At 41.0% G+C, this 72,089-nt stretch overlaps 2 protein-coding genes and 1 pseudogene across 2 annotated transcripts; 1 reads left to right on the top strand and 2 right to left on the bottom strand.

The window, feature by feature from the left end:
* Positions 1 to 27,481: 27,481 nt before the first annotated feature.
* IL26 (interleukin 26) lies at positions 27,482 to 45,782 on the bottom strand. Its single transcript, XM_055395708.2, has 5 exons — positions 45,593 to 45,782; positions 45,451 to 45,507; positions 45,144 to 45,278; positions 28,223 to 28,288; positions 27,482 to 28,137 (listed from the first exon to the last, which is right to left on the bottom strand). The coding sequence occupies exons 1-5, from the start codon at positions 45,761 to 45,763 to the stop codon at positions 28,051 to 28,053; spliced, it is 516 nt and encodes a 171-aa protein (XP_055251683.1). The 5' UTR covers positions 45,764 to 45,782; the 3' UTR covers positions 27,482 to 28,050.
* A 17,508-nt stretch (positions 45,783 to 63,290) lies between these two features.
* LOC129536368 (small ribosomal subunit protein uS5 pseudogene) lies at positions 63,291 to 64,148 on the top strand (annotated as a pseudogene).
* A 1,882-nt stretch (positions 64,149 to 66,030) lies between these two features.
* IL22 (interleukin 22) lies at positions 66,031 to 71,323 on the bottom strand. The gene is made up of 5 exons (XM_055396034.1): positions 71,095 to 71,323; positions 70,075 to 70,140; positions 69,820 to 69,966; positions 68,836 to 68,901; positions 66,031 to 66,506 (listed from the first exon to the last, which is right to left on the bottom strand). The coding sequence occupies exons 1-5, from the start codon at positions 71,278 to 71,280 to the stop codon at positions 66,399 to 66,401; spliced, it is 573 nt and encodes a 190-aa protein (XP_055252009.1). The 5' UTR covers positions 71,281 to 71,323; the 3' UTR covers positions 66,031 to 66,398.
* Positions 71,324 to 72,089: the final 766 nt, after the last annotated feature.

The raw sequence follows: 72,089 nt of genomic DNA, 5'->3' as shown, positions 1-72,089 counted from the left end.
GCTTTAGTTTCTAATACAAGTGCTACAAAGAGATAAATATCACTCCTATGACTTGAGAAACTGCCATCAAGAGCTTAGGGTAGGCAACAGAGAGATGGATTTTAGCCATAACTGAGTTTTTTGCCAGGAGAATATGAAGAAGAGAGAGAAAGGGAGATGACAGACTGTGAACTCTAAGCTGGATATTAAGAGAGGTAAAGACATAAGAAAAGATGAGGGCAAGGGAAAGGTGTGAAGATTAATGGATTTTCTATGTCATTGGGGCTGAATGATTGCTGGAATGGGTACCAGAGGGGAGAAACGGGGAAGTCATAAAGTAGGATTTATGAAACTAAGATAATTGCGGAATGTGGGATGCTGTTACAATGCAAGTTATGGGACTCTGTCCATGAGGACAACTGGCTGAGGACGATAAAAGGCAGGATCTTGGTGAAAAGAAGCTTATGGAATTAAGAGATCAACGTGTTTGAGGCACTATCTATACACATATTAAAGCTTACGTTAGGAGTGGTGCTGGAGAGAATGACAGTGAACCTGTAGGTAAAATCATTCTAGAATGAGGTGGGAGTGACTGAAAGCTCAGTGTGTGGTGACCACCAGAGGACCATTGGGTGACACAGGTCCTTAAAGCAGGAAGAAGCTAATGCATTTTAGGAAGAAGAGAGGAAGAACGGTGTGGACGCTTGTGGTGAAACACAAAAGGGCAAACTCCCTCCACCTCCATACCGAGGGGCAGAGAGGAAAGGGGAAAAAAGCAGCCTCTTCTAGAGAGAGCTACAAGGAAGCCAGATCACCAGGGAAGAGCTGGGTCAGTGGAAACAAGAAGGCAAAGATCAAGGAAAATGTTAAAGATATAAAGGGTTTTGCTGGCGACTGACAGAGTTCAGAGAACACACGGGGAGGGTTCTAAAAATTGGCAATGGGATCAGAGAAAAGGACTTGCAGAGCCATTCTGGAGATGAAAGCGCAAGGATGAGAAGGGATCTGGGAGGCTGGGCTTCTATAGCCTTTGTCTTAAACAGGGGTAAGATCACCATGGGATTACCCTTAGGGGTCTCAGAGTTCAGAGTGGTGGGGAAGCTATGAATGTCAAGGATCCTACTAAGGACACAGAGATATGGCTCCTCTCTTCACTTCTGCCATGGGTTGTATGGAGGTTGATGGAACAATAATCTTATTTCCCAGAAGGACAGGAGCCTCAGGCTCCATTTAGACTGCCTAAGGAGGGGTATGTCACGTCTGCATTTATACCTATCAGTTCAGTTCAGTCACTCAGTCGTGTCCGACTCTTTGCGACCCCATGAATCACAGCACGCCAGGCCTCCCTGTCTATCACCAACTCCCGGAGTTCTTTCAAACTCATGTCCATAGAGTCAGTGATGCCATCCAGCCATCTCATTCTCTGTCGTCCCCTTCTCCTCCTGCCCCCAATACTTCCCAGCATCAGAGTCTTTTCCAGTGAGTCAACTCTTCGCATGAGGTGGCCAAAGTATTGGAGTTTCAGCTTTAGCATCAGTCCTTCCAATGAACACCCAGGATTGATCTCCCCCAGAATGGACTGGTTGGATCTCCTTGCAGTCCAAGGGACTCTCAAGAGTCTTCTCTAGCACCACAGTTCAAAAGCAGCAATTCTTCGGCAATCAGCTTTCTTCACAGTCCAACTCTCACATCCATACATGACCACGGGAAAAACCATAGCCTTGACTAGAAGGACCTTGGTTGGCAAAGTAATGTCTCTGCTTTTGAATATGCTGTCTAGGTTGGTCATAACTTTCCTTCCAAGAAGTAAATGTCTTTTAATTTTATGGCTGCAATCAGCATCCGCAGTGATTTTGGAGCCTAAGTCTGACACTGTTTCCACTGTTTCCCCATCTATTTCCCATGAAGTGATGGGACCAAATGCCATGATCTTTGTTTTCTGAATGTTGAGCTTCAAGCCAACCTTTTCACTCTCCTCTTTCACTTTCCTCAAGAGGCTTTTGAGTTCCTCTTCACTTTCTGCCATAAGAGTGGTGTCATCTGCATATCTGGAGGTGATGGAATTCCAGTTGAGCTATTTCAAATCTTGAAAGATGATGCTGTGAAAGTGCTGCACTCAATATGCCAGCACATTTGGAAAACTCAGCAGTGGCCACAGGACTGGAAAAGGTCAGTCTTCATCCCAATCCCAAAGAAAGACAATGCCAAAGAATGCTCAAACTACCACACAATTGCACTCATCTCACATGCTAGTAAAGTCATGCTCAAAATTCTCCAAGCCAGGCTTCAGCAATATGTGAACCGTGAACTTCCAGATGTTCAAGCAGGTTTTAGAAAAGGCAGAGGCACCAGAGATCAAATTGCCAACATCCGCTGGATCATGGAGAAAGCAAGAGAGTTCCAGAAAACCATCTATTTCTGCTTCATTGACTATGCCAAAGTCTTTGACTGTGTGGATCACAATATACTGTGGAAAATTCTTCAAGAGATGGGAATACCAGACCACCTGACCTGCCTCTTGAGGAACCTGTATGCAGGTCAGGAAGCAAGTCAGAACTGGACATGGAACAACAGACTGGTTCCAAATAGGAAAAGGAGTACATCAAGGTTGTATATTGTCACCCTGCTTATTTAACTTCTATGCAGAGTATATCATGAGGAACGCTGGGCTGGAAGAAGCACAAGCTGGAATAAAATTGCTGGGAGAAATATCAATAACCTCAGATATGCATTAATACCTATAGAGGGAGCCATTGGCAGAAGCCCTCCTATGAAAGGGAAAACATATATGGACAGACTCAGGAAGTAAGGAGAAAATATGACACACACATACCCACAGGCCAGCATGCCTGGGGCCAGTAGGAGACACTGGAGCTGCGAGGGAGTTTAGTGGTCTCTGAACTGGATGTCTTCATTTCAGTAAGTAGGAATCAGAGTTCAAAGTAAAGTGAACCCATGATAAGTTGGGCTTCCCTTGTGACTCAGCTGGTAAAGAATCCACCCACAATGCGGGACACCTGGGTTCAATCCCTGGATTGGGAAGATCCCCTGGAGAAGGGAAAGGCTACCCACTCCAGTATTCTGGCCTAGAGAATTCCAGGGACTGTATAGTCCATGCAGTCACAAAGAGTTGGAAATGACTGAGCAACTTTCACTTTCACTATGTGAAAGTGGTGTGTGTATATATATATATATAGTAATATATCTTGGAAAGATATATAATATATATAAGTAATATATATAATATATATAAAGTAGTATAAAATAAAAATATACATATAAAGTAATATAAAATAAAAATATACATATAAAGTAATATATCTTGGAAAGTTCTCTTCAAAAATAATTATTCAAAAAGAAAATGATTAACCACTTAAAGAAAACTTGATTATTATTTAATCAGTTTCTTTAATAATAAATTACTTATTATCAATATTTGAGATATTCACTAGTAGGAAATAGGCAAAACTTATTTTAAAATGTTTATCATAATCCACCTAAAGTTTCTGTTGGTCACATTATTACTGAGGGCTACTTCAATGGTGACACTAATAGCTCCTCATTGCACAATACTATAACTGACTTTTTATACACTTGATAGTACAGTTACCAAATTATGGGCTCTAAAGTAAAATGTCTTGTTAAGTGGCAAATTTAAAATAATAAATTTAAAAATTTACTGTTACAACACTCTTGGAGAATAGTTTTTGAAAAACTATGGATAAATTAAAAAATCCAAGTGGATTAAATGCCAAAAAGCTGTCTTTTAAGTGATGCTTGAAGGGAAAAATATTATCCTAAGATTTTAATCTTTTATTTCATAACTTCTTGTTTTATATTGGAGTACAGCCAATTAACGACGTCGTGATAGTTTCAGGTTGAATCCTAAGATTTTTAGAAATAGTGCTGCTGCTATTGTTAAACATATTTTGTTTCAGTGGTATTTGTGAAATTTGACAGACTATTTGCTAAGTCTCTATTTTCTTAGGACTTCTCTTGGCTCCTTTGATGACCTGAACTGTCTAATATAGGCAATTAGATTTCTAAATGGATCCCTTGAGACCTCTAATTGTTCCCACCATAACGTAGAATTGCTTTCAAAATAACGTGTAGAAAGCACAAACTGATTCTTTCCCTAGGGATTTCTGTTTTAGTTGTTTTAAGTTTATATACATGTTTATTTACAGAATGTATCTGCATATGTTTATTTATATAATTTATAACCAGAGTTCTCTCACCAAGAAAATAAATCATTCTATGTTTAAAGACTGATGAGCAACTGGATCATTGGACTTTTGCCACAACTTTTATCCATTGACTTGGAAACCACATTCAAAGTAATCCTCTCTACCAAGAATTGGCCCACTGATGTAGCAGCAAGGGGCCGTTAACTATCATTTCCACCAACAGCTGAGGTTGTGGTTTTGTATTCAGCACTTTTTTCCTGTGTGGAGTATAGAGCGAAAGATATTACTAATGTTGTAATGTGAGTAATCAACCGATCCTGTGGTTACTACTACCATGAAAAGTTTTCTTTCTCAGTAGGAAAGTGTCATTGGTCATTCCCAAGATGTTACACCTGGAGAGAAAAAAAGTGAATAATATTGGCTCTTACATTTTTGTCTAAGAAATAAAACTTAGTTCTTCACTTGTGGTTAAAGGCAAGTTATTGTGGTGACACATACCATTTTTTCATTAAGAGATGAGTTAAGCAGGAAGCAGCAATGAGATACATCATCAGTAAGTTTTACATGTATATAATTCACTTTGTTTTCCTAATACCAATAGCAAACATAAAAATTATTTCTATATACTTATTTAACTTTATGCTTTGAATCACCTCCCAACAGCACATACCATACTAATGTTTTGATTTCTTACATGCTTTTCTTTTTTGTTTAAAAAAAACTCCAACAGATTTTTTCTTCCTCCTCATCAATGGTACATCAATTCTCATTTCCTACTCAGATGGTGTCTCAAAGAACAATGAGAACTAACATCTTTTTGTTTCTAGAACCAGGCTTTGTTCTAGGACTATGGTAGGAGAACCTAGTAACAGTAAGTTGGGTGGACTTCAAATCAGGGGCCCCATAATACTTGATTTCTAGACAGAAATGACAACTCCAGCTTGGAAAACCCATGCATTGGGCACCTCTAGATTTTTCCAAAACTCCTTGAACTCACTACTCTCTCCATCTCTACTGCCTCCTCCCTGATCTAAGTTGCCACTGTCTCTCACATGCACCACTGCAAGTGACCTTTAATGGCTTCCTAAGCATCCACTCTTGAGAGTCCCTTGTACCACCAGGAGATCCAACCAGTCCATTCTAAGGGAGGTCAATCCTGGGTGTTCACTGGAAGGACTGATGCTAAAGCTGAAGCTGCAATACTTTGGCCACCTCATGCGACGAGTTGACTCACTGGAATAGACTCTGATGCTGGGAAAGGTTGGGGGCGGGAGGAGACGGGGACGACAGAGAATGAGATGGCTGGATGGCATCACCGACTCTGTGGACATGAATTTGAGTAAACTCCGGGATTTGGTGATGGACAGGGAGGCCTGGCGTGCTGTGATTCATGGGGTTGCGGAGAGTCAGACACGACTGAGCGACTGAACTGAACTGAACTGAAGCATCCACTCCTACAATGAGGGCTGAGAATCCATGAGTAAGTTTGCTGTCCACTGTAGTTGGTCAAAACCTATGCCATATAATTTGTTAAATATTTTTATTACCATCCCTGTCTTCAACTTTTCTTGGCCACATACTACCCAGAGTGATCTTTACAGTATAAATCATGGCTTGCCACTCTCCAGCTTATCATGATTTTATCTGGCTGACAACATCTGAAACCATTGATCTCTCTTAGCATCAAGAAAAGAGAAACAATTGGGCATTACATGCTTTGTAAAGTGATGCAATAGGCAGATCACGGCATCACTGTGAAGTGTTCTTGCCAGAAAATTGAAACAGAATCTGATCATGCCTCTACATCTAATAACCAGTTTATAGGAAATTTTAGGGATGAGAGAGGCATGTTAAGTGTCCTGGAGGAAATCAAGAGCAAAATGCAAAGTTGGAAAATCATATAGGACAGGTTATCTGGTTTCTCCAACAAGTAAATGTTAATATTGAGAGAGAAGAGGGAGAGAAAGGGAAAGAGAAGCATGTGGATACTGTTATAGATCTAAGAAATATATCTACCGATTTGTTTTATATTTTTATTCAAACAAACCAACTATAAAAGAACATTTGTGAGATTTCAATTTTTTATTAATAAATTATTGTCAATTTTTCATGTGTCATGGCAATATTTCAGTTGCGATTTTTAGTCCTTATTTCTTAGACATTCTGAAGTATTTATGGATAAAACTATGACATTTGGAATTTCTTTAAAATAATCTGGAGTGGAGGAGTAGGAGGTACAGGTGAACCAAGATTGTCAGACACAGAGAATTTTTTAAACTAAATGCTGTGTATATTAGTGTCTGATTTTAAAATATTAGAATAATATTAAAAAGAATAGCCTTTCTACTTTTTTGGTAAATTTCAAGGTTTTATAGTAAAGAGATGAAGATATTAATAGAAAGATGCCCTTTTACTCTCAGCATAAAATGCAAACTCCTTGCCCTGTCCGCTAATCCTACCTCATCTAGTTCCCATGTATTTATCCTACCCTATCTTGTCCATTCTCACTGTTTATTGTACTCAGACTACCCTGACTCTTTTTGTTTCTTGAATCCTTAAAGTCATTGCCACTTCAGAGTCTTTACACTTGCTGTTTCCACTGCCTCAAACACTTTTTCTCCAGAAACTCCCATAACTGTCTCAACTTTGATCTTTCAAGTCTCAGCTTAAATATCAATGTCTTTTCAGCTCAGAAATCTGCCCTATGCATCCTAGCTAAAGCAAACTTCTGCATACGTACGCACACACTCTTGGTTAATCTTTTTTTTTTTTTTAATCATGTTACGGGACTTCTCTGGTCTGCCTATAATGCAGGAGACCTGGGTTTGATCCCAGGGTCAGAAAGATCCCCTGGAGAAGGAAATGGCAAGCCACTCCAGTACTCTTGCCTGGAAAATCCCATGGATGGAGGAGCCCGGTAGGCTACAGTCAATGGGGTTGCAAAGAGTCAACACTACTGAGTGACTTCACTTCACTAATCACGTTTCTTTAGTAATTTCCTTGATAGCACTTTTCATATTCTAAAATTATTGGTTTTGTTGTTGTTGTTGCTGTTGTCACTGGTTAGCTATTTGTTTTCTGCTTCCCCATTATGCACCTTAAAGGCAGGGGTACTGTCTCTTCTCATGGCTGTTCCCCACTATGAGAATAGTATCTAGCATGCAATGAGCACTCAGTAAATATATGTTGGCTCTGCTTTCTGTAATGCTCTCCTCCTTTGAGATCTAAGGGGTGGGTGTAAAACTGTAAGGTCTCCTAAGGTCTAACCTTAGAATGGCCAAATTGGCATGTCTTCCTTGTTTTATAGGCATCTTCTGACCTCCTGAAACTTAGATAATGTTAAAGTCCAAAACATAACTGAAGGAATGCAATTGCATCTCCTGGAGTCACTGGGATTGTGAGAGAGTCATTTCCTAGGCAGGTTGATAAGAAGTCTAGGGGTCCCCAAGGAGAGAGGGGGTCTGGAATTCTCAAGGAGGAAGAAAGGACAAACTTTTTTTCCTCTAAATTCCTTAGGATTATATAACAATAACGTATCCTGCTTGAGGGCAGTCTCTGGATTAAACCTTCTGGCTAATACTGTTATCTTAACATGCAAATTATGGAAGTAGGCCTGGTGAGGCTTCCCTGGTGGCTCAGAGGTTAAAGCGTCTGCCTCCAATGCGGGAGACCCGGGTTCGATCCCTGGGTCGGGAAGATCCCCTGGAGAAGGAAACGGTAACCCACTCCAGTATTCTTGCCTGGAGAATCCCATGGACGGAGAAGCCTGGTAGGCTACAGTCCACAGGGTCGCAAAGAGTCGGACGCAACTGAACAGAACAGAACATGCTTAGTCCATACCATTTTTGTCCTTTATCAAGCCCATCTAAGCATGAAATATTCCCTTGGTATCTCTAATTTTCTTGATAAGATCTCTTGGAATTACAATTGAGCTATTTCAAATCCTGAAAGATGATGCTGTGAATGTGCTGCACTCAATATGCCAGCAAATTTGGAAAACTCAGCAATGGCCACAGGACTGAAAAATGTCAGTCTTCATTCCAATCGCAAAGAAAGGCAATGCCAAAGAATGCTCAAACTACCGCACAATTGCACTCATCTCACACGCTATAAAGTCATGCTCAAAATTCTCCAAGCCGGGCTTCAGCAATATGTGAACCATGAACTTCCAGATGTTCAAGCAGGTTTTAGAAAAGGCAGGGGAACCAGAGATCAAATTGCCAACATCCGCTGGATCATGGAGAAAGCAAAAGAGTTCCAGAAAAACATCTATTTCTGTTTCATTGACCACTCCAAAGCCTTTGACTGTGTGGATCACAACAAACTGTGGAACATTCTGAAAGAGATGGGAATACCAGACCACCTGACCTTCCTCTTGAGAAACCTGTATGCAGGTCAGGAAGCAACAGTTAGAACTGGACACGGAACAACAGACTGGTTCCAAATAGGAAAAGGAGTACGTCAAGGTTGTATATTGTCACCCTGCTTATTTAACTTCTATGCAGAGTACATCATGAGGAACGCTGGGCTGGAAGAAGCACAAGCTGGAATCAAGATTGCCGGGAGAAGTATCAATAACCTCAGATATGCAGATGACACCACCCTTATGGCAGAAAGTGAAGAGGAACTCAAAAGCCTCTTGATGAAAGTGAAAGAGGAGAGTGAAAAGGTTGGCTTGAAGCTCAACATTCAGAAAACAAAGATCATGGCATCTGGTCCCATCACTTCATGGGAAATAGATGAGGTAACAGTGGAAACAGTGTCAGACTTTTTTTGGGGGGGCTCCAAAATCACTGCAGATGCTGATTGCAGCCATGAAATTAAAAGACAGTTACTCCTTGGAAGGAAAGTTATGACCAACCTAGATAGCATATTAAAAAGCAGAGACATTACTTTGCCAACCAAGGTCCGTCTAGTCAAGGCTGTGGTTTTTCCCATGGTCATGTATGGATGTGAGAGTTGGACTGTGAAGAAAGCTGAACGCCGAAGAATTGATATTTTTGACCTGTGGTGCTGGAGAAGACTCTTGAGAGTCCCTTGGACTGCAAGGAGATCCAACCAGTCCATTCTGGGGGAGATCAATCCTGGGTGTTCATTGGAAGGACTGATGCTAAAGCTGAAACTCCAATACTTTGGCCACCTCATGCGACGAGTTGACTCACTGGAAAAAACTCTGATGCTGGGAGGGATTGGGGGCGGGAGGAGAAGGGGACGACAGAGAATGAGATGGCTGGATGGCATCACCGACTCGATGGACATGAGTTTGAGTGTATTCCGGGAGTTGGTGATGGACAGGGAGGCCTGGCGTGCTGTGATTCATGGGGTTACAAAGAGTCAGACATGACTGAGCGACTGAACTGAACTGATGTTTATTTACATATTCAGTTCCTTCATTTAAATCTGGAAAGTTTTCTAGAGTTATACCTTTATGCACTGTTATTATTACAATTAGGAACACAGAAGTTTTTTTTGGGGAATATCTATATGTCAGGTTTTGTATTTGAGGACACAGTGATGGAATTCATGGGTTACATTTTACTGAACTAAGATATTAATAGAATACAAGGTTAGGTGCTGGCAAATTTTAATTAAGAGTCCTGAGGACAAATAAAAATATCTAACACTTCTGAAATTATGCAGATTTCCCTTTTCATCCTTTATGTTTCTGTTTTGGCCTTTCTAGTAACATAACTTCTTGAAGGACCAAGGCTTTATCTAGAAGGTTAGTGTTCTGGTCTGCTCTTTCCCACCATCTTGGCAGCATCCTGGCTCCTGCCACCATTAAGAAAAATTTCCCTTAAAGTCTGCTCCAGTAGAGTCTTCCAGTATCTCAGGAGAAGGAGAAATATGGGTCATCAAAGCACAAGAGAATAAAATACCTTTGTCAAGCATGTGCTCAAATCACTAAATCTAAAATAATCAAAACTAACCCCACAACCCCAGTGACTCAGGGTGAGGCAAATTGCTTTCTTTCAGCTATTTTTCGGACTTTGACATCTTTTATAGTTTCCCTGGTGGTTCAGAATGAAAGTTTCAGGAAGTCAGAAGATGCCTACTCCAGAAGGAGACCAAGTGGTAACAGAGGAGCCTCCATAAATCCCCCCATATTTTATATTCATTACTTAAGCCCCAAAATGTTGAGAACCTACAATGACCCAGGCAGTGTGCCCAGACTGAGGACAAAACCACTAGCAAAGTTTCTGCTATCAGGGAGCTTATGGTCTGAGGAGAGAGAGCTGAGATAGTAATCAAATGTACTACTGAAGATAATTCAGTCAATATTTAACTAGTGTTTCCAGAATACCTCCTAGAGCTAGGTCTGACTCAGCATGCTGGGATGTAGTATGGACAAGAAAGGCAAACACCCCTGCCCATTGGAGCTTAATTATAATTAAGGTGGGAAAATGATAGATAATTAAACAGACAGAGTGATATAATAATAAAATTCCAGGAAGGAAAGAAAACAGCTGTTGGAGAGCATATAACAACAAATCTGATTAAATTGAGAGTAGTTTCAATGACTGTCGGAGAAGGCAATGGCACCCCACTCCAGTACTCTTGCCTGGAAAATCCCATGGACGGAGGAGCCTGGAAGACTGCAGTCCATGGGGTTGCTGAGGGTCGGACATGACTGAGCGATTTCACTTTCACTTTTCACTTTCACGCATTGGAGAAAGAAATGGCAACCCACTCCAGTGTTTTTGCCTGGAGAATCCCGGGGACGGAGGAGCCTGGTGGGCTGCCATCTATGGGGTCGCACAGAGTCAGACACGACTGACATGACTTAGCAGCAGTAGCAGAAACAGCAGTTTCAATGGCTGTAGGCTGCTTAAGACCCTGGAGATGGAATGTCAAGATGCTAATACCAACTGCAGGTCAGTTGCTATGTGACTTTGTATGCTTCACTTAAACCACTTATAATAATGGAATTAATGTGTGGATTATATAAGGTTAATATCTGTAAAGTATTCAAAATAGGGGCCAGCCCATAATGTGCATCATGGAAGGATTTTTTTTTTTTTTAATGTTCAAGGTGGAGGGGGAAAATGTGTTCCATAGGAAGGGAGCAGAATGTACAGGCTCCCAGGGCCAATGCTTGCACATACCAATAAAGCCATGCCAGTTGTTTCCAAATCATCATCCATCCTGAGTGGCTGGGCATCCAGTTTGATTGGCTGAAGCCAATCTATGTTTCAACTCTGACCCTTATAAATATCCCCAACAAAAGAGGATGAAAAGACTAGCGGTCTAGATCTCAAAGCAGAAGGATAGTTAGGGAAAGGGTGTTGCAAGATGAGGTTGAATGAGGCCCTGGAAGCCAGGGCCAGAATGAAGGTGAGGAGAGAGAGGTAACTAGGGCATAAAGTGTAAGAGAACACTCTCAGGATCAGACAAGTACCATTGCACGATGCTGAGAATGAGTGGCTCCTTAAACTGTACATACCAGGTGCCCCACTGGCCTCATCCTAATGCCAGCCCTGCTGGAGGTCATTTTATGGTGCTTGCCTACCATGATAGGGGCAATGAAAAGCCACTGCCATATTTTTAAGGATGATGGAGGTGGATGTCATGAGAGAATTTGCCCTCTGAAAAGTTCTCGCTGGCTATCCAGACTGGGAAAATGTGTGCCAAGAGGGGTCAGTGTAGACAACATACAGCATTCCATACCAGCATATAAGAAGCAATGCTGGTTGGAAATTCAGATCAATCACTGCTCCAGAAGATTCTGGAGAGCTACGAAGGTAATATGATCCTCTGGCAAAAATCTGCTTCAGTGGCCTCACAATCAGGAATCACAGCCCATTCTGACCTTAAAAACTGCCTCCTTGGACTTAGGTAGACCAAGATCCGTGGGGGTACATGATGCTCTAGCACCTAGGCAAGAATGGCCCTGGGCAGTCAGAGAGCCTTTGAAACCTGATCCCAACACCTGGATGTTTATGGAAACCATAATTGTCCAAAAATAGGGCAAAAATGTGGTAATAGGGACAACAAAGGACCCTTTAGAAACAACTTAGTCCCAACAATTTATCTAGGCCCACACATTCCTTCTTTGTCTGTGTGGGGAAATCTAAATTATAGAGTTAGAAGTTTGGGTTGCAAGTAATGAAAGATTATATTCATATTGGCCTAAAATAATGATTGATTATACCACTTGACTAAGATATAGGGCAGGTTTGAGGCATAGTTTAATTTAAAGTCCAGCTCTATTTTGAAATTCTATAAACTCTGACTTCTTGTATTGGTTTCATTCTTAGGGTTAATTCCTTCCTGGTAATGAGAAGCCCCCAAGATTAACTGGTGCTACAGTCTTTCTCATTCACATCTGGAAGAGCCAGTACTCCTTCTTTAATTACTGATCAAAATTTATAAGCCTCAAAATGATTGGACTCCCTGAATTAAACCTTCATGTGTGTATGTGTGTGTGAAGTCGATTCAGTTGTGTCCGACTCTTTGCAACCTTTTGGACTGTAGCCTGCCAGGCTCCTCTGTCCAAGGGATTCTCCAGGCAAGAATACTGGAGTTGGTTGCCATTTCCTTCTCCATGGTCAGGTTAATTCCACTGGTCCTGTGCTGACTGAATCCTTCACTGTGGCCAGGCCATCGACCAGCCTCTATCCTCATCTTTCCCCACTCCCTATCCTCTTTACCTTCCTTTATTTTTACACTATAGGTCTGATCATTCAGCTTATTATATAATTGTGTTTGTTTATATGTTGCCTATTTACCATTAGAAGAATGAAGTCCCATGGGGGTAGAGACTTTGTTTTGTTCCCTGTGCCTAGAACTGTGCCTGACATAAGCATTTGTTGGATGGATAGATGGATGGTTGGATGGATGGGGGATTTACAGCAGTATTAGTGGTGAATGGCTATTGAGGAAGCAGAGGAGAGGCAGAGACTGCTCTTGCAGGAAAGAAGCCATAAATGAAAGAAGAAGAAGAAGGTGGGGCTAGAGATCAAAGGTGAGCTTGAGGCAAGGTTTCTTTTGTAAGAAGAGTTCTCTACGTATTTAAATGGTGAGGAAAGAGATCCAGAGAGAGGAGAGTTTGAAGTGTGAGCTGCACACTCCTAATGTAATGTAACCAGAAGAACAAATTGGCTTCCATCTCTCACTTCAAGAAACAAGGCAAGGGCACTTGTACTTCTTATCTTGTTTCCCTTGAGTGACATCTAGAGTTAGATCAGAAGTACTAAATCTCTTCTAGCTCTACTTTACCTAAAGATTATCATTTGTGTGAATCAGTGTTTACAAAACTATTTTCTGTGAAAAAAAGACACAAGATGTTACTAAATGATAAAGCTAACTTATTCTTGTATCAAACAACTTCTGGAAACAGGTTAAACAAAGTTAAAGAGTTATTTTAATGTAGAACTTCTCCATGCCTTTAATATTCCAATGTGTAGTATAATTTCCCAGGTAGAAAATATAGTTTGCATCACTTTCCTGAACTTGTTACATAAGAAAACACTTTCAAAAGTTAAAAAAAAATTTACTACTATGTCCAGGAAATGCTAATACTCCATGGAACAGAGTGAGAAATTCTGGCTTTGGTCTCATATTTGCTTTTTCTTTAGGAGCAAGTTACACCCCAGTTTATGTTTAATACTTTCTGTCAGGTCCAAAGGATCTGTATCATTATGCTGTCCATATATTGTTGATTTGATGTCAACTTCAATTGCTTGGTTCATTGTTCCTCTAGGCACTTCAGAAATTTTTCAGAATTTGTTGCCCAATTTTTGATTCAGAAAATATGTTCACTACACGTATTAAAAATTGTTTGGCCACTCAAGACAACATGGTTTTCCACAATTAAGAAATTGTTTATGCCATTTATTAAAAGTCATCTGATAACTGGATGAGAGAAAGTAAGGCAGAAGAGATAGCTCTGAGTAGTGTAAAGTTTTGTACATTATGGTTTTAGTCTGTTTCATAACTATGTGATATTACTGAAAATACTTAACTTCCCCAAACCCCAGTTTTTGTAGCCACAAAATAAGTAATACCTTTGCTCACCTGAAACTTAACACATTGTAAATCAATTATATTTCAATTAAAAAATTAAATTAAAAATTGTTAAATAATAAAAAAAAAGAAATTAATGACAAAAATAATAACACTTTTGCCACTTCTCAGTCATTGTGAAGATTCTTCAGGTCTTAGCAATAACACTACCTCATAAGGGACCTTTTTCTTACCGTACCCTTTAAAGATTGAACCATTTCCTGCTCACCCCCAACTCTGTCCCTGATCCCCCTCCCAGCTTTATTGCTCTTTTTTAACACTTTTCATAATCTGACATGCTTTACAGTTTTTTCTGGTAAGAATATTTAACATGAGATCTACCCTCAACAAATTTTTAGTGCACAGTATAGTGCTGTTAACCCTAGGCATACTGTTGTATGTAGATCTCTAGAGTTAATTCACCTTATGTAACTAAAACTTTATACCCATGGAACAGCAATTCCCTATCCCCACCTCAGCCACTGGAAACCACCACTCTGCTTGTAAGAGTTTGACTATTTTAGATAGCTCAGATAAGTGAAATCATGCAGAACGTGTCCTTCTGTGACTGGCTTATTCCATTTAGCATAATGTCCTCCAGATCATCCATGTGGTTGCATATGGTGGGATTTCCTTCTATCTCATGGATAAATAATGTTCCATTGTGTGAATACACCACATTTCCTTTACACATTCATCTATCGATGGACACATTTACATTGTTCCCGTATCTTGGCTATGGTGAATAATGCTTCAAAGAACATTGGAGTGCCCCCTCTTTGAGATCCTGTTTTAAGTTCTTTTGGATATATTCCCAGAAATGGAATTACTGCATCATATGGTAGTTCTATTTTTAACTATTTGAGGAATTTTCATGCTGTTTTTCAAAGTGGCTGTACCATTTTGCACTCCTATCAAACGGGACAAACCTTCCAATTTCCCCACATCCTAACCAGCACTTGTTATCTCTTCTTTGTTTTGTTTTGTTGACTGTAGCCATCCTAGCAGGTATGAGATGATATTGATTGGTATTTTGATTTGTATTTCCTGATGATTGGTAATGTTGAGCACCTTTTCAGGTACCTATTGCCCATTTGTATGTCTTCTTCAGAGAAATATCTAATCAAGTACTTTGCATATTTTATAATCAAATCATTTGCTTTTTGTTTTTGCTATTGGGTTATGTGAGTTCTTTATATATTTTGGAAATTAACCTCTTATCAGATATGTGCCTTGCAAATGTTTTCTCCTACTCCATAGATTGCCTTTATATTTACTTCTTTATTTGTTTATTTTTCATACACCCCCAACTAGAATGATATTTTCATCTATTTAACCTTCAAAACAGACTCTGACACATGAGTAAAACAAATCAATTTTTGTTGGCTTAATACAATTTTGAAGTGATCAAATTTATGGAAACATTTGAAAAGTGATATTGGACTAAATCAACAGAATTGGAAATAAAGTTGGCCCTTGAACAGCACAGGTTTGAACTGCCTGGGTCTGCTTAGATGTGGATTTTTTCAATAGCACATACTGCTGTGCTTACTGCAGTACAACAGAATCTCACAGCTGGTTGAATCTGCAGATATGAAACTTCATATACTGAGGAACTGTGGTTAAGGATGTACTGCAAGGTTGGCGGGCCAACTATAAAATAATAGGGGGATTTTCCAATTCACAGGAGGGTCAGTGCCCCTATATCCCCCTACAACCCCTACCTCTGTATTGTTCAAGGGTCAACTGCAATATCAATGAAATCAGGTGCATATGAAAGCTGAATATATTCTTATAACTGATTGTTGATAAAACTGGGAAATTAACTGATAGGGAATAGTCATTTTGGGCAATTGTAACCACAGAAAAATCTGTAGACCCAAAGGGATTATGAGGAAAATATAGAATTGGGTGGGAAATGGAAGAATGAAGAGGGCATTGCAGATGGACAAAACAACATATACAAGATCACTAAAGAAGAATAAGTTTGTCTTATAAAAGGGGTTTCTTTTAAAAATGGACCAATCTTCAAGGGAAGAATACATGTCAAGGACTAGTGAGAAATGCAACTGTGAAGTGACTGAGTCACTCATTCAACAGAGGCTTGCTGTGCACCTATGACAAGCTAGACTTTGGCTGAAGACTAGTGATAGTTAAGGGCCTGATGATGAATTCTTTGGATGTCAGGCAAAGAATCTAGAAGATGTTTGTGCTATCCCATGGGGTTATTTTCAAGATTAACAAAATAGGGCACTCAGAGTGCTCTGTAATCCATTGTGTTCTATGATGAGGTATATCTATATCACTACCCAGCTCGAGATTGATCTGGTGAAAACGTTGTGTTAAACCATGCATTTAACCAGGTGGTAACAGACAATATATTTCTGAAGATCACACAGTGTGTTAGAATTTAGGAAGCAAGGTTGTGCGGAAAGTAAAAAAGCCATAAAATAGATTAAGCACCGTGAAGAAACAGACCTGTTTCACACTTTAAAAACAGAAGCTGCTAGATTAAATGATAAACTCAATCTTTCCCAAACTGGAGCCAGACCTTTAAAAAACTAATCAGAAACTAATAAAACATTCTTCTGTTACCTCACTTAGAAGTTGTGAGGAGGAAAATTACAAGTGACTAGAGGAAACTGATTGCTGTCTATAAGATCCAACATCTACTAGAAAATATAGAAAAAACAAATCTATGTCACATGCCTCAATGCACTCTTCTGCCACAAATTAACCAGTTTAACAGCATGAATAATTTTCTCAAAACATCCTTATTGTTTTTATCCTCAAAGAACTGATCATGTCTTTTTTCATTCTGACAAACTTGTCAAAACCTTCACTACCTGTAATGGAAAATTCCTCATTGATTCATCCCTATGATTTTCAAGCCTCTACTATGTTCCAGGCTTTCATCAAAGGTTAGCAATACAAAGATCAATGAAGCATAACTCCTCCTTTTAATGAGACTTAATTTGGTGAGAGAATAAACATGGGAGTCAAAGGTTATAGTATGTAGTGATAAATGGCATATTGTAAGTATTTTGCTGGTATTCTGGCAGCAAGAAGAATCCAGGGGAAGTATCTGACAAGACCAGAGATGGAAGTAAGAATATAAAATAGATAAGGTCAAAAACTATTTGGACAAGACCTCTGTTCTCATGAAGATGGTCAGTCATGTCTTCTGGGAGAAAGGGACACTTGAGCTAAGACTTGACTGAGAGGAGTCGGTTTTGCAAAGAACTGGAGGAGAACCAGGTAGCAGAAGTAGTAAGTGCAAAATCCCCAGACAGTGAGCTTGAATGTGTCAGAAACAGAAAGATCAGCAAAGAGATGGAGTCAGGGTGTTCACATAGAACCTTCTAGATAAGACAATAAGGTTTATTCTAGGTGCAAGGGAAGCCACTAAATAGTATCAAAGGGATACTTTGATACTAGGAAGGGATATACTTTGGCTTGCACTGTTTAAGTTCTCTCTATAATATATGTTGAGGCAGGTTTCGGAGACAGGAGGTGAGTGGGCACAGTGGGACCCATAAAATGTGAGGCTTTTATAGAGATATCAGTGTATACCAGTGGGGGAAGGAGAAGCAGAAGGGTTTGGGATGTATTGGGGAGACAGAACTGAAAGAACCTGATGGTGAATTTGGTCTGGATATGGGAGAGAAGAAGAAGCCAAAGATAACCCTAGACTGTTGGCTTTAGCAGTTGAATATGTTCTAATTTATCATATCATGATAATAACTCATGCTTTGTTATTTTTATTATGCACCACTCAGAGCTCTAACCACTATATTACCTCATGTTATCCTCACAAACAAAGCCACAAAACAGGTACTATTACCATCAACCTTATTGTACAGATAAGGGAAGGGAGGAATGGAGAGATTAAACTTACTTGACTTTTAAATTTCAGACAATGTTTGAATCCAGGCTCTACTCACTCCAGAGTTTGTGTGCTTAACCAAGATTCTGTCTTATATTCCACAGTTGCTCAAGGCTAGAGGATGGGCTGATTTTAGGAGGTGACATATTATGTTTGAGATGCCTTACATGGAAATGTCAGATACACGGTTGGATGGGTGAGTATGGAAGTCAGGGGACAGGTCAGCCTGGAGACATCAGTGGAGTCATGGCACATTGATAGAATTTAAAGCTGTGAGGTTCAACTTGATATATCTAACAGAAATCTCTAATACAGCTTAGAAGATGCTCCAAACCAAGCCCATTTGTATTTCTCAGACAGAAAGTCACTTGAGAAACTGAGAAGCAGCATTCAAGTGAGGTAGAAAGAACCTCAGAGGAACAAAGATTCCCAGAAACCAAGCAATTAAAGTATTGACTTGTTTTCAGCCAGGATCTGTCCTCATGGTGGCAACAGGGATGCAGTGGCTCAGCTTATATCCTTTCAAACTTAAGGTTTATTGAAAAGACAGACTGTGCCCAGGGAGCAAATTTTGGGATTCTATCTAACTGGATCTTCTTAAATCATGGGCCCATTTCTGAATTCTGCACCAATCACTGCCACTAGGGAGCTCTAAGGCAGGGTCCCAACCATGATATGCAGATGAAAAGTGGGGATGCCATCACCCACTGTAGCTTGCATTTTGTATGAAACTATCTCCAGAATTTTGAAAATTATTATGGATGAAAAGTATGAGAACGATCTGATTTCTATGAAGACAGTTCTTTCTCATCAGTTCCAAAGAATCTCAAAAGGTTGTCTTACCATCCAAAGGCTGCCGACACATGGTTGCCCATATCGTAACCCCCAAATATGACTTCTCATTCTAAGCCACTCTAAGCCTGATCTCAAGTGGGCAGAACTCAACCATGAATGATATGGGTAAATGGAAAATAGAAAATCACCAGAGCCTCACTTCATATCAACTGCTTTGCAAATAGTTCTATTTAGAGGAAATGTAACCACACGGTTGGGAAGCCATTTCACCCACTCTCTTGCAAGAGTTTCTATCATAGAAGAGTTTCTGTCGTAGAAGGTAAGGTTAAGAACCAGCCATGGTTAGAATTTTCAACATCCTTGGCAACAGGGGTTTTCTGGTTCCTTCTCTTTCTCTCTGAACACATCATCCACCCACTCATTTATTTACTCAACAACAGTTTTATTGAGTACTTATTTGGAGAAGGCACCATTTAAGTACAGGAGATACAACAGTAAGTAAATCATGCAAAAATCCCTGTCATGAAATTTAAATTCTAGTAGCGGGAGACAGGTAACACTAAGTAACAATAATATGTAAGTAATTTATATAGTAGTTTACTATAGAGAGGGGGACAAGTGATGTGCAGGGCCACAGTAGGAGTTGCACAATTTTAAAGAGGCTGTCTACCTCTCTTAGACACTTTTTTCTATGTCAACTACCTTTATTTATGATGAAATTTTTCCTAATCAGTTAAAAACATAAAATCAGTTATGCAGGAAGACACTTCACAGAGGGGAGAGGTGGGGCCTTAGAGGACTCCAGTTTATCAGCCCTGGTTTTCAAAGCCTTCTGGGAGTGCAAGGATCAGAGTTCATTCTTGGGAAAGTGGAACAATAATGATTTATTCCAAGTCAGCTGGGATGATCAACATTTCAGATGGTAATGAATCTGACCTCAATGAAGAATACCCATGTTGGATCCCTGGGTCAGAAAGATCCTCTGAAGTAGGAGTGGCTTCCCACTCTAATATGCTTTCCTGGAGAATTACATGGACAGAGGAGCCTGGCGGGCTACAGTCCATGGTATCGCAAAGAATCTGATATGACTGAGAGACTAACACTTTCATTTTCACTTTCATTCCAAATCAGCTGGGATGATGGGCTGGCTTGTTTTAGGGGGTGGGGAGCAGAAGGAGTTGGTGAAACTTTGGACTGGAGCTAAAAAGGCAAGTTGGCGGGGTGGTTCTTTACTCCCTTGAGGATTCTGAGGCCCCCATCTGTGCCTCCTGCAGCAGATGTAAACACCTCCATTTACAGCTGAGCTTTTCTGTTTCCCTTGCACACCCAGAGCAACAGAGGGATGGGGTGATACACTCCCCACCTTCGGGACACAGGCAGAAACCATCCACGTTGCTGTCGCTTGCTGACACTGTGAACTTGGTCGGGGTACATAGGAAGCACAATATACTATCCAAGGCATGTGGCTCTCTACTAAATTATTAAATGTTAAAACCAATTAAAATGTATCATTTTTAGTTAGGTTTGGAGAAGTTTTCAAACATATTTATTAAATAAATGGCCTGATATTTGGGGATATGTATCTCAGAAAAAGAAAATGTAAACAGAATATACACAGGAAAAGATGATCAATTTAACAAGTTGTCAGGGGCATGGAAACTAAAACAATGCCCTTTACTACCATCAGGATGGCAAAAATGGAAAAATGTCAATGATATCTGGTGCTAGCAAGAACTTGAAGAAATCAACAAAGGAAGAGTTGTGGGGGGAAATTGCCAGTATTTAGCATATCTTCTGACCCCCTAATATTACTTCTAGAAAGTATTCCTATAAAATAAAAGCACAGATCAGGATATACATACAAAGATGCTCATTATAGCCTGTTTTGAGTGGACAGAAAAATGAAACAAGCAAATTGGAATGGTTAAACCAATTTTGCTGCACTCATTCCGTGGAATATTTTGCAGCTAATTAAAATGAACATATATATATATAGGAAAGATATCCCTGATGTGTTTTTATCTCTAAAAAAGGGAAAGATATGTGTACACATATATTATTGTTGTCGATGAAACTAGAAACATGGGAAGAGCTCTAGCCAACCATCACCACTGGATCACTTGGAAAGTTGAAGATAGAGAAGTAGAGAGATTTTTTTTTTTCTCTCTTTATGCCTTGATAGCATTTCAGAATTAAAACAAGCATATATTAGGCTTGGCCAATGAACCAAGATACCAGCCACCAGCAGCAACAGTGTTCACAGGACTGAATGTTCCCCAGTATGTCTGCCACCAGTATCTGTGCCCCCAGAGTACGCAGCAGCCACCCTCAAACCCAAACCCACACCTCCTTTCCACCCCTCCCCCCACCTCTCCCGGAGACTCTCCAAGACTCATAGGAAGGTCTGGCCCAGGCACCTATCAAATGACTGCTTTTGCCCTGGGTCCTAGTGCGTGTGAGATTTTGTGTGCACCCTTTAAGAGCGAAGTCTCTATTTCCCCCAGTCCTGTGGGTAAGCTCCACTGGTATTCAAAGCTAAATGCCCTTGGGGCTTGCCTTCCTAGGCACTGGGCCCCCAGGCTGGGGAACCTGATTTGTGTCTCAGAACTCTCAATCCTGTGGGAGAACCTCTGTGATATAATAACTCTCCAGTCGCCCACCCCAGGAGGTATGGGATTTGATTATACAGTCAGTCCACTCCTCCTACCCATCTCATGGTTCTTTCCTTATGTCTTTAGTTGCAGAAGAGCTTTCCTGGTAGGTTCCAGTCTTTTTCATCAATGGCTCTTCTGCAGATAGATGTGATTTTAGTGTGCTCATGACAGGTAAGCTCAGGGTTTTTCTACTCTGCCATCTTGGCCTCTCTCTACTCTTCATCTTGAGTTTAATTTTTCCTGCGAATTGATTTTATATACTGTTTCCAGGAAGTGAGATACTCCCATGTCTTGGTTGTGTGACTTTTTTAAATGAATGATCCAAGGCTTTCCTCTTCAATAAAAATGAGGTTATTACCACTGTTTTTAAAAAATTCTCCAGGAATTTCTTGTGTGAAATTCATCTTAACATGAACTCAGACTAAGGTTTTTGTTTTATAGGATAAAATTTCCAATATGTACTTAAAGCTAGTGTTTCTAAATCCAGGTCTCCTGCAACAGCAATTTCTTTCAGCCCCTATTTTTATAATTTTTAAAAACACTAATAAAGTATAAAAGAGAAAAGCAAGGGGATGACCATAATAAAACATGGCCCCAAGAACCCAACAAGGATTCACTATGAACAGTAGGGAATTTAATTGGAAGAAAACAAGCTTTAGCTATTGAAAGCATACCAAACCATGCCATTTGAGAACAGGTGGGAAATTTGAATCTGTTTATTAGAGAAGAGCTTAGTGGGGAGGGGATGATGAAGCTGAGATGGAGAAAAAAGGACGTGGTGATTGCCTGCAAATAGTTAATGTATGGCTGCATCACCCAACATCCATTCTCCCACCTCTCATGGGACGGGACCCTCAATTTTTAGCTGGATGCATTCTACCCCAAATAAAGGCTGTATTTTCCACATTCCTTGCAGCTGGGTATGACTCTGAAATTTCTGGCCCTGGTTTGTGCACATAAAAGGTGTGCTTCCAACTTGAAACTTTGAGTTTCTTCTCCCCAACATACCTCTTAACTAACCCACCTGTCCTGTGGAAGATGGGTCACAATTACTCTAAACCCCAAAATTTGAAACTGGGAAAAATAGATAAATAGATAAAATTCAAGAGGACAGATTTTAGATCAATATAAATGATTGTCTAATACTAATAGGTGAGATTATTTAGAGAAAGAGAGGGATGTTCCAGGAGGCAGTCTTTCTTAATTGTAAGGAAATGCTAGATGGGAACAGTGTTATAAAGAAGGTTCTAGTATAACATGCAAAGTTGGACACTGTGCCCTTATTGTTCCTTTCAAACTATGAGAATCTGTGCTCCTATGAAGGCTTCCCAGGTGGCTCAAGTGCTTAAGAATCCACCTGCCAATGCAGAAGACACAGGAGATGTGGATTCGATCCCTGGGCTGGGAAGATCCCCTGGAGGAGGAAATGGTAACCTGCTCCAGTGTTCTTGCCTGGAAAATCACATGGAGAGAGGAGCCTGGTGGCCTACAGTCCATGGGGTTGCAAAGAGTCAGATACAAATTAGCAACTAAGTACACATACTCACACACTCACACACACACAAACATGCTCCTAGGAAGTCAGATTTCAACACATTTCTGTCTTGGAGCAAAGGAGATGCTAGAATCTCAGTAGAGTTTATTTTTCTGAATCCTTGTTTACATTGCATGCCTGCTTGCAGTGCAATGCACCACTTCAGTGGTGTTTGACTCTTTGTGACCCCATGGACTGCAGCCCACCCGGCTCCTCTGTCCATGGGATTCTCCAGGCAAGAAAACTGGAGTGGGCTGCCATTTCCTCCTTCAGGGCTCGTTTACCTTATCAGTAGAAAATGTAAAACCTTAGAATCATCCTAGGCTATTTCCTCAGCCCTGATTCCCTGTAAACCAGTTGGTCACCGAGTTATATCAATTTTACCTCCTAAATATTTCCAAAATCCATTTCCCTTCTCCAGACTCACTGGCATTGGTTTTTGTTTTTGTTTTTTTTTTACACTGTTCCATTCCACAAATACTTCCTGAATGTCTGCTCTAGGACAATGCCATACTCAGCACTGAGGACACAATGTTGAATAAGACTCAGTCTGTCTTCAAGAAAGATATGTGAGCAAATAGAAAATTACAATATGATGTGGTAAAAGCTATGCTTTGCAAGAGACCTATAACCCAACCTGAGAGTCAGGGCTGGGAGGAGGGATCATAGAAGGCTTCCTGGAAGAGGCAATACCTGAGGTGAGTCTTAAAGGCTAAATTATCTAAAACTTCATCCGTTAGTGCCATGGGTCCTGACCTCCACTCCACTGCACCTTCTCCATGGCTCCATTATTGCTTATATTTAACAATATGATTATTTATCTATCTCCATTCCTAAGTCCTAAATTGCTAAAAAGCAATTATGAGTTTTATTGATGATTATGACCCCACTCATGACCATGAGGCTAGCAGACAGTAAGCATTTGATGAATATTTACAGAATTGATTGGTTTTCATTTTAGTGAACAACTCTCAGCCCTAGTGAAGGATAGGATTCTCCTGACTTCTTAGGATGGGTAGTAACTCATAGCACAGTTCTGCAAGTACTTTTTAGAGTTTCTGCCGCTCTTTCTACTCGGCCTGACAGAGCTTTCACTTTTTGTTCCTGGCACTGTGTGCACATCTGACCTCTCCAGAAGCCTCCCTAACAGTGATTCCCATGGCTTCCCTCTCTGGGAAGCCGTGTGGACCACAGCTACCTGGGCAGAGACTGTGCTCCCTGAGGGTCTACAGGGGCAGGACCAGGGCTGTACCACCTTCTAGCATCCCTTGTGGGGAGCCACAGTCATCAGCCCAGTGGAATGACTGACTGGGCGAGTGTGCTTTCATACCTCCGTCTCTGGAAACAATGACAGGAGCTCTGAAACCAGCTTGAAACCTAAACATCGTGGCTTGACTTTTTCTAAACTGGTCTCTGTGGGTAGGTTAAAATGATCATGTTCGAATTTCCAACTATTTTTCTAAATTGGACCAGAATGAGGCAGTGGAAATTCATTAAAATGCAGTGTTTCCCATTGTCTGAGGCACACTCCGCCTGGGGTTAGGAAGATGATTCTACAAGGTACACAGTGAACATGTTTTAGTTGAGACTATCTTTGTTTAAGTTTAATGGCCTGTGTTAAAAGTCACATACTGATTTACAGCCACCTCTGAGTTGGGGCAAGCAAAAAAGTACGTTGATTTCAGTTCCTTGTTGATGTAAATAATAACACAGATGCTCTTAGAGGACTCAGGTAGAGAAGCACTGTTCTATTACAGGCTTCAAATTTCACACCAACCAGTGACAACCCTGGCAGCAGATATGCCAGAGCTGAAAGAAACCTTGGAAGTTATCTGCTCCAATTTACTACCTTTTTCACTTATTCACTCAACAAATATATATCTGACACTTACCATTTAAAAGGATCTGGGTAGGACTGCAGTGAATCAGAGAGGGACAGTCTAGTGGGAGAAACAGACCCTAAATCTCAGAGAAATTATAATTAAGACAGGTTCTGTGAAGAAGTAAAAAGTGTATGAAACCATTAATGGAAGGATGATATCTGAAGGGAACCTTAAAGGATTAGGAGAAATGTAGCAGGCAGAGCAAGGCTTGAGGGTGGTATTGGGGACAGGTTGGGGAAGAGAAGAGAGTGTGTGAGGGCCTTTGAGGGCATGTATCTGGCATAAAGGAAGACCTCAGTCCCTCACTGGATGGATATCTGTACCAATCACCCGTGGTAGCTAATTTCAGTCAGGATTCATCCAGAAACACAGGCCCAGGAAGTGAATTGACCTGACATTAGCCACACCTCCTGAGAGAAGCAGGACTCAGGCCTCGGTCCATTGTCTCAAGAGTTCACACATTCACCTCGTGCTGATGCAGTGCCCTGCATTTACACACTGTGCTGGGTGCTGAAGACCCTCCAGGGAACAGAACAGATAAAGGTCCTGCCCTCACAGAGCCGATATTCTGACATGGTGGCGAGTCAGTAAGTAAACAAGTCAAGCCAAGCACATCAGTGAGAGAGAAGTGGTTTAGAGAAAAGTGAGGAGGGAGGGGGTTGATGCTTTGGATGGATGGCCCTCTGAGGATGCACACAGACTTGAAGGAAGTTGGGACAAATCGGATCTCTTGGTCTCACCAAGGGCTTGTTTTTACCACTCCAGGCTATGTGGTAGTACTCAGGCTCTTTCTGCTCTCCCTGGGCCAAGATCAGAGTCAAACCCTTAGCTCTAATTATATGCTGCCAGACAAAACATTTTAATAGGCAATGTAGTCTCCTAGGTGTGATCCAGGAGGGATCTGCCAGAAGGAATCTTCCCCCAGGAATGCTAAATTGCTTGGGGATTCACGAGCATCCTGTGGGCATTTGGGGTATGCAGCTACTTCCCAGTAGGCAACCATCACTGGTTCTGGTAAAGTCCGGAGTGGGACCTGTAATCAGAGGGAAATTTTTACCCTGAGCCCACAGTGACGTACCCAATACAGTTTCCTCCCTGTGCACTGGGACACCAGCTCCTCTCTTCTTAACTGTCTTTTCAAAATACTAGTCTTTACTCAAACACACTAAAAACCATGCTTTTCCCTTTGGCATTTGAAAAAATGTTTGTGATGAGACACCGGCACAAGGATATCGCCTTCTTGTTCAGTGATGACGTTTAAAATCCTACAGTGCTTCTGAGTCTAGCAGCTTCTTAACTGTTCTAGGCAAACAGAAGAATTTAAGAAACAAAAGCATCGAATTCATCAATAGGGAAGGGATATATGTCTACTTGTGGCTGATTCAGCTTGTTGTACAGCAGAAACTGATACGACATTGTGAAGCAATTATCTTCCAATTAAAAATAATTTAAAAGCAACTTTGAATTCAATTACTCCAAAGTATTAGAACAGAGGTGAAATTTTATCCCGAAGGACCTAATGTTGTCTGATTGGCAAATGTGAATATTTCACATCCCCTCTAATACCTGGAGTTCCAAAGCAATGTAACAGCCTAAGAATGGTAACCAAGACGGGAGACTCCCGGCTCTGTGGAAGCACAGCACAAATTCAGCTGTGAGGGTGCCTGTTCCTGGAAAACACTGAAAGTGAGGCAATGAGAGGCCATGGGTGGTTCACCACTTCCTCTCGGGTCCGTGGGAAAGCCAGGGGGCAGATTCCTGACCCCCAAGATGCCAGCTCTTCCAAATATTTCTCAACAAGGAAGGCTGCCCCATTACTGAAGGCCTCGAAGCCTGCCCTGGGAAGCCCTAAGTCAACAGCACGAAATGCAGGCAGAGTCCCCCAGGCTCCCCACCCCACCTTTCCCGGCCTGTGGGCCTCTCTAATAATGAGGTCCCCAGTGGGATGAGACATGGGGGCACAGGGTGTTGACGGGGAAGGCAGGAAGGAGGAGGGGCAAGAAACAAAGGGAAAATTTTGGAATGTGAAAGAGAAGGTAGTCCCCAGTGGATAGATAAATGACTGTGTGATTGAAAAGACTGGATGGTGGGAAAACAGGGGAAGAGATGCCAAGGATGAAAACCACAAAGGCCTTCAGGACACCCTGTCTATTCGTATCACAAATACCAAGTCCCGGAGTTGTCTGTGTGCGGCAGAGACAGAATGCATACTTTGTGGAAGCGAATTAGCCATCACACAAACTGCTCTCTGAAACTGCCCATGATTACTCTGCTGAAGCAGGGTCCGTTTGATGCAAAACAATACTCAGGCTGCATGACTCATTCAACTGAAGGGCTGGCTGTATGGGTAAGTTTTTTAGAGAGCATGGCAAGTTTCCTGTGGTAGAATCTGAACTGCATTCAGACTTCTATTTGGCCTCTAATAACATTCTTAACTGCATGGCACCTGGAAGGAACATAATCAAGCTTTAGCATCATTTCTACTTAGTTCCTTGTAGTCTATGTAGTGTGAGTTATCTGTCAAAAGTGTGTCCAGTAAACCATTCCAAGCAGTTAGTTTACATGTGCAACCATTTGGTCTAATCTGATAGTTACCCATTGTACTGAATGAAATCCTAGCATACTGGCTTAGAAAGCACATCCAGGACAAAGAAACACAACTTATTTCATCAAATCAAAATCTGCTAGGGGTTAAGTTCACACTGGCATAATTAATCATCATCAAGCCCTACGCTTTGCTATGCTTACTCCCTAAGTAGACAATAATTATATACATGGCATCTATGTAAGGCTCACTATATTGTATCCCAGAAATCTGTCATTTTCTTTGAGCAAATATTACATGATTTAATTCTGGTTATACACTTTTAGATTAAACTCATACAATGCACTTGGGAATGACAAAGCATATTCAAGATGAAAGCATTCTTTGAAAATACAGAAAATGTGCATATTAATGACAACTTATCTCCAAAATGTTATTGCATTAAATTCCTCTAGTCATCTAACTTGCTGATAGTACTATGTACAAAATATTTAAAAGGAAATACGCTGCTGTAAAGTGATCTCTAGCTGTGCTCATTATATTTCAAAATAATAATCAAATCAATCCACGTGGCTCCTTGAATTACTTAATACTTTCCAAGAATTGTTTAATCCAGGAAAGAAGAATATCCAGTTCACTGATGGCTTTGTAGATTCCTTTCTTCCCAATCTGCAGATAAAGTAGAAATATTAGAAGCAGAAATATTTCATATCGTAAAAAAAAGCACTCAAAGACAAGAATTTGGTATACTTACCTCATAAAATGTTCTTTTCATCCTGGTAATAGATTTCATCTCTCTAGCTGATGAAGCACAGGAAATCTAAGAAATTAACAGTAAATACAGAAATATTGCTGAAGAAGGAGTAGTACTCACTCTTCCACCCAGTCAACCAACAATTTATGAGCATGTTGTAGGCATGAAGTATGCTGGCAAATAAATAATACCTGGCCTCTGTCCTAACAGAGTTTACAGTTTCATGAGGGAGAATAATGATAAATTTTTTTTAATGAAAAATTAAAATTTACAAACTGCAAGTAAAGCTGTGTTTGTAATGCACAACTCTATGATAGGGATCTACAGAAATGACCCTCTTTCAACTGGATGGTCAGAGAGGGTTCTTTTGAGGAATGACACATAGATTAAGGTCTGAAAAGGGGGGAAGCAGCAGGTATATGAGGAAGTGAAGAAAGAAAAGAGGGATTTGGAAAGGATACACAGGTGGAATAACTCAGGGAACCTGAGCGAAAGGTGTGCAAATGTCCTGAGGCAAGAAATACTATGTCTTCCAGAAACTTAAAGAAACCATGGCTGGAGAGAGATGCTGGAAACACAAGAGATGTGAGAATGATGAGAAAAAAATTTTACTTTTTGAAAAATCACCCTGGCTGTTTTAAATATTGCATAGTACAATATTCAGATGTTGATTCCGAGGAGAAAGCACCAGGAAATGAATATTAGTTTCTAAATTATGAAGAAGAGTAAGTTAGTGTCTTGAGAAGACAGCTTGTAGCCTGACTTGGGGTGGAGAGATTGGGAAATGCTGGTCTCCTTTAAGGAGGTGAGTTTTCAAATCTGAGCACGAGAATCACTTAGGAGTAATGGAGGAAGAAATTCTCCATCTACCTTTCCTCATCTTTTTTCTCCCACAGATTCCCATAGGGAAGACCTTGCATAGGAAGGTAGAAATTCTTCCTGTGAAAGAGGCTTTCATGATGAAGCATGGAAGAGCTGCACACAGAATGTGAAGGCTCTGTCCACAGGACTCACAAGCACGAGGGCTGAAACTCCCTGTGATAAGAGCCATGAATTTAGAGGACGCTTCCTCCCACACCAGATCCTGTAAGGCCAAAACAGTGTGGAACCGATCCAGGACGGTGGTAGCCAGAATCAGAGCATACAGTCAGAAAGAATTCATTCCTTCGTTAAACAAGCATTCATGTCAGATCATGTGCCAGGCACTAAAGACATAATAATGAGCAAAACAGAGCTAGCAAATAGGATAGTGGTAGATGGGAAAATCAACAAAATACAAGATCAATAATAGAAGATAAAAATCTAGCAGTTCTTCTTTATCCCAATTTCCCTTCACGTGAAGATTGTTAGATAAAAATAATAGCAGTCAACGCGTATTTTGTTAACATTCTGTGTCAGGCACTAATATGAAGGCTTTGGTTATATTAACTCATTCAGTCCTCAAAACAACCTTATGAGGTAGGTACTATTATCACCCTCATTTTAGAGGTTAGAAAACCCAAGCATTGAAGTTAACTTTCTGTCAATGTTTACATAGTATTAATAAGTGGAAGAGCTGAGATCCAAACCCAGGTATTTTGACTCCAGAGTATGTATTTAAAAGCCACTATATTACACTATTTATACACTATATATATACTATTATACTATTTTTTATATTAAAACACCTGCATAACTTGGAAAAGATATTCCAGCCAAGCCATTCTCCTGTTGAAAAATCTTAAATATCCAGTTCCAAAGAAAGATTAGTTCAAAGATCTTTACTCTGTATTATCCCAGGGGAAATACTGAGAATGCCTGTAAAAGCCTAAGCTAATTGACAGAGAAAGACATACAGAGACAGAGAGACTTCAACCTGAAAATGCACAGTGTGATAATAAACAAAAGATGAAAACCTCTGTGTGTGTGTATTTCTGTGTGTGTTTTGCTCCCTTTGTTCATTTGTTTTTCAGACTGGAACTGCAAAAGTAAATTCTAGAAATACCGAGTCTAGTTCCAGCCAGGAGAGTACTTCTGGAAATAATTATTATAGAGAAGACTGCCTATCACTTTTTAAGTGGAGAATTTGGCTAGATGCTAAATCTGTCCAGTCAGAAATTATCTAGTATAGATGTAGTTGGTCCAAACATTGCAGCTGGAAGAGAGGACTTCATGAGGATAATCAATACTTGCCAATTCCGATATATCCAAAGTTCTTAGATGCAAAGATGAGTCACAAGAAACTGAATAAGCAAGTCATAGGGCACAATATCAAATATGCCTGTGTCAGGATTTAAAATTTTAACACTAGAATCCACCTCCCAATGCAGGAAACAGGGGTTTGATCTCTTGTCCAGGAAGATCCACCTGCCACAGAGCAACTACGCCCATGCGCCACAAATACTGAGCCCTGTGCTCTAGAGCCCAGGAACTGCAACCACTGAAGCTTGTACACCCTACAGTCCTTGCTCTGCAACAAGAGAAGCCACTGCAATGAAAAACCTGTGCTCTGCAACTAGAGAGTAGCTCCCATTTGCCAGAACTAGAGGAAAACCCGTGCAGTAATAAAAACTCAGCACAGTCAAAAATAAATAAATATTAAAAAAAAAAGATTTAACACTGAAAACATGAGACCAAAGAAGCCAACCAAATTCTGGACATTACAGAAATTAAATGTCATTAAGGCATTCCTTAATGACGAGGCACTCTCCCCAGACAGCTTGGGCCTACGGAGCCTCCCATAAATAGGGTAGGAATTACAAGAAAGGTTTCCGACTTCACTCCATCTAAGGCACATGCTACCCTAAGAACAAAGAGATTAGAAGAGAAAAACAAGGTTTGGCAAAAAATAAAAACCCATCACTTAATAGTGGCAGTGTTTGCTCTAGAGCTCTGTAGGTTTATGGGATTCTTTCTGGTGCCTTGAGATCCATTTACTATAAATGATCCCTAGTAAATGCAAGGGGTTTTCATTTTCCTCACTGTTATAAATATGTCTATAGACCCAGTAGGGTAGCCTGATTTTACTGCTAATTCAGGTTTCTTTGCTTGGAAGGAGGTACTTACAAAACAATGATTCCCTTCACCTTATATTTCAAGGTATAGTTCCATTTGCAGAAAACAGCTTGCAAAACCAAAGGGCAGCAGTTTTGTTCTAAGAATGGCTGCATAATTTGACAGACTCAGGCAAAGCAGTTACGATCTGGACAAGAGGCAATGTATTTAATAGGGCTGGAATAACCAGAGACTGGCTCAAAAAATAATGTGTGTGTGATAGTCACAGAATAACAAACACAAGGCAACAGTCTAATCATTCACCATTAAGTCAATGGATATTTATTGCATACTTACTATATGCTAGGCATATAATCTTGTCTCTGACCACATAGCATTGATTTTACTTAATTTATAAAAGTGTCCTAAATGCTGAAAACCACCTTGGGGCACAAGCAATGGCTCATAACTGTCAGAGATAGCGAAGGAAAATCATAATACTACGTGATGAATATTGTGATTTAAAAACAAAAACCCATTCTGGGGACACAGCAGAGGCCATCCAACTGTGGGATCCCAGAAGGCTTCCAGAAGGAAAACACAAGAGAGTTGCATCTTGAAGGTGACTAACATGGAGTGGAAAAAACAGAAAGAATGGATGAGTAGGCAGAGGAAACCCAACGTTCGAAGGTTGGAGAGAACAGAGGTTATTTATTTATTTAATTTGTTATTATTGTTATTATTTTGGGGGCCACACCTGGAAGCATGTGGAATCCTAGTTCCCTAACCAGGGGTCGAACCTGTGCTGCCTGCATTGGGACTGCGGGGTCTTAAGCACTGGACAACCAGGGAAGTCCAACAATGATAATTCAAACACCCTTCTGGTCTCAGATTCAGTTACCTGTGATATGGCCCCCAACCTCCAGCCCTCAACATCCTCTTGTTTGCTCCCTTCATGTCACCTATTAAGATCTGAGAGTTGCTGAAACTGGCTGAGAGCATTCTCAAAAGAGTTCTGTACAGAAAGAGATGTTATCTACCAGTTTTTGTTGAATTTCCAGCATCTGAAATAGTGTTCAGCAACGCTAGATACTCAGTGCTTGTTTAAGGAATGAATCAATGAAGGAAACGCAAGCATCGGCTTAGACCTTCAGGGTTCACAAAGCCTACTGGTTTAATATCAACAGTAGTCTGAAGTATATGCCGGGCATTAGTGAGCTCTGTTTAAAAACAACTTGATGAAAAAATAAATCTAATCCTTAAATCTGAATCCCCGATATCCACAACGTGTTTGCAAAATCATGAAAATATGTATTGTGTATTATATTCACTAAAGCAAAAATGAATAATCCCTCTCCACTGATACTTCTGAGGAAATGAAGTAGCTTGGCCAGGGAGTGGACAGCTGTACATGTCATCGTCTCTCACCCTGTATTATCACAAATAATGACCTCGAATTCTTCCTACAAAAAGAGTTTTACTATACTATAGTCTTTTATGAGCATCCCAAGTGGCACTAGTGTTAAAGAACTCGCCTCACAGGAGACCGTAAGAGATGCAGCTTCAATCCCTGGGTTGGGAAGACCCCCTTGAGGAGGGCATGACAACTCACTTCAGTAATCTTGCCTGGAGAATCCCATAGACGGAGGAGCCTGGTGGGCTACAGTCTATAGGGTTGCACAGAGTTGGACACGACTTAATTGACTTAGCACAGCACAGCACAACTAAGGAATAAATTTGACAGAAAAGAAATCCTATAATATAATTAGAAAATATATTTACCAAAGTTAAAACTGACGACTTATAAATGATCTCTTTATCTTTCACTTAAAGTAACACTATAAGTAAAACACTAACATTAGGCAGTAAAAAGGTACTTGATTGTTTAAGAGAATCTCTCCTTTGGAAATTGTTGAGAAAATGTAATTGGAAGAAAATTAGTATTCTGAGTATGGAAAACAGTAAGGAGAGATATGAACAGTTTTACAAAATTACTATGTATTAAGAATGCCTTCCTCAGTGATCAATGCAAAGAAATAGAGGAAAACAACAGAATAGGAAAAACAAGAGATCTCTTCAAGAAAATTAGAGATACCAAGGGAACATTTCATGCAAAGATGGGCTCAATAAAGGACAGAAATGGTATGGACCTAACAGAAGAAGAAGATATTAAGAAGAGGTGGCAAGATTACACAGAAGAACTGTACAAAAAAGATCTTCATGACCAAGATAATCACGATGGCGTGATCACTGACCTGGAGCCAGACATCTTGGAACGTGAAGTCAAGTGGACCTTACAGAGTATCACTACGAACAAAGCTAGTGGAGGTGATGGAATTTCAATTGAGCTGTTTCAAATCCTGAAAGATGATGCTGTGAAAGTGCTGCACTCAATATGCCAGCACATTTGGAAAACTCAGCAGTGGCCACAGGACTGGAAAAGGTCAGTCTTCATTCCAATCCCAAAGAAAGGCAATGCCATAGAATGCTCAAACTACCGCACAATTGCACTCACCTCACACTCAAGTAAAGTGATGCTCAAAATTCTCCAAGCCAGGCTTCAGCAATATGTGAACCGTGAACTTCCAGATGTTCAAGCAGGTTTTAGAAAAGGCAGGGGAACCAGAGATCAAATTGCCAACATCTGCTGGATCATGGAGAAAGCAAGAGAGTTCCAGAAAAACAACTATTTCTGCTTCATTGACTATGCCAAAGCCTTTGACTGTGTGGATCACGACAAACTGTGGAAAATTCTGAAAGAGATGGGAATACCAGACCACCTGACCTGCCTCTTGAGAAACCTGTATGCAGGTCAGGAAGCAACAGTTAGAACTGGACATGGAACAACAGACTGGTTCCAAATAGGAAAAGGAGTACGTCAAGGTTGTATCTTGTCACCCTACTTATTTAACTTCTATGCAGAGTACATCGTGAGGAACGCTGGGCTGGAAGAAGCACAAGCTGGAATCACGATTGCTGGGAGAAATATCAATAACCTCAGATATGCAGATGACACCACCCTTATGGCAGAAAGTGAAGAGGAACTAAAAAGCCTCTTGATGAAAGTGAAAGAGGAGAGTGAAAAGATTGGCTTGAAGCTCAACATTCAGAAAACAAAGATCATGGCATCTGGTCCCATCACTTCATGGGAAATAGATGGGGAAACAGTGGAAACAGTGTCAGACTTCGTTTTTTGGGGCTCCAAAATCACTGCAGATGCTGATTACAGCCAGGAAATTAAAAGATGCTTACTCCTTGGAAGGAAAGTTATGACCAACTTACATAGCATATTAAAAAGCAGAGACATTACTTTGCCAACCAAGGTCCGTCTAGTCAAGGCTATGGTTTTTCCCATGGTCATGTATGGATGTGAGAGTTGGACTGTGAAGAAAGCTGAGCACCGAAGAACTGATGCTTTTAAACGGTGGTGCTGGAGAAGACTCTTGAGAGTCCCTTGGACTGCAAGGAGATCCAACCAGTCCATTCTGGGGGAGATCAATCCTGGGTGTTCATTGAAAGGACTGATGCTAAAGCTGAAACTCCAATACTTTGGCCACCTCATGCGATGAGTTGACTCACTGGAAAAGACTCTGATGCTGGGAAGGATTGGGGGCAGGGGGAGACAGGGACGACAGGGAATGAGATGGCTGGATGGCATCGCCGACTCGATGGACATGAGTTTGAGTGAACTCTGGGAGTTGGTGATGGACAGGGAGGCCTGGTGTGCTGTGATTCATGGGGTCGCAAAGAGTCGGACACGACTCGTGACTGAACCGTACTGAACTGAGGCACTTTGAGAAGGAAATGGCAACCAACTTCAGTATTCTTGCCTGGAGAATGCCAGGGACAGAGGAGCCTAGTGAGCTGCCATCTATGGGGTCGCATAGAGTCGGACACGACTGAAGCAACTTAGCAGCAGCAGCAGGTACTTTGACATAGTATCTTATTTAATTCTTCCAAAAACCACACAATGAGATTATTGGTATTGTTAAAGACAAGTTTAGGACTTTATAGTTAATGAAAGAATAAACCAGGATTAGTCTTACTTCCTGCTTCAGTTTTTCTCAGTTCAACCAATTATGATTTTTAAAATATTAAAAATTGCAAACATAAATAATTGGCAATGCTTCACAACTTGATAAGCTAATTACAACTGATGATACAAATTACTTATCAAACATTCTACAAGAATTAGAGACACAAATATTCTATTTGACAGGACTTCCCAAACTTAAAAATTAATCACATACAATTAATGTAAAGAAACAGAGCTCTCTAATTACCAATTACTATTTAGACTCTCAAAATGTTAATTAAAGTAGATGATGAAATCTTGAAAACTAATGTACTTTTTTTCCAGTTTCAACTTTGAGCACTAGCAATTAGACGAATTATCCTATATATTCAACTCAGTTCAGTTCAGTTCAGTTCAGTCGCTCAGTCAGCAACTATTAAATTCCCTTTCAAGTCTGAGAGTTTTTCTATAAGAATCTTTAAAACATCTTTTTACAAAAAGGCACTTTCTAAATATCATTTAGACAAATACCATGGGATTGCAGAGTCAGACACAACTGAGCGACTTTGACTTTCACTTTTCAGGGCTAATAAAGATTAAAAGTAAAGATATTTATGTTATCCATTGCTTTTTTTCTTTAAACAATTATGCCACCTAAATTACCCAAATCAGACTTACTAAAATGTATAATATTTTACTAGGTGCTGCAAAATACCTAGAATGTTCTCAGAAACGATAAGATGACATTCAAATACAGTGGTGCTGGGATTCCAGACATTGGAGTCTATCATGAAAATTGTTGTAGTGCCGTGTCTTAAGAATGGCTCAGGAAGATGCCAATCTCGGTGGATTTACAGAGAAACACTAAACTTTAAAGAACCAGAAACACTTCTCAAAAATGAATAAGAATTTATGTCCATGAGTTAATAATGAAGCTAAGAGAAAATAACAACTCATTGATCACCTTGAAAGAATAGTAGAAAATCAATCCTTATATTGAAAATTGATAAATAAAAAAAAAATTACATGTTTCTTTTTAAACAGTACAGATGAAATTGTTGGAACAAATGAAATGACGTTTTAATTAAAAATATAATGTCATTATTTGGTAACTTTTAAAAATATCTCATATATTTGCATAAACAGTTGACCCTAAATAAAATTGCACACTATCTAGAAAATCACAATATTTAAAACAGGTAAGAACCAGAATTACATGTTTATTCTGATCTTCTTATATGATAAGGTCCTCAAGATAGCCAAACAATTAGTTGGGGCGGGGGGGGGGCGGTTCTCTTTACATGATTATCCCTATTTATAAATAAAGGAAATAGAATTTTAAAAGCATTATTTTGCAATGTTATATGAATTAATAGATCTAAACAATAATTATCAGAGACTGATAACAGAAATAGAGGTCATATAGTACATTCTAGAAGCTAAAGGAAAGATGGATCATGTGAAGTAGGAAAAGGGAAAATATTAAAAAGAACAAATTCAGACTTCTAGTAACAAAGGCTATAATGTCTAAGATGAAAAATATACTGAATGGGACTAAAGTAGATTAGATATTACAGACTAAAAGATTTGTAAATTTTGTAAACTTGAGATATAACAATAGAAACTATCCACAATAAAACACAGAAAAACATTGCCATTGACCATAAAAACAATAACGAGGATGTTGAACAATTTTAACTCTATGCACTACTCGTACAAATGTAAACTGATTCAACCACTCTAGGAAACAGCTTGACTGTTTATTGCATAATTAAACATACACCTAACCTATGATCCAGCCTAGGTGTTTACCGCTCCTATCACTCAAGTGTTTACTCAACAGAAGTGCGAATATCTCTCCAAACAAAGACTTATAAGGCATTTCTCCAGGCAAGATTACTGGAGTGAATTGCCATTTCCTTCTCCAGGGGATCTATCTCACCCAGGGATTGAACCCCGGGTCTCCTGCACTGCAGGCGGATTCTTTACTGACTGAGCCACTGGAGAAGTATATAAATATTAAAAGCAGCTTTATTTGTGATAATGAAAAACTGGAAAAAATAAATAGCCATCAAGAGATGAATAGATTAAGTGTGGTATATCATTACAGTGGAATGCTAATTGGCAATGAAAAAGGGAGAAGTAATTGATAGACTCAACAACATGAATGAATCTCAAAATAATTATACTGGGTAGAAGAAGTCAGACTTTAAAGAATATGACACATATACAGATTTTCCTCATTTTATAATTGTCTCAAGTCCTGATAAACCTTTTGTTACTTGAAAATATTTTAAGTCAAAAATGCGTTTAAAGGACTCCCCTGGCAGTCCAGTGGTTAAGACTTCATCTTTCACTGGAGGGAGTATGGGCTCAATCTCTGGTCAGGGAGCTAATATTGTACATGCCTCAAGGTCAAAAAACTGAGACATAAAACAGAAACAAGGTTGTAACAAATTCAATAAAGACTTACAAATATGCATAGTATACCTAACTTTCCAAGCATCATAGCTTAGTCTCAGTTCAGTTCAGTTCAGTTCAGTTCAGTCACTCAGTTGTGTCCGACTCTCCGTGACCCCATCAATCACAGCACGCCAGGCCTCCCTGTCCATCACCAACTCCCGGAGTTCACTCAAACTCATGTCCACAGAGTCGGTGATGCCATCCAGCCATCTCATTCATTGTCGTCCCAGTCTCCTCCCACCCCCAATCCCTCCTACCATCAGACTCTTTTCCAGTGAGTCAACTCATCGCATGAGGTGGCCAAAGTATTGCAGTTTCAGCTTTAGCATCAGTCCTTCCAATGAACACCCAGGATTGATCTCCCCCAGAATGGACTGGTTGGATCTCCTTGCAGTCCAAGGGACTCTCAAGAGTCTTCTCCAGCACCACAGTTCAAAAGCAGCAATTCTTCGGCAATCAGCTTTATTCACTATCCAACTCTCACATCCATACATGACCACGGGAAAAACCATAGCCTTGACTAGACGGACCTTGGTTGGCAAAGTAATGTCTCTGCTTTTTAAGATGCTATCTAGGTTGGTCATAACTTTCCTTCCAAGGAGTAAGTGTCTTTTAATTTCATGGCTGCAATCAGCATCTGCAGTGATTTTGGAGCCCCCCCCCAAAAAAGTCTGACACTGTTTCCACTGTTTTTCCATTTATTTCCCATGAAGTGATGGGACCAGATGCCATGATCTTTGTTTTCTGAATGTTGAGCTTCAAGCCAACCTTTTCACTCTCCTCTTTCACTTTCATCAAGAGGCTGTTTAGTTCATCTTCACTTTCTGCCATAAGGGTGGTATCATCTGCATATCTGAGGTTATTGATATTTCTCTCAGCAATCTTGATTCCAGCTTGTGCTTCTTCCAGCACAGCATTTGTGAAATCACCACCACAATTAAGATGATGAACACATCCATCACCCCTCAAAGTTTCTTGGTTTGGCTTGATAATCCCCTTCCTTTTTCCTCCCCAGTTCAGAGGACCACTGACCAGCTTTCTGTCACTGTAGATTTATTTGCATTTCCTAGGATTTAATGTAAATGGTTTTACAGATGATCCCTAACTTACAATGGTGTGATTTTTGACTTTATAGAGGTACAAAAGGTATGTATTTCCAGTATTCCTGGGCTCATGATTCCTGGCACGGTATTCCCTCCTGATATTGGACAGCAGCGGCAGCCACAGCTCCCGGTCAGCCATGAGATCATGAGGGTAAACAACCAATTCACTTTACCACCATTCTGTACCAGACAACTATTCTGTTTTTCACTTTCATTACAGTATTGAATAAATTCTATGAGGTATTCAACATTTCATCATGAAAGAGGCTTGTGTTAGGTGATTTTTCTCCATTGTAGGCCAATTTAAGTGTTCTGAACATGTTTAAGCTAGGCTAGACTCAAAGAAAGGGAATGGCAAAGAATGCTCAAACTACTGCACAATTGCACTCATCTCACATGCTAGTAAAGTCACGCTCAAAATTCTCCAAGCCAGGCTTCAGCAATATGTGAACCGTGAACTTCCAGATGTTCAAGCAGGTTTTAGAAAAGGCAGAGGCACCAGAGATCAAACTGCCAACATCCGCTGGATCACAAAGAAAGCAAGAGAGTTCCAGAAGAACATCTATTTCTGCTTCATTGACTATGCCAAAGCCTTTGACTGTGTCGATCACAATGAACTGTGGAACATTCTGAAAGAGATGGGAATACCAGACCACCTGACCTGCCTCTTGAGAAACCTGTATGCAGGTCAGGAAGCAACAGTTAGAACTGGACATGGAACAACAGACTGGTTCCAAATAGGAAAAGGAGTATGTCAAGGTTGTATCTTGTCACCCTACTTATTTAACTTCTATGCAGAGTACATCATGAGGTACGCTGGGCTGGAAGAAGCACAAGCTGGAATCAAGATTGCTGGGAGAAATATCAATAACCTCAGATATGCAGATGACACCACCCTTATGGCAGAAAGTGAAGAGGAACTAAAAAGCCTCTTGATGAAAGTGAAAGAGGAGAGTGAAAAGGTTGGCTTGAAGCTCAACATTCAGAAAACAAAGATCATGGCATCTGGTCCCATCACTTCATGGGAAATAAATGGAAAAACAGTGGAAACAGTGTCAGACTTTATTTTTTTGGGCTCCAAAATCACTGCAGATGCTGATTGCAGCCATGAAATTAAAAGACACTTACTCCTTGGAAGGAAAGTTATGACCAACCTAGATAGCATATTAAAAAGCAGAGACATTACTTTGCCAACCAAGGTCTGTCTAGTCAAGGCTATGGTTTTTCCAGTGGTCGTGTATGGGTGTGAGAGTTGGACTGTGAAGAAAGCTGATCGCCGAAGAATTGATGCTTTTGAACCGTGGTGTTGGAGAAGACTCTTGAGCGTCCCTTGGACTGCTAGGAGATCCAACCAGTCCATTTTAAAGGAGATCAGTCCTGGGTGTTCATTGGAAGGAGTGATGCTAAAGCTGAAACTCCAATACTTTGGCCACCTCATGCGAAGAGTTGACTCACTGGAAAAGACTCTGATGTTGGGAGGGATTGGGGGCAGGAGGAGACAGGGACGACAGAGAATGAGATGGCTGGATAGCCATCGAGTCCACCGACTAGATGGACATGAGTTTGAGTGAACTCCGGGAGTTGGTGATGGACAGGGAGGCCTGGCATGCTGTGATTCATGGGGTCGCAAAGAGTCGGACACAACTGAGCAACTGAACTGAACTGAACTGAACTGAATTATATATCAATAAATCTGTTAACAAGTACATCATAAATATAAACATGCAAATATGTTTATAAATATAAATATATAAACATAAATATAAACATCATAAATATAAACAAAATTATCACTCCAATGATTGTATTTATGCATGGGACTTGTCAAACTTTTAGCAGACCTAAAGCAATTTATTAACCTTTCTCTAAACTTTTTCCTTCTGATCTCATAGTGAATGACACCACCAACCAGTCAGCTTTCTTAGTAGAAATCTTGGGCTCATCCCAGTCTACTGCTGCTGCTGCCAAGTCGCTTCAGTTGTGTCCGACTCTGTGCGACCCCATAGATGGCAGCCCAACAGGCTCCCCCATCCCTGGGATTCTCCAGGCAAGAACACTGGAGTGGGTTGCCATTTTCTTCTCCAATGCATGAAAGTGAAAAGTGAAAGAAAGTTGCTCAGTCATGTCCGACTTGTAGCAACCCCATGGATTGCAGCCCACCAGGCTCCTCCGTCCATGGGATCTTCCAGGCAAGAGAACTGGAGTGGGGTGCCATTGCCTTCTCCACATCCCAGTCTGGGCTTCCCTAATGACTCAGATGATAAAGAATCTGCCTGCAATGCAGGAGACCTGGGTTTGATCCTGCAGAATTGAATGGCTACCCACTCCAGTATTCTTGCCTGGAGAATTCCATGGACGGAGAATCCTGGTGGACTACAGTCCATGGGGTCAAAAAGCCAGACATTTCCACTTTCATCCCAGTCTGCTCTCTTCCTCGGACTCTCCTCGTCCTTCCTTATGGCACTAGTTGCACACTTCAGTCCAAGCACATTATTGCAGTGCTCTTCTCATTGTTTCTTTGCCTGAAGTCTCATCCCTGCAGACATACAGATGGCCAACAGGCATGTGCAAAGATGCTCGACATCACTAATCATTAGTGACAAGCAAATCAAAACTATAATGAGGTATCACCTCACACTGGTCAGATGGCCATCATCAAAAAGTCTACAAATAATAAATGCTGGAGAGGATGTGGAGAAAAAGGAATCCTCCTACAGTGTTGGTGAGAATGTAAATTGCTGCAGCCTTTTCGGTTTTCCATTTTAAATATAGCAGTGTGTACATGTCGATCCCAAACTCCCTAACTGTCCCTCCCTTCCCTCGACTCTTTCCCCCTCTGTGAGTCTGTTTCTGTTTTGTAAAATAAGGTCATTTGTATAATTTCTTTTTTAGATTCCTATAAGGGATATTATACAGATATTTCCGGAGATTCATTCTTGAGTCAGGATCACCACATCTAGGAATGTCTGCATCCAATAAAAAAAGAGATGACTGGAGTGGATAATAGATGCTATTTCTGGTTTTCTTTTTCTAACTCCAGATTCTATAGACCAAGACATGGATTTAGTCTCAGAATCAATTCCTCGAAAGTCTGCCCAAGATTCAGTAAGAGAGAGAGGAGAGGTTTAAAGCAACCAGCAGAGCTACGTGGAAGGGGGAGAAAAGTTTCTGCAATTTGCAAAGCTTTGATTCATTGGCATATTCAAGAATTAATGATAGCCTGAGGTTCCTGGAAGGAAGGGGGAAGAAAGAAGCAAAGTGACAATTACACATCTGGTGGAGGTCACAACTGCTCTGCTTAGGAAAGCTGTCCCCATGCCTATCTTCCCAAAATTAAAGCGAATGTTCAAAAAAGAAGAAAGGAGAATATCACATGTAAATAAATGTCACCTACTTCGCATTTTATAACTTCTCCCTCCTAAACTCCACCCCATCCACTGATTCAGAATTCCACACAGAGCAACAAATGCCCAGTTAATTTATATTACACATATACTTGCTTCTGTAGCCAAAAAGAAAAAATGGTGATTGCCAGAAAAACTAAATGCAAGCCTGTTATTAAAATTAAACTTATTTCCCTAAAGCAATATCTGAGGCGACTTTCTAAAGCTCAGCTTAATACTTCGACTTTTTTTTACAGTTTCACAGAGGCAGTTTGTTTACTCCAGCACATAAACTCCTTAGCTTGTGAGCCAAATTAACCAAAGCTAATAAGGGTTGTATTGGGAGGGGAATTAGGGAATCAGAATTAGGTGGCCCTCCTGGGGGAGCCTTGTGGGCTGCCGTCTATGGGGTCGCACAGAGTCGGACACGACTGAAGAGACTTAGCAGCAGCAGCAGCAGCAGGATGGTTGGCTAGGCGAAGTGCTCGTGTTTGGCCACAAGGGGGAGCCAGCTGCCTTGGAAAGCCTCCACGATCAGCCTGAGCGGTACCGCCCTACTCCCATCCTGCAGTAATCCAAGTCTCTCAAGAAAAGCTCTTGACAAATTAAGGTCCGTTTAGGAAATGACTTCTCCCACAATAAGTCAAGGAAAACCAAAGTTCCTAGATAGCTCTATGGTTTCTGAGTTTTTCGTCTGAAACATTGTTCGGTTTAGGTTATAACTATTATGTTGTCTCTAGCTATATGAGCTGAAGAAATAAAATCAGTAGTCAAAGCAGACGTGGCTTTTGGGAGTTCCAAGGGTCCATATATACTGAACTGTATCTGACAAGGACTTCTAGTACCTCAGCATCATTAACAAACTTCATTTACAATAATATTACATTAAATTGGATGGCTCTGTATCTTATTATTTTAATGGAATATGAGAGTTTATGGGAAACTATGCAGCTTATTTAACTTACATGCAGAGTACTTTGTGAGAAATGCCAGGTTGGATGAAGCATAAGCTGGAATCAAGACTGCCAGGAGAAATATCAATAACCTCGGATACACAGATGACACCACCCTTATGGCACGACATGAAGAACTAAAGAGCCTCTTCATGAAAATGAAAGAGGAGAGTGACAAAGTTGGCTTAAAACTCAACATTCAGAAAACTAAGATCATGGCATCCGGTCCCATCATTTCACTCCAAATAGATGGGGAAACAACAGAAACAGTGGCTGACTTTATTTTGGGGGGCTCCAAAATCATTGTAGATGGTGACTGCAGCCATGAAATTAAAAGATGCTTGCTCCTTGGAAGAAAAGCTATTGCCAAACTAGACAGCATATTAAAAAGCAGAGACATTACTTTGACAACAAAGGTCTGTCTAGTCAAGGCTATGGTTTTTCCAGTGGTCATGTATGGATGTGAGAGTTGGACTATAAAGAAAGCTGAGCACTGAGAATTGATGTGTTTGAATTGTGGTGTTGGAGAAGACTCTTGAGAAGCCCTTGGACTGCAAGGAGATCCAACCAGTCCATCCTAAAGGAAATCAGTCCTGAATATTCATTGGAAGGACCAATGCTGAAGCTGAAACTCCAATCCTTTGGCCACATGATGCAAAGAACCAGCTCATTGGAAAAGACCCTGATGCTGGGAAAGATTGAAGGTGGGAGAAGAAGCAGATGACAGAGGATGAGATGGTTGGATGGCATTAGCACCGTGATGGACATGAGTTTGAGTAGGCTCCGGGAGTTGGTGATGGACAGGGAAGCCCGGTGTGCTGCAGTCCATGGGGTCCCAAAGAGTCAGACACGACTGAGCGACTGAACTGAACTCAATGCAACCCAAGTCCCAAACGAGGATATAACTTAAACACAAACTAACCAAAGGGAACATAAATTTGTTGTATTTTTTACCCTACTGACCAGCTCACCCTTATAAAAATTCTCTGCACTGTAGGCTGGAATTTGGATTACTGTGTACTTTCATGGACCACAAGAAAAAAGATGTCCTAATATTTTAAAACTGAAAATCTGCTACCAACAGCCCAGAGTTTAAGTTTCATGACCCTGATGCCCAAGGATAGAAAGCTCTTTACCTTCTGGCGTCCCAAGGACTGTAATAACCTTCACTACCCCCTACTTTGTACCACCTACCAGTACAACCACAGGAGACTGAAGAGACCATACTTAGAACAAAACCCACGCCACAGAAAAGACTCAACGCTTCTCACAGAGGCAAGCCAACTAATATTCACAGATCCTGGCTTGGTTGTTTTGCTTTGTTTTGTTTTTCTATACTGATCTTTAATATCATGGATGTTAGAAATACGGTCACTTCTGCCTTCTTAATTAGTACCCCAGTGCTTAGGGTAATGATGACCATACCACAGCATCAAATCATTTAGGTTCCAAAGAAGAACACACTTCTTTTATCATTTTGTTTTGATTGAGACTTTGCCTTGCAAAGGATGCAATTCTATACTTATATAAATAAATAAGAAAAAGTCAATCTAAAAGCACTTATCAATATGGGAAAGAAAGGAACAGGAGGTGAGAGAAAGTGAGCAAAAGAGAAAGAGAAAAAAGAGAGAAAGGAAAAAAGAAAAGAAAGGAAAGAATAAAAACAATGACATTCTAAAAGTGTTTGGCACATCATTGGTGCTTCAGAAATATTTGTTAAATAAATGAATTAGTTGGGATTTGCACAAAGAGAGACTGATCTGAAAAACTAAATATTGATCTGAGGCACATCTCATGTTCATTTAGCTCTCTTCAACTTATTTTACTTGTCATTCCTTAAGAAATAGTACATAATGGCATGACAAGTTACGTAGGATTATTTGATATTATTTCCCTGGTGATGGATTCTCCGTTTGAACTACAAGCCAACAATTAGAAAATCCCTTTACTCACCCTTTGGGGTGAAGACAAAATATGCTATTTTCTAGGTAGATGTCTAGGATCAAAACCATATTTGCTGTGCATACTTACACAGCGGCTCAATTTCTGCCTAAGGCTATGAAAGTCTTCCACAAAGTGCATTTCCTTGCAAACTTGTAGTTGGAGTTGACCAAAAACATCTTCCATGAAGAAGGACAGAAGTTGTTCCTGGAATCTGCAGTTTTTCTATAAATAAGATAGGAAAAAATTGCATAAGGTAAACCATGAGCAGCTTTTGTAAAATGAACCAAAAATCCCCCTGATTATTACTTCATGACCATCTGGAAAAATTAAAAATGCAAGGAGAAAAGCATGCAACAAGTAGAAATGTAAGAAAGAAAAGCACCCCCTGGCTTACCATAAATAGCTTTTTTGTTTTCTTTTTTAATAACCGTATATTTTTTATGCGATCTTCCTACAATAAAACAAAGAGAAATAAGATTTATACAGCATTTCAAATGTCCCTTAGGTCTTCATTCTAAACAGAATCGAATACTTACTGGAATCGTTGCTCTGAGGCTTGCTGCCTTGACATAGAGAGTATCAACAGCTTGGGACAGGGTTCCCCTTGGGTAACAACTTTCGGCAAACGATGATTGCTTGTGCTTAGCAATGGCAAGAGACAGAGTGACAAACAGCAACCCAGATCTCAAAATGCAACTCACCCACATTTCCCTCCACCCCACTCGGCTCGTGTCACTCACAGTAACCAGACAGTTACTTGTGCTGGTAGACGGGAAGGTAACCTACTTACTTTAGCCCTCAAGGTTGCCTCTCCAATGAGATGCCGTGAAAGATAACTTACAGTTCAGAAAGAGGAAGATCATTTCAGTTCTAATTTTTTAGAGCTTGCTTCATAATCAAAAAACATTGACCACACCATACTGTGACATTAAGTAAAAGTTCAAATTTACTGGCAAGGTTGGGGCCCTGTTTCCCAAAAGAATTCAGAACCTCAGATGTGTTTCACACATATGATTTCATTATAATAATGATTTTATTATTTTAAAAGCCAAGCCACGGCAGTAAAAGAACCCTGATCTCCTGGAGGCTGTGTGAGTGTTTTTAAATATGAAAATAAAAATTTGCTTTTGTAACTAGTATCCCAGAGAAAGGGTAGAATGAGCAGCCCTGGGAAACCTGCTCATGACCTCATATGGGTTTGACATTTGTCCTTTGCCAGATCCTTCACCTGCCCACCCCTACCCCACCAGAAGCCATCATTCTGCAGCCCACCATCAAGACTCAAGAGAAAAATTTTCCAGGTGTTTTCAAGAATTTTTCCACCTCATACACTGTAACTCCCCCAACATATTCAAGACATTTTTGAACCAGGACCTGGAATTAAGACCTACTTAATTAACCTACCTAATTAACCTATTAATTTAATAGGTTCTCTATCATCTGTCCATGGGCTTCCCTGGTGGCTCAGACGGTAAAGAGTCTGCCTGCAGTGCCAGAGACCTGGGTTCTATCCTTGGGTTGCAAAGATCCCCTGGAGAAGGAAATGGCAACCCACTCCAGTGTCCTTGCCTGGAATATTCCATGGACGAAGGAACCTGGCAGGCTATAGTCCATGGGGTCAGAGTCTGACACGACTGAGTGACTTCACTTTCTTTCTTTCTTTATCATCTGTCCAAGCTAACCACCCAGACTTCTCCTTTAACTCTAAATTTCCAATAGAATGAAAATTCCTTACCTTTCCATCTCTGAATTCTCAGCACCCACTGTGACACCTCAGGTAAAGAAGCAGCATGTTCAGTATTAACTGAATACTACTTCCCTTTCCACATTAGGAGAGGTTACTATAACTGCTTTGTTTTTTTCGTTTATTCCATTAACAAATTTTTACCAAGCATCTCTCTATACGAAGAACAGTGCTTGGAACCACGGGCCCACACACTAAAGCAGATGCTCTATGGACTTCGGGCCTCAGCTCTGTCCCAGTTCTTCCCGTGGCGACAAGTATGTTTCCTTTTGCGTAGCATCCCCAGGATAAGATGTGGACACAGCTCAGAATCATGTACTGAGAAGCAGCACTAGGTCACCAAAGCCCAGAACGAATGGCACCAACCTCAGTCTGGGCAAGTTAACACTAAAACTCTGGTTGTGAGTAAGAGATTTGTCAAAACTAGGAAGAATCAATAAACAGGCATCAGAACACAAGACTGAATTCAGGGCGTCAAAGGAGGAAGGAGAAAGTATAAAGTAAAAAATCCAAACACATGGGAGTATTTTCCGCTGTTTCAAAAAGTAGGGGGATCAGGACTTCCCTGGTGATGTAGTTGTTAAGACTCCGGGCTTCCTAAGCAGGGAGCATGGGTTCAATCCCTGGTCAGGGAACTAAGATTCCCACATGCTGTGTGGTATGGTCACAATAAAGTATAAATTAAAAAACAAATATGATTCTAACTTATGAACAAGGTCAATTTTTAAAAAGTGACTTAAAAGAAATAAAACAGATTAGATTTTTTTAAAAAGTGGGTGTATCTCTTTGGAGAGCCCAAATGTCATTTCCATAGGAGCAGCTCTGCTAATTAAGGATGCTTCCTCTGAAATGAGATGAAAACTCTTCCCAAAGACCTACCAGAAGACTGTTGATCAGGAGTGCAAAGTGAAGTTTACTGAAGTTTTATAAGAGTTCAGGAAAAGGAAGAATTGGGTTTTTTCTTTTTTAATTAATTAATTTATTTATTTTAATTGGAGGCTAATTACTTTACAATATTGTAGTGGTTTTTGCCATACATTGACATGAATCAGCCATGGGTGTACATGTGTCCCCCATCCTGAACCCCCTTCCCAACCCCCTCCCCATCCCATCCCTCAGGGTTGTCCCAGTGCACCAGCTTTGAGTTTTTAACTGGGAGTAGCTTAAAGGATGCTGGAACTGGATGTGGAATATCTTAAGGGTTTCTTGGGTTTGTTTTTGTTTTTTCAAGCAGAGTGATGCCTACTGTTCAAAGTTCTTTTAGACAAAAGAGTGTGGACATCAGGAATCAAAACCCCAAATGCTTTCAGCAGGCATAGGATTAACACACTGAGTAGGTAGACATGAGACAGCAGGGACTTATACATGGCCACCAAACCGAAAGTCTACCCAGTCGTATAGCCTGTAGCAATAAAAACACCGCACAGAATACTGCCAGGAGCCACACACTGTCTTGAGCAACTAAAATCTGGGGGCCCCGATATGTACCAACAAAAGATACATGCAACTCCAATTGTTAATACTGACAGTCAGCAGGGTTGCTGTTCTTTTGACCTCTGATAGTTGTATTTCCATAAATATCTTATGTCTCTCAAATCCTCATGATCCAAGAAAGATCATATATATCCCAAGGGTGCTTCTGCTTTAGCCTTCAGCCAACTTAAGAAAACCGGTCTTTTCATGACTGAAAACTGTGTCACCCCAATGATCACAGTCATCCTACACCTTCGTCAGCAGACCCACCTCGTTAGAGTCAAATCTGACCTCACAGGATGAATAGTGATCATCCCTTTGAACAGGGTACTCAAAGCACAGATCCTGAAGACAGTTCCCAAGGAGGATTCCAAAAGTGTCCTAAACCGTAGAAGAACCATTAGAAGAAGTGCACAATGTCCTTTGGGTACCAATTTAAAAGAGAGTTTCTGCTCATTTGGATTTATTTTTATTGTATCACTTCCACAATTTTCTTCTACAGACTTATATAAAAATTGCTGTTAATTATAAGGAGATTTGGTTTTGAAACTCAGATCCACTTCTCATTAGTTATTATGGCAATGGGAAAGTTATTAATCTTTTCTAAGCTGCAGTTTGTGCCATCGTTAAACAGGACAATAATTACACCTACCGCAAAGGGTTATCATGAGCAAAAAATACACCAGTATGAATAGAATGCATAGCACAATGCCAGCTATAGCTGCTCTCTGAAAGCAGTAGCTACTGCATTATTATTTTTCAGATAATAAATATGTCTTAGTCCATTCAGGTGCTCTAACAAAATACCAGACTGGGTAGGTTTCAAAGAACAGAAATGTATTCCTCACAGTTCTTTGGGCTGGAAGTCCAAGATCAACATGCCAGCATTGTCACATTCTAGGAAGGGTTCTGTCCTGGGTTGCAGTCTGCCAACGTCTCACAGTATCCTCACATGGTAGAAGGAGTGAAGGAGCTCTCTGGAACCTCTTCTTTAAAGGCAAGAATCCCATTCACCACGGCACTGCCTTCATGACCAAATTACTTTTCCAAAACACCATCACCTTGGTGTCTAGGTTTCAACACACAAACTGGAGGTAGGGGCGGGGGGGGGGGGGGGAGGTGGGAAACACAAATATGCAGACCTTGGCAAAATGCATGTGTAATGCTCTGAATAATATTCAAGTTCATTACAAGCCTTGAGAAGCTCTGAGAAACGGTTGAAGAAAATGAGAAAAGGGAAGGATGAACAATGATCTGACAGCATTTCAGAATGTGTGGGCTTGAAGAGTTCCATTTATCCCACACACACCCAAAGGGCAGAAAATGGACCAATGAAGTGAATATTTTAAAGCTGCCACTCCTACATTATATACAAGAGGGCATTCAAACACTTTATCTGCTCCAGTGCACAATGAATGCCCCAGTTCCTAAAGGCCAACATGACAGCCATTTCCCTTGAAATTTAAGTCCCTTCCCACCCAGAAGAATGCTAGCAGCTAGCAGCCTGATGGTCAAACATGTCCAATAAGCAAAATGAGCTCACCGGCTCCTGCAGAGAATCACAGCTCACTTTGAGTCCTCAATATTGCATCTGCTCCTCTGTAGGAGAAAAAAAATGGTGATTTTTAATTTGCTAAATCGTTTTGTTGACTCTAAGATGCTTTGTTTTCACATGTTAATATCTCTGAAATCCTAGCCTGTTTTCTAACGCATGGAGGCTTACAATTACATGACTGAATCAGAGTCTGTACAGTCATCTCTTTCTAATGATATCATCACTTCAGTTGAACTGTGTGTGTGACTATTACTGTGGGTATTGAGCTTAAGTGCTGTTCAAATGCCTTTGGAGAGGTTACCTTATGATTTGCCCTTGACACTAAAGTTAATGTGTTTATAGAAAGGCACAGAGCAACAGTGGACTACAAATCTGATATTAGAGAAGTAAATATTTGTCTTTAGAAGAATGACCAAAAATACATATTTTCTTGCAAAGCAACACCCATATGCTAAAAGTTAAGAAGGCATTGCATTGTACTTTATTCAGCAACATTTTTTTTTCTTTTCTCTCCATGGTAAATGAAAGAATACTGCAACTTTCAATATATCGCATCTTAAATTTGTTGATATATGATGTTTAATGACCTCAAAGATTGGTATGATCCTAAGAATCATAAATCCTAAAATCAACACAGACGTGAATAAGAAGCAGATAGATCTATTTAAACCAGTCATTCAAAGAAAAACAAAAACAATAAACACTGAAATCCAATGTTTTTCCCAGGATAGAGTCAGAAGATATAGACTTGAAATAGTTACAGATAGATAATTTGTTCAGTACAATGATAGCTTGATTTTTGTCCCCTCAGAAATGGTAGGTCCTGCTTTACTAAACCATCCAAGAAACCTGTTTATCTTATATTTACATCCTTATAGGGATGGATGCGAACAGGTTAGAGAGGGGAAGAAGAGTGCTGTCAATGGTCTGCGTGGAAGAAAGGGGGCTATTGAGATTGGACACATGAGCAGCATAGGGAAGAAGCAGCATGGAAATTCACTGAGGCTCTCAGCCTGTGTTCCAGGCCTTATGCAAGGCAGCCGGCATTCTGTGTTTTCACCCTTCATCATGAATTCATTCATTCACCAGGTTCTTGAACCGAGTGCTTGTCATCCCCCAGGCTTACTGGAGGTTGTTGGGAGAAGAACGTTTTTATATGTTAAAGTTCAGGGTATAACTAAATACTTCCCATTATGCTTGAGAATGTAGTTAGTTTTAGAGCATCTGCTATTGTTCCATTTTACAGAGAAAAAAATCTGAGGTCCAGGGAAGTTGAATAACATGCCTGGTGACACTCCGTTCAAAAAGGCAGAGAATTCCACCCATGTTTGTGAGACTCCAAAGCTCATGTGTTTTCCACTCCATGTGTGGGCTCCCTCCACACTTGAGAGCAGGACACAAGGAGTGTTGGAGGCTGTAGTGGACACCACAGAAAACAGGAGACGGGAAAACAGTGACCTAAAGAAAAAAGAACAAAAAGAAAAAACATAAGGAATGATAAAACAAATCTTTGTGATATTTTACAACCCTTGCATATTCACTATAGGAATATCTAATCTTATGTCTAATCATATCTGCTGCTGCTGCTGTTGCTGCTGCTGCTGCTAAGTCGCTTCAGTCGTGTCTGACTCTGTGCGACCCCATAGACGGCAGCCCACCAGGCTCCGCCATCCCTGGGATTCTCCAGGCAAGAACACTGGAGTGGGTTGCCATTTCCTTCTCCAATCATATCTAATCATAAATATTTTCCTTTACTTGATCTTCCCAGTGCTTCTAAAAAAGGTAAAGGAGGTCTTGTTTTTTTCCTGGTTTACAGGTAAGAGAGCTGAGACTGAAAGAAGTTAAGTGACTGGTCTGAAGGAGCAAAGACAGGAAGCAACAACCTAGGCTTTGACCCACGTCTTTGAACAGCAAGTCCAATGGTGTTTCCACTGTACCATTTTGACGCCATAAACATGATGTATCATTGAGTTCAAGATCTTTTGATGGACAGTGTGAGAAAAAACCAACACACCAATCCAAAAAAAAAAAAAAAAGTATTATCCAATCCAGTAGCTATTAGGCAGTATCACATACCTTTGAAGGGCTTCCCTCGTGGGTCAGCGGTAAAGAATCCACCTGCCAGTGCAGGAAATACAGACATGTGGGTCCAACTTCAGGTTCGATCCCTAGGTCAGAATGATCCCTTGGAGAAGGAAATGATAACCCACTCCAGTATTCTTGCCTGGTAAAACCCATGGACAGAGGGGCCTGGCAGGCTACCCCCATGGGGTCATTAAAGAGTCAGACACAGCATAGTGACTAAACAACAGCAATAGCTGTGTAGGTGTTGGTTACCTTAGCATTTTCAGTTTTGACATGTTGGTAAGGTACATACTGGTCATTTGTTATCTGGCAATGAAAGGCATGACATCCATAAAACCTGCAAAGAATATAGTACCCTAGCCATGATTTCAAAATAGAAAAGAAGTCATAAGCAGATTTCTTATAATAACCCACCACAACTGGGATGAGAGAAATACACCTCTGCCACTGTCCCCCTCACCCTTAGCCCAGAAGAAGAAAAGAGAAAGGACACACCTCAATGCACCAACCCGAGCCTACTCCAAAGTTTTATCAAAGCACATGGCTTTAAAAATGACCTTTCTAACTCATTTTCTAAGTGCATCAGAAAGAAGATTGACAGTAATAACTGAAAGAATTGAGACAGTTTAGAAATTGCAACAGTGAGAGTCCTAGAAATACATGTATCCTTTCCATCCAAAAGTGTTTATCGCTGGTCCTTCTCCTCAACCCTGAGGTTCTGGGGCAGGCAGCATAAGTGCCTGATAGATTCTACTCAGACTAAGCAATGCACTTGAACTTCAACTTGCAGGCCTCTAGCAGCCTGATTTCTCCCTTAAGGACTTCCTCTCACATTCAGAGTAAAACTCAAATCCTTCCAATGGCCTAAGGGCCTGATTTGCTATTCTCTTTTTCCTCTCAACTTCTTTTCCTCCTATTTCCCCCATCCCCCCACCACCCTGCACACCTCTTCAGCCAGATACCTCCATTCAAACTCACCAAAATGCCTGTATCTCAGAGCCTTTGCACTGGCTCTTCCCTCTGCCTGAAATGCTTTCCCCCCTGGATATCTATATGGCCAGCCCTTCTGAGTCTTTCAAGTCTTTGTTTAAATACCACCTTCCCAGCTGGTGTTTCCTAGGATATCCATTAGGGGCTAAACTTTGTCCCTCCAAAATTCATATGCTGAAGTCCTAACCCCCAGCACCCCAGAATATGGCTGTATTTGGAGGCATGGCCTTTAAAGAGGTAATGTTATGTGGTAATGTCATGTGGCCTAGATGGGAGGAGAGTTTGGGGGAGAATGGATACATGTATATGTATTGCTGGGTCCCTTCTTTGTTCACCTGAAACTGTCACAACATTGTTGCTAAATTGGCTATAACCCAATACAAAACAAAAAAGTTTTTTAAAAGGAGGTAGTCAAGTTAATTACCTGTCTGGGCAGGCCCTAATTCAATGCAACTCATGCACTCATAAAAAGAGATCAGGACACAGACATACATAGAGGATTCTTCTCTGGTGGCTCAGACGGTAAAGAATCTGCCTGCAATGCAGGAGACCCAGGTTCAATCCCTAGGTCAGGAAGATCTCCCAGAGAAGGGAACGGCTACCCACTCCAGTATCCTTGCCTGGATAATGCCATGGACAGAGGAGCCTGGCGGGCTACAGTCCATGGAATTACAAAGAGTAGGACATGCTGCTGCTGCTGCTAAGTTGCTTCAGTCGTATCCGACTCTGTGCGACCCTGTAGACGGTAGCCCACCAGGCTCCCCCATCCCTGGGATTCTCCAGGCAAGAACACTGGAGTGGGTTGCCATTTCCTTCTCCAATGCAGGAAAGTGAAAAGTTAAATTGAAGTCGCTCAGTCGTATCTGACTCTTCGCGACTACATGGACTATAGTCTACCAGGCTCCTCCGTCCATGGGAGTTTCCAGGCAAGAGTCCTGGAGTGGGGTGCCATTGCCTTCTCCGAGTAGGAGATGACTGAGCGACGAACACGATACCCAGAGCAGTGCTTCCCAGGTGGCGCTAGTGAGACAGAGGAGCCTAACAGGCTGTAGTTCATAGGGTCACACAGACTCAGATACAACTGAAGCGACTTGGCATGAACACACATACACAGAGGAAAGACCATGTAAGGACACAGAGAGAAGGTGGCCATCTGTAAGCCAAAGAGGGAGGCCTCGGAAGAAACCAACCCTGCTGACATCTTGAGGTCAGACTTTGTCTCCAGAACTGCCACACAGCCTGTGTGCTACTTTGTTATGGCAGCCCTTGCAGGCTAATAAAATACCCTAGTGAGAATTAACCCTATCCTCAGCTCCTCTGTCGCCGTTTCCTGTTTTATTTTTTCCATATCTCTCATCATTATCTAACATACCTTTCACTTATATATTTTGTTTGCTATCTATCTCTTTTTGCTAAAATCTAAGTTCTATCAGGGCAGGGAAATTTTTTTCTGCTTGGTCATTGCAGTTACTTTGATTCTATTAATAAATATTGACTAGCATATAGTACGTGCTCAATAGATACTGTTAGATTACTGATTACTCTCCCATCACCACCACGGAACACTCAATGAGGTGAGAGAAGACCAAGAGACAGCCAGGGCTCTAAGAGGGAAGGAGGAAGAAATTTGGGTGCTGACCTAAAGATAATAAACTCTGCCTCGGCAGCTCGACCCACTTCTACACTATGTTGGGCAGCCACAAGCAGCTGTTTATCTTCTCCTTTTACCTATAAGATCTGCAGAGGCCACCATGGGCTCCCCTTCTGCCTTCGATATTGTTTCCTGTCTCTCCTCTGCATTTCACACCAAACCAGACGCGTAGGAGGATCCAATCAGCTGAGCATCTCGACTTGATGAGAACCTCTCATGCAGCTCTGCATTGGGGGGTGCTAGCTACTGCTTTTTGTTCTGTGTCTTTCTCTCCTACACACCAGCTGTTCACTTCACTGCAGTTAAATGCATCTGTGTTTTGGTATTACCAGCCTGGGTGTTCTCATTAGCAGGAACCAGCTAACAAGAGGTCTCTTATTCCCACAAATTTCTTTTTGATGCTATTGTGTTCCAGGGATTCTGCCTGAATCAATGTATTTGTTAATTCCTTTAAAATGCCATATATATATTTATACACACATATATATATATGTATATATATACATATATATGCCATATATTATATATGTATACTATTCTACTGCTCATAGCAGATCTTATCCATAAGATAGGCAGTATTAATTTATATACATATTAGCTTCCCAGGTGGCTCAGCGGTAAAGAATCTGTCTGCTAATGTAGGAGATGCGGGTTTGATCCCTGGGTTGGGAAGATCCCCTGGAGAAGGAAGGCAACCCACTGAATTATTTTTGCCTGGGAAATCCCATGGATAGAGGAGCCTGGCAGGCTACAGTCTACGGGGTCACAAAGAGACGGACATGACTTAGGGACTAAACAACAACAGGCTTACCATCAGGATATTCCAGATGGTAAGCAATACAAACCAAAATGCTAACCCTCACAGAGCTTAGATTCTAGTAAGGAATTGGCTCAGCCCAGGTACCTCATGCATCTGCCCTCACAATCTGTATTCCAGCCACACTGGGGACCTCTGATCTTCCTCTGAGCACTCTGTCTCCTTTCATGTTTTGCTCACCATCTGAAATAGTGTCTGGAACATTGCTATAGTTTAGTCCCTAAGTCATGTCTGACTATATGCTTCCCAGGTGGTACTAGTGGTAAAGAACATGCTTGCCAGTGTGGGTTTGATTCCTGGGTCGGGAAGATCCCTTGGAGGAAGGCGTGGCAACCCAATGATGTATTCTTGCCTGGAGAATCCCATGGACAGAGGAGCCTGACAGGCTACAGCCCATAGGATCACACAGAGTCAGACATGCCTGAAGCAACTTTGCATGAATGTGTGTGTGTGTACATATATATCATTTTGAAAGAATGAATCAGAGAATGAGCCAGGCATTTAAACCCCATAGAAATAAGGGAGGCACTGTGACTCAGACAGACATTCTTGCTGAATATCCTTAGCAGCTGTAACAAGAAAAGAGTTGAAGGAAGGGTCACACAAAAGAGAAGCAACCAAAACACAAAGCTGAGAGAAGTCAGCATGATTGGGGTGTAACAGCTCTCCCGTCCTCTAGTGGGCACAATAGCCTGACTTGGATGGGGTTCGCATATGCCAGGAGTGGAAGCAGCAGGGAGAAGGGGGAGGCTCAGCAGAAAGGAGAAGACCAAAAGGGAGAAGAAAACCTTTTAGGTACTTCAGGTAATGCTGCATGTTGACCTAAATGCCTCTCTTTCCCATGGAGAGATCTATTGTGGAAATAGGAGTTTTTAAAATTAAAAAGCATTTTTATTTTAGAAACCACTGCTTTCTATTTTGCTTCATTACAGGGCCATACATTTCCGCAACTTATATATGCCAGAAACTGGCTTTGTTCATTGTCCATGAAAGTGAAAGTGAAAGTCTCTCAGTCATGTCCCACTTTTTGTGACCCTATCTTAATGAAAGTGAAAGAGGAGAGTGAAAAGATTGGCTTGAAGCTCAACATTCAGAAAACAAAGATCATGGCATCTGGTCCCATCACTTCATGGGAAATAGATGGGGAAACAGGGAAACAGTGGCAGACTTTATTTTTTTAGGCTCCAAAATCACTGCGGATGCTGATAGCAGCCATGAAATTAAAAAACACTTACTCCTTGGAAGGAAAGTTATGACCAGCCTAGATAGCATATTAAAAAGCGGAGACATTACTTTGCCAACCAAGGTCCATCTAGTCAAGGCTATGGTTTTTCCCGTGGTCATGTATGGATGTGAGAGTTGGACTGTGAAGAAAGCTGATCGCCGAAGAATTGATGCTTTTGAACTGTGGTGCTGGAGAAGACTCTTGAGAGTCCCTTGGACTTCAAGGAAATCCAACCAGTCCATTCTAAAGGAGATCAATCAATTGTAAATAGTGTTGCTACGCACATTAGGACTGATGCTAAAGCTGAAACTTCAATACTTTGGCCACCTCATGTGACGAGTTGACTCCCTGGAAAAGAGTCTGATGCTAGGAGGGATTGAGGGGGGGAGGAGACGGGGACGACAGAGAATGAGATGGCTGGATGGCATCACGGACTCAATGGACATGAGTTTGAGTGAACTCCGGGAGTTGGTGATGGACAGGGAGGCCTGGCGTGCTGTGGTTCATGGGGTCGCAGAGAGTCGGACACGACTGAGTGACTGAACTGAACTGAACTATATAGTCCATGGGATTCTCCAGGCCAGAATACTGGAGTGGGTAGCCTTTCTCTTCTCCAGGGGATCTTCCCAACCCAGGGATCGAACCCAGGTCTCCCACATTGCAGGTGGATTCTTTACCAGCTGAGTCACCAGGGAAGCCCTTTATTGTAATAAAAAAAAAAAAAGAAAAAAAGATATCTAAACTAGTAGGCTTCATCCTGCTTCTAGGCGGGAGTTGGGAGAACAGAAGAGAGAGCAGAGATATATAGCTCGGAATCCCAGTGGAAAACATACTCAAGCTGGGTAATGGAAAAGAGTTGTTCTTTTAATTGACGTATTGTTGATTTACAATATTGTGTCAGTTCCAAGTATACAGCAAAGTAATTCAGATGATAGATAGATAGATATAGATATACAGATATAGATAGATATGGACTTCCTAGGTGAAGCAGTGGTAAAGAATCTTCCTACCAATGCAGAAGACACAAGAGATACAGGTTCGATCCCTGGGTTGGGAAGCTCTCCTGGAGCAGGAAACGGCAACCCATTCTTGACTGAAAAATTCCATGGCCAGGGGAGCGCGGTGGGCTACAGTCCATGGGGGTCACAAAGAGTTGGATATGACTGAGTACACACACACACACACAGTAGATATAGATATTTCATATTATTTTCCATTATAGGTTATTACAAGCTATTGGATATAGTTCCCTGTGTTATACAGTAAATCTTTGTTGCTTATCTATTCTATATATTGTAGTGTATATCATTAATCCCATACTTCATTTGTTCCTATTCTCCTTCCCTTTCCCCTTGGTAACCATAAGTTTTGTTTTCTATGTCTTTTGATCTGTTTCTGTTTTGTGTTTGGATTCATTTGTACTGTTTTTTAGATTTCACATATAGGTGATACCATATATTTGCCCTTCCTCTTCCTGACTTATATCATTTAGTGTGATAATCTCTAGGTCCATTCACGTTGCTGCAAATGGCAATATTTCACTCTTTTTTATGGCTGAGTAATATTCCATTGCATATATATATACTGCAGCTTCTTAAATCATCTGTTGATGGGCACTTGGGTTGTTTCCATGTCTTGGCTATTGTAAATAGTGTTGCTACGCACATTAGGGTACATGTATCTTTTCAAATTAAGAGTTTTTATCTCTTCCAGGTAAATGTCCAGGAGTAGGATTTCTGGATCATATGGTAATTTTAAGTTTTTTTAAGAAACTTCCATATGTTTTCCATAGTGGTTGAACTAGTTTATGTTTTAAAAAAAATTTTTATTGTTATACAGTTGATTTACAATATTGTGTTTGAAAAAGAGTTTAATAAAGGATTGACTTTTTTAAGGTGTGGAGAGAGTTTAAGGAACCCTGGAAAGAAGCAATGTGATGCCCCAAAGCTAACAATAGCTGGAAGCCCAATAAGGACCAGGACTGAGAGCAATTTCCAGATCTAGAAAGGAGAATTATATAGACGAGAGCTGTCTGCATGAGCTGAGGTTTTGGGTAGAAGTAGACAACCAACCTGCAAGGCAACTTGGCTGGAGGGTTCCAAAGGAATATGTATTTTAGCTTTATTGTCTTCTTTCAGTCTCCTAACTTATTTCACTTGCCAAATGCAATCAAAACCCAGAAAGTCAGCACATATAGGGAGCAATTCATGTATGTCAATTTCTCTGCAGACAAAGCAGAGTGGGAAAGAACAGATGATGGATCTGGAGGGCCAAAGTAGCACAACCCATTCCTCTTTTCTTCAGCTCCCATTCTTGTCTTTACTCAGATGGGAAATGCTTGTCTCCAACACAGGAAATACTCAGAAATCTCATCAACAACACCATATGGAGGAGGTCAATGTGGTCACAGTCCCAGCCGAAAACTGAAATTTCGCCCTCTTTAGTACTGTTCATATAAGAGAGGAGGGAGGAGGGGAAAAGAGGACAAAGAATGAATTAACAGAAACCACGTCTACGACAATGCCTGCTTTTGTAGCTGTTCACCGGACTTCAAAAATCGTGAGTTCCTTCTTGCACCACCCATTCCCTTTACTGTCTGCCTGCTCCTTCATTGCATGTGGTCCTTCACCCAATAAAGGGACTAAACCTCATTCCTTCAGAAATGGGAGTTTTGAGGATCCTGTCTCTTTGGGGTTAATGCAGTTTTTTATTGACCAGACTGTTGGGCAAGTTGGCAAGACAACCGAGTGACCCTCTGGTCCAGTTGCAGTCCACCTAGCCTGCAGGGGGTAGCAGTAATACAGTTTCCTCTTGGCAATTAGGATCAGTCATCCCAGCCTTGTCTGGGCTTTCCCGATGGCTCAGAGGGTAAAGAACCTGCCTGCAATGCAGGAGATTCAGGTTCGATTCCTGGGTCAAGAAGATCCCTGGAGAAGGAAATGGCAGCCCACTCCAGTGTTCTTGCCTGGAGAATCCCATGGAGAGAGGAGCATGGGGTCGCAAAGAGTCAGATACGACTTAGCATGATGCACAACAGCAACAGTCCAGACTTGTCTAGCTGTTTTGTCAACAACAATAAACATTCCTTGAAGTAGAGTTTAAAGATACAGTCACTATGCTGGGGGTTGCCTCGGGGACAATAGGACCCTGGGTTTCAACCCTGGTATCGCTGCATTCTCCTCATTTAAGTGTCTGCACTCAAATCTTGAAATCTTGACCTCCTTTCAGTACAAAAATCACTGTCTTTATCATCATTCCAATATGAAGCACTGCATGCTACTGAATATTATAGTGTAAATGAAGGGACAGGAGAAAAACTAAAGGCTCAGTTTTCCTGTTAATGAATTTGATCCATACACAGCTCTTATGTCCCAGGCCACCAAGTTGCTGAGTCACACTCACACACAGTCACACTCTGGCTCTAACCTCATCTATTTCAGTTCAATCACCACTTTCCTTTTATTTAAAAAAAAATTATTTATTTAATTGGAAGATAACTACTTTACAATATTGTGATGGTTTTTGCCATACATCAGCATGAATTGGCCACAGGTATACATGTGTACCTCCCAACCTGAACCCTCCTCGCAACTCCCTCTCCACCCTAACCCTTTGGGTTCTCCCATAGCACCAGCTTTGGGTGCCCCTCCAATGATTACACTGGCCTTGTTTCTATTCTTACCCTTCTAGAACTATTCTCCACCCAACAGTCATGAGTCATATCAAGTCTTCCCACACTTGAAACCCTCAGGGGACAGCTTCTCAATCCCAAATGCTGGTTAGGGTCTTAGGGGGGCTTGTGTCCCATACAAGCTCACAGATTAGTCTTCTTAAATACCTGAATATTGCCATCTGCTGCTGGGGAAGTAGACACCCAAGGCTTCTGCCAGTGCCAAGAACGAGCCATGCCAGTAGTACCAGCCAAATGCTAGCCACTGCCACTGATGCCAAAAAAATAAGAGTTGCTACAGCAACTGCAAGTGATTATGTCAAGATTCCCCATGAGGAATTTGGACTATCTCATGTCACTATAACATTTCCAGCACTGCTCTCCAGACTTGGACAGGATCCTGGCACCTTATTCCTTATATCCATTGGCATTCAGAATTTTTAAATCTCTCCATTTCAGACTCTCTGTAATAGGATGGAAGCATCTGTGAATCCAATCTTAGAGGTACTCTTCCACTGATGGCTCGATTTCTAGAAGACTGGTCAAAAACAAGTGCAGTACCAAATTTTTCTCAAGTCATTACCCTGAGACTTAGTTGGAAGAAGAGAGAAAAGAGTCCTAAAACTCAGCTTAACCCATAAATAATTCTCATCCCATTATCCTGGAAGCTTAGCTTCGGTACCTTTCAGCATTTGGAGCCAACACCAAAAGTATTCACTCTACTTTATCCATCAGTGAACGCGCAATTTACATGTGCTCACAATCACCACCAGTCTTTTTCTAAAGTGAAGTATAGTTGCTGTAGTTGCTTACTGCCAAATTCAGACTGAAATTGAAGAAAGTGGAGAAAACCACTAGACCATTCAGGTATGACCTAAATCAAATCCCTTATGACTATACAGTGGAAGTGAGAAATAGATTTAAGGGACTAGATCTGATAGACAGAGTGCCTGATGAACTTTGGATGGAGGTTCGTGACATTGTACAAGATATAAGAATCAAAACCATCCCCAAGAAAAAGAAATGCAAAAGTGAAAAATGGCTGTCTGAGGAGGGCTTTCAAATAGCTGTGAAAAGAGAAGCGAAAAACAAAGGAGAAAAGGAAAGATATACCCATTTGAATGCAGAGTTCCAAAGAACAGCAAGGAGAGATAAGAAAGCCTTCCTCAGCCATCAATGCAAAGAAATAGAGGAAAACAATAGAATGGGAAAGACTAGAGATCTCTTCAAGAAAATTAGAGATACCAAGGGAATATTTCATGCAAATGTGGGCACAATAAAGAACAGAAATGGTATGGACCTAACAAAAGCAGAAGATATTAAGAGGTGGTGAGAATACACAGAAGAACTGTACAAAAAAGACCTTCATGACCCCGATAACCACGATGGTGTGATCACTCACCTAGAGCCAGACATCCTGGAATGTGAAGTCAAGTGGGCTTTAGGAAGCAACACTACAAACAAAGCTAGTGGAAGTGATGGAATTCCAGCTGAGCTATTTCAAATCCTGAAAGATGATGCTGTGAAAGTGCTGCACTCAATATACCAGCAAATTTGGAAAACTCAGCAGTGGCCACAGGACTGGAAAAGGTCAGTTTTCATTCCAATCGCAAAGAAAGGCAATGCCAAAGAATGTTCAAACTACTGCACAATTGCACTCATCTCACATGCTAGTAAAGTTATGCTTAAAATTCTCCAAGCCAAGCTTCAGCAATACATGAACCGTGAACTTCCAGATGTCCAAGCTGGTTTTAGAAAAGGCAGAGGAACCAGAGATCAAATTGCCAACATCCGCTGGATCATGGAAAAAGCAAGAGTTCAAGAAAAACATCTATTTGTGCTTTATTGGCTATGCCAAAGCTTTTGATTGTGTGGATCACAATAAACTGTGGAAAATTCTGAAAGAAATGGGAATACCAGACCACCTGACCTGCCTCTTGAGAAACCTGTATGCAGGTCAGGAAGCAACAGTTAGAACTGGACATGGAACAACAGACTGGTTCCAAATAGGAAAAGGAGTATGTCAAAGCTGTGTATTGTCACCCTGCTTATTTAACTTATATGCAGAGCACATCAGGAGAAACGCTGGGCAGGAAGAAGCGCAAGCTGGAATCAAGATTGTTGGGAGAAATATCAATAACCTCAGATATGCAGATGACACCACCCTTATGGAAGAAAGTGAAGAGGAACTAAAGAGCCTCTAGATGAAAGTAAAAGAGGAGAGTGAAAAAGTTGGCTTAAAGCTCAACATTCAGAAAACGAAGATCATGGCATCTGGTCCCATCACTTCATGGGAAATAGATGGGGCAACGGTGGAAATAGTGGCTGACTTTATTTTGGGGGGCTCCAAAATCACTGCAGATGGTGACTGCAGCCATGAAATTAAAAGACGCTTACTCCTTGGCAGGGAAGTTATGACCAAGCTAGACAGCATATTAAATACAGAGTCTTTACATTGCCATCAAAGGTCCATCTAGTCAAGGCTATGGTTTTTCCAGTGGTCATGTATGGATGTGAGAGTTGAACTATAAAGAAAGTTGAGCACCGAAGAATTGATGTTTTTGAACTGTGGTGTTGGAGAAGACTCTTGAAAGGCCCTTGGACTGCAAGGAGATTCAACCAGCCCATCCTAAAGGAGATCAGTCCTGGGTGTTCATTGCAAGCAGTGATGTTGAAGCTGAAACTCCAATACTTTGGCCACCTGATGCGAAGAGGTGACTCATTTGAAAAGACCCTGATGCTGGGAAAGATTGAGGGCAGGAGGAGAAGGGGACGACAGAGGATGAGATGGTTGGATGGCATCACCAACTCCATGGACATGGGTTTGGGTAGACTCCAGGAGTTGGTGATGGACAGGGAGACCTGGGGTGCTGTGGTTCATGGGTTTGCAAAGAGTCAGATACGACTGAGTGACTGAACTGAACTGATAGTTGCTGCACAACATTATATAAGTTACAGGTGTATGATATTGTGATTCATGATTTTTAAAGGTTATACTTCGCTTCTTCTTTGTGAAAACACCAAATGGCAGATGACGTCAGTGCTGCAGGAGAGCCCGGAGACCCCAGGGGCCCTGAAATGGGAGGCCGCAGTGGCTTCAGCATTGGCTTCTGGGGCAGGGGTCGTGGCCGGGGTCGTGGCCAGGGCAGAGGCTGTGGAGTTCACGGAAGTAAGGCCAAGACAAGGAGTGGCTCCCGGTTACCAAGCTGGGCCACCTGGTCAAGGACATGAAGATCAAGTCCCTGGAGGAGATCTACCTTTTCTCTCTGCCCATCAAGGAGTCTGAGATTATTGACTTTTTCCTTGGGAGCATCCCTCAAGGATGAGGTTTTGAAGATTATGCTCGTGCAAAAGCAGACTCGTGCTGGCCAGTGGACCAGGTTCAAGGCATTTGTTGCCATCGGGGATTACAACAGACATGTTAGTCTGGGTGTTCTAAGAAAGTAACCACTGCCATCCATGGGGCCAGCATCCTAGCCAAGCTGTCCATCATCCTCGTGCGAAAAGGCTACTGGGGGAACAAGATCGGCAAGCCCCACAGGATTCCTTGCAAGGTGACTGGCCGCTATAGCTCCATGCTGATACGCCTTATCCCTGCCCCCAGAGGCACTGGCATCGTCTCTGCCCCTGTGCCCAAGAAGCTGATAATGATGGCCACCATCGAGGACTGCTACACTTCTGCCAGGGGCTGCACCGCCACCCTGGGCAACTTCGCCAAGGCCACTTTTGATGCCATTTCCAACCAGTTATCTCACCCCTGACCTCTGGAAAGAGACGGTGTTCACCAGGTCTCCATATCAGGAATTCACTGACCATCTTGTGAAGACCCACACCAGAGTCTCCATGCAGAGGACCCAGGCCCCAGCTGTAGCCACCACATAATTTTATAAAGAGAATAATAAAGTGAATGAAACCAGAAAAAAAAATAAAGGTTATACTTCATTTATTGGAGAAGGCAATGGCTACCCACTCCAATATTCTTGCCTGGAGAATCCCATGGATGGAGGAGCCTCAGTTCAGTTCAGTTCAGTTCAGTCGCTCAGTCGTGTCCGACTCTCTGCGACCCCATGAATCACAGCACGCCAGGCCTCCCTGTCTATCACCAACTCCCAGAGTTCACTCAAACTCATGTCCACAGAGTCGGTGATGCCATCCAGCCATCTCATTCTCTGTCATCCCCTTCTCCTCCCGCCCCTAATCCTTCCCAGCATCAGACTCTTTTCCAGTGAGTCAACTCATTGCATGAGGTGGCCAAAGTATTGGAGTTTCAGCTTTAGCATCAGTCCTTCCAATGAACACCCAGGATTGATCTCCTTTAGAATGGACTGGTTGGATCTTCTTGCAGTCCAAGGGACTCTCAAGAGTCTTCTCCAACACCACAGTTCAAAAGCGTCAATTCTTCGGCGATCAGCTTTCTTCACAGTCCAACTCTCAGTTTGCTACAATCCATGGGGTCGGGAAGAGTTGGACACGACTGAGCGAATTCACTTTCACTTTTCACTTTCATGCGTTGGAGAAGGAAATGGCCACCCACTCGAGTATTCTTGCCTGGAGAATCCCAGGGACAGGGGAGCCTGGTGGCCTGCCGTCTGTGGGGTCACACAGAGTCAGACACACTGATGCAACTTACCAGCAACAGCAGCATACTTCATTTATAGTTACAAAATATTCAGTGTGTTTCCCATGCTGTACAACATATCCTTGTAGCTTATTTTATACCTAATAGTTCATACATCTTATTCTCCTGAACATTGCCCTTCTCCGCACAGGTAACCACTTCTATGTGCTCTATATATTAATAATCACCAGTCTTGACCTCATCCTTCAGGAGCTTGGCAAACAATTGGTGAGTGCCCTGTAGAATAGTTCCTGGTTTTTTGGAGAAGAAAACATTTTAGACTGCTGACCACCGACTTTCACCTTCCACGGAAAGACCTATACAAGCTTCAGTGCTGGTGTTGTTTGTCCGTTCTTCTAGGCAGAACTAGTCCAACTTTTATCTCCACTCTCTTCTCTGGACTGCTACACAGATCTTGACAATGTCCAGCTTCTGCCCTCATGTGTGTTTCATCTTCCACTCACAAGACTTCTCTTATCAGGGCTAAACTCCACTAGCAGATGAGACTCCCCAAACTCAGTTAGCTTCCCCTTTCCTTCCTGACTCACAGGCAAACTGGAGGATGCCCTGCCTAACAGGCTCAACCTAGAAATAAAAGCAGTTTATCTATATCAACAGAGGCAATATGTATTCCTCCTCCAGCATCATTCTTTTCTTTTATCCACAAACTGCTAATGATGCAGATGAATTCTTTTAAATTTCTTATCTTTTTACTTTCAGAATCATATGCTGCATCAACACAATAAATCTATATAGGTAATACAGAAGAGCCCCTAGAAATCAGGTAGACCTAACTTAAAAAGCTTCAACTACTCATAGTGACACAATATTTTAAACATGTTTCTGATTCAGTTTTCTCACCAGTAAAAGGGGATAATACTAATAGCACCTCATTTGCTTAGAGTCAGGAATAAAATCATTTATACAGCTTTTGAACCCATTTAGCAAATAGGAATGATTACATGATGATGATGATGATGGTGATGATGGTAGTGAAAACATTAAAGGGGGAAAAACTCACAAAGTCACAAGGTTTAGGATATCAATGCGTTTATTGATACCAAATAAACATAGCTCCATAATTATTATAATAAATATTACTATTAACCTTATGATTAAGTAGAAATATAATGCTTCCATAAATAAACCCATATTAGTAAAGTGACATAAATAATAAGACATATACTTGTAACAATAAATTAATTCATAAATATAAAGTATTGATTATGGAAATGAAGTTATTTAGGGGCTTTTTCTAAAGAGATAGAAAGTAATCTTTTTTGTGGGGAAATAGTTAAATTTCTTTGTATAAAACACTGACTAGAATAAAAAGTTATTAATATGCTTGGAAGGTCTAGCTCCTGATCTTATGGATACAAGTGACATTGTTCTCATTTTGAAGTTAAGCCAGGGTTTTTTTTAGAATTTACACAGGACTGTGGAGTTTGGCTTCCCCTTTTCCTTCTGATAAAAGAAAACCTCAGGGGATCTTATTGTTTAACAGATGAGAAAGGTTAGTAACCCATTTTCCAGCCTTGCTCTACTTGAGCACATTCACGTTTCAGGGCTATAAACAGCAAGCTCAGTTCTCCAATGACTTTAATCTCTCCACTCTCTCCAAGCTGTGAAAATAAGAACACAGAAGTATTTAAGCATTTATACCATGCTTTCTAAAGAGACACAAATTAGAGAGAGATGAGATGGTTAGGTTGTTGGAACAGAAACCAAATTTTAGCCTTTTATAAAAGATTAGTGATAATACCCTTTCCAAAAGTATACGACCTGATCTGAGAGGGCACCTATGGGCATCAGTCTCAGCTGGGTGACGTGTTAAATCACTGCTGAACCACAGCAAGCAGGTGGAGGCTGTGCTGCGATCTGGGGGACCCAAGCACCACTCATCCCTCCTTGCCCTGCCTCTGAGCCCCATGACTGTCTGTGACCAATCAGTGAATATAACCACCTCAACTCCAATAGTCTTGAATCAAAACTACCACATTTACTAAAACATGTGGACTTTCTCTGTTTCCACTTTCTTGACCAAGGTGGGTGAAAACAAGTTTTCGCTTTAGTGGGGGAAATATCAAATGCCTCCTATCTAGTTGGTTTAACAGTGAAAGGCCAGATACAGAGTCTAACACCCTTTCTTTCCTCCTCCTCCTCCCAAGTAGTAGGCAAAGGAGTCTTTTAAATCCCATGGGAGAGGGAACACAAGTCTAAATCCCCTCCTCTGAAACGTGTCTAATCTATTAAACGTGCTCAAGATTATTTCAAAGAAAACAGCAACCCTCAGTCATCATTGTCCCCTGGACGTTGGTCTTTCTCTTCCTGCTTTCTTCCATCTTTCCACTTTTCAATACTTCAACATAATGACAAGAGATTTTTTTTTAATATCTCAAAGACTCCCAAGATGATAAAGAATTCTACTGTCCTCTGTTCTGCTACAGCCTGCTTTCTGCTATCCTTCAGTGACAGGGGATTACTATCCCCCCAAAATGCCCCCCCATTTCACAGTGCTGACCACTGTTTATGCATGCTGAGATTTCTCTGAATGATTTCTCACTATGCTTTCTGGAACTACAGGGTTAAAAAAAAAAATCGTAACGACTCATCCACATGGCAACTGATTGCTAATGTGAAAGTCAATTCCCTCAAAATGGATTAAGAACTTTAAAATCTCTGTTTTCCCACACAAATCACATCAGCTTTTTCTCTCCCACACTCCACTTTTCTAAACACAACCAAGTAAGCTCATATGAGGAATTTTTCACACCAGAAATGCAAAGTACTTCTTGGCTATGGCATGCTAATATTCAGCCCTCTGTGTCTAGCTAATCGTTCTATGACAAGAGAATTTATCTTCACAATGAAAAAAATCCTTCAGTTATCAAAGGAAGACATTGACATTGTTCATTAAATCACATTCAGGAAGAGATACTTTTTATTAAAAAAATCAAGATGAAAAAAAGGGGGAATTGAGGTTACACTTGTTACTGAAAATTCTATCAACCAGAGCCTTTTTGTTTCTGAGGTTTAATTGTATCTGCTTGCCACATCATCACTTTTGCTGCTTCTCATGGTAGCTCTGGTTTTTGGATGAGTCACAGCGGCTGAGCTGAGCCATCCCCTATTGTTCTTTTCCCCCAAATAGGCCACCTGACCATATCATTCTCTGTCAAAATATACGCCAACCTATATCAGATAGATGCTCACTAGCACATTGTCGAGGGAAGGAAGAGACCAGGAAAGAAGGAAAACAAAAGAGGAAGAAAGAGGGCTTCCAGTGTGGACATTCATTTCCCTACAATGAATCCATTACTAATATTAATATTTGAAACTATGTAAAAGAAACTGGGGGGTCATTCACTCTCACTTTTAAATTAAAACCAATAGCTGCTGGGTATTTTAATAGTTAAATGTAAGTATCAAACCATTCCAGAAATTTATCCTATGTGCAAGTCCAGCTCTTTTATTATGGCTGTTTTAGGTATATTTCTCCAAGTTTTACATCATCATGTGAATGACTTCAAAATTATTTCAAATGAGTTTTCTCCAGTTTTCTGGTTTTGATTCTTCAGACTAAATGAATCAGTAGGTATCTTAAATTTCCCTAAGAACTAATGAGACTAAGTATAATATCCAGCACTTCTGGCCTGGATGGGATTCAGAGGTCCTGCAGTCTTTTCTGACTCTGACAATGGCCATCCCTAGAACATGGGTGACAAAATTAGATGACTTAAGTTCCCAGCCACTTTTAGAATTTTCAAAATTTGGAAACTGACTTATAAACATGTAGATACATCTATATGTATGTGCACCTAAATAATCAACCCAATGGCAGGAGAGTCAAGTGAAAACTCATGACGTGGGAGAAAAAAGGAAAGAAAGGGAAGAAAAACGATATTTGTCTCTTCTATCAAATGATTTAGCGCTAATAGTTGTTAGTAGTACCTTTTTCACCGTATTCTTCAGATTCTGTACATTTCTCCGGATGTGCTGGTTGTCATACTCAATATGCTACAAAATGGAAATGAGAGTGACAAGTTTAACATTGTTGTACTGAAGCCTTTTGAAACTCAGCCTTCCTAACTGAAGTATGTTACCATTCACCTGGAATTAAAGTTCTTAGCAATTTTGCCCACAACGACCTAGATATCAATAGTGACCTAGATTTTCTGACCTCTTCAATTCCCTGGGACACCAAAATCCAGTCATTTCCCTTACACGGGACCTCACTTCACCTTTGGGAAACCCTACTGAGGTTGAAGTTTGTGGAAAGAGCGGAGTGGTTTATGCAAATCCTGTCAAGAATAAAACCATAACGGCACCTCATCAAAAACACAGGCTCAGAACAAGAAACCTACATAAAACATCTTATGTGAACAGGGCACTCCTCAAATACTAGGCCCCCTTTGCTCAGCCTACTCCACTAAAATATTTTTCTTAGTTTTCAATATTCAGAGGCATCAAGCTCACCCACCTCTGATTTTGTCACTTCCATTATCAAAAGGGCAGCAGTCTTCATCTACCCACCCACTGACGAATATTAAATCTTCTTGTTTCTCCCTTTCTCTCTTTCCCATCCCCTCCCTCTCTCCCTCAACTTATATTCAGTGAATCCATTTGTACCAATAAATATTTTTCCTTACAGCTCCCAACATCTTTCTCATCTCACATAGTCCAAATTGCTTTTTCCCAGGGACAAATGAGCCTCCTGTGGTCTTTCAGACCTTGCCCATCACAATCAACTCAAAATGTGACTCAATTAAAGCAAAAGCAAACAGGTTGTGATGCCAAATGATTTCTGTAATGGTGTGACGGAGGCACCTCTTACTACCAGCATGGAAGGGGCTGGGATGGAAGAGGGTTCCACACAGAAGAAAGAGGAAAGGCAGGCACCTGGGAGGATTGGACTTAGGCTGGAGAAGAACTTACACATTGGCTTAGCTTTTTGCTGAGCCTGGAGAAGAAGGGCACCACCTTTTCCATATAGGGGTGGAATTTATCGGATTGGGGGAACAGCACCTCTTCAAGAGTAAAGTTCAGCACCTGCTTCAGCAGATAGCAGCGCTTCGTCACCTGCTGGTGAAAGTGAAACAGCAGGGCTCAAATTAGGTGACATCCACAATACCCAGCCCATCCTCACCACCGCTCCAAGTAACCACAAGTGGCATCATGCCTATGGCTTACATTGATTCCCTGGAACAATTTGTTCCCAATGAGACGAACATCTGTGATGTTATCTGCCAAACTAGCCTGGAAGAGAAGAAAAGATTAAGTGCCTGGACATCAAAAAGCTAGAAGAAATATCTGTAAGTAGAGTTGTACTCTGTCCCCTCTTCCCAGAGCAGCACTGTGAAGACTAAAGAAAGGATTCTTTAGTGCATGGGTTTATAAGGATGCTCAGGGGTTAAGGGGAGGGATAAATTAGAGGTTTGGGATTAACATATATACATGACAATGTATAAAATAAATAACTAACAAGAAGTAACTATATGGTACAGGGAACTATACTCAATATTTTATAATAACCAATAAGGGGAAAGAATATATAAAAGAATATACATATATTATATATACATATATATATATATTTATCCCTATATATAGACCTGAAGCAGTGTGCTGCTCACTGGAAACTAACATGACCCTGCAAACCAACTATACTGCAAAATAAATTTAAAAAATAAGATAGAAAAGTATAATGTACAGAATAGGTAATATAGCCAATATTTTATAATAACCATAAATGGAGAATAATCTTTAAAAATTGTGGATCACTATGCTGTGTACCTGGAACTTAAATAATACTGTCAATGAACCACAGTAAAAAAAAAAAAGAATGGATTTAAAGCTCCTAGAATAGAGCTCATAACATAGTAAGTGCTCAAAAAATGACAATTTCTTTCTCTTCAAGAAATAAAGGAATACTTAGAGGAGTAAAGGGAACCATAAACAGTCAGATGGGTTACTACATGGCTCCTTTTGGAGTAAAACTGAATGTAAATATCCTAAAGGGCAAAGTGGAAGGTCTTGAGGTAAAGCTTGATCTCCAAAAGGTCTTAAAAGAGACATAGAAAATGATGGCAGGTATACTGGTAGAGATAAATGTTCATCTATTAACGATCTTAGATGTCCTCTGCAGAAATTTTAAGAACTATTCAGGTTCCAAGGAGATGCGATGCAAAAGAGAAAGACTGAGATGAGTACCTCCTGGGCCAGAGTGAAGGTGTGGTTGAAGACGTAGGGCTCCTGGAAGTCGGCCTCGGTGAGCCTACAGTGCGACGGGACCGGCACAGCCGCTCCGCCCCGGGCGCACAGCGCCAGGACAAGGAGGCAGCCAGCGGCCAGAGCGTCCATGAGGGGAGAGCGCACAGATTTCTGCAGGGCAGCCATCGTGGACAAAGCAAACCTGAGCAGTGGGTGACTAGGGAAGGAGAACCTGGTATCAAGAGAACGAGAAACAAAATCAACATTAAGGGGAAAAAATTAAGTATCCAGAAGTAATAGACCCAGCAAGCCAATCCTACCAAGTTCATTGGAGGACTTACCTGTATCGAGGCTTCTGCTTGTGATAGGAAAGTAGAAGCTGCTGCTTTTATAGCCCCCAGGACACCAAATTGTGTGTGTGAAAAATATGACATCAGCAATTATCTAATTTCCAGTGCTGTCTTCTGAGAACTTCCTAACCACCACAGGAGCCCACAGAGCACCACCTCCAAGCCTTCCCACCTTGATACGCCATCATTTCCCTAAAACGTCACTATTAGGCCCGGGGGTGCTTTTACAGACAAATCCCAGAAAGTTTCTAAACCCTACATACTTTTCAAAGAAAATGACTGCTTTGTCTCTGTAGATTCCAGGTTTAGTTTAAAATTTTCTAATCTCCTGCAGTGAGTAAGCATTTTGGTCACGGACTCATTTTCCTAGCAGCTTCATAGATTCTTATCTCTTTAGAGGTGATCAAACAAAAAGGGCCTATATCCTTTACTTTAAAATAAGCATTAATGACAGCTTGGAGACAATTCCATTTCTAAAACTTTTATGTCCTTTTAAAAAAATATGCTGAATGCTGAGGAAGACTTAAATTTTAAAAGTAGCAGTATTGGCTAACATAATTTTCCTCCCATTCTATGGCATTTTTTAAGTGACCAAACAATTACAGTAGATGCAAATATATCTTAGATTTTTCATTAAAGTATAAT

Source organism: Moschus berezovskii, chromosome 6 (genome assembly GCF_049115385.1).
Source record: "Moschus berezovskii isolate FMDL1 chromosome 6, NW_MosBer_1.0, whole genome shotgun sequence".
In the NCBI taxonomy this organism is placed as follows: domain Eukaryota; kingdom Metazoa; phylum Chordata; class Mammalia; order Artiodactyla; family Moschidae; genus Moschus; species Moschus berezovskii.
This window is presented reverse-complemented; position numbering and strand designations above follow the sequence as displayed.

What these genes read in the sequence shown, in the direction of transcription:
- IL26 (XM_055395708.2), bottom strand. Translation starts at nt 45,763, where the DNA reads ATGTGGGTGAGTTGCATTTTGAGATCTGGGTTGCTGTTTGTCACTCTG. An exon ending in GGCAGAAATTGAGCCGCTGT is followed by an intron (nt 28,289 to 45,143) that starts GTAAGTATGCAC and finishes TTAATTTCTTAG; the next exon opens with ATTTCCTGTGCTTCATCAGC. An exon ending in TGAAAAGAACATTTTATGAG is followed by an intron (nt 28,138 to 28,222) that starts GTAAGTATACCA and finishes CTTTATCTGCAG; the next exon opens with ATTGGGAAGAAAGGAATCTA.
- IL22 (XM_055396034.1), bottom strand. Translation starts at nt 71,280, where the DNA reads ATGGCTGCCCTGCAGAAATCTGTGCGCTCTCCCCTCATGGACGCTCTG. An exon ending in CCTTCACTCTGGCCCAGGAG is followed by an intron (nt 70,141 to 71,094) that starts GTACTCATCTCA and finishes CTTCTCTTCCAG; the next exon opens with GCTAGTTTGGCAGATAACAT. An exon ending in GCAAAAAGCTAAGCCAATGT is followed by an intron (nt 68,902 to 69,819) that starts GTAAGTTCTTCT and finishes TCCATTTTGTAG; the next exon opens with CATATTGAGTATGACAACCA.